At 38.1% G+C, this 72,089-nt stretch overlaps 1 protein-coding gene and 1 long non-coding RNA gene across 2 annotated transcripts; one reads left to right on the top strand and one right to left on the bottom strand.

Moving 5' to 3' along the window:
* The first annotated feature begins 11,802 nt into the window (after positions 1 to 11,802).
* Positions 11,803 to 68,469, top strand: igf1.S (insulin like growth factor 1 S homeolog). Its single transcript, XM_018252324.2, has 4 exons — positions 11,803 to 12,294; positions 14,088 to 14,244; positions 64,808 to 64,989; positions 68,208 to 68,469. Exons 1-4 carry the CDS (start codon positions 12,232 to 12,234, stop codon positions 68,265 to 68,267), a joined length of 462 nt encoding a protein of 153 aa, XP_018107813.1. The 5' UTR covers positions 11,803 to 12,231; the 3' UTR covers positions 68,268 to 68,469.
* LOC108711021 lies at positions 22,040 to 32,865 on the bottom strand. The gene is made up of 2 exons (XR_001934842.2): positions 32,567 to 32,865; positions 22,040 to 22,580 (listed from the first exon to the last, which is right to left on the bottom strand). It is a non-coding gene; the product is annotated as an uncharacterized LOC108711021 (long non-coding RNA).
* Positions 68,470 to 72,089: the final 3,620 nt, after the last annotated feature.

Genomic DNA, 72,089 nt, shown 5'->3' with positions numbered 1-72,089 from the left:
ATTTCCTTATCTGATCTTCATCCACATTAGCCCTAATACAGGGAGCACAAATCTTCTGTGCATAATCTTCAGGTAATGGCTGCTCACATGCAGCACAAATCCTGTGTTTGGTCTTTTGAGTTCTTTTAGCAGGAGATTTAGACATCTAAGAAATAAACAGACAGCACTTATTAAGCTGCACACATCTAAGGTAATATAACTGACCTGCAGGAAATAACTGTACCTTAGTCCGTTTATATATCTCCCAACAGCCTGGCAGAAGGACAGAAGAACACCCTCCAAACAAAGGCCCCCCTTACTGGCACCCAGGGTCTATATATACCTTAAAGGGAAGTTGAATGTGCAGAAAAACGCTGCTCCAGATCCTCCCACGCCATTGCTGATACTCGCGTGCGAAACCGGAAGTGACATCACGGCAGCGCGACGTCTGAGCGCACCTCAGTGCGGTCTCCTCTCCTCTTGCTCTGATCCCCCTGGGGGGACCCGCTAAGTTTTCTTTGGCTAAAAGTACCTTACCAGGACAATGAGCCCAATGCGAATTCATGGATCTGCGCTGCCAAGGGATCTTCACTCCCCCCAGGGGTTAACCCTCAGGCAAACCCCTAGTCGGCCATCAAACTCCTAAGAGCCTGGATCTTCATAGATCTTCACTACCTTGCCCACAGGTAGGACAGGAAAAAAACAACATGCAGGGGGAGGGGTGGCCAGGGGATTTGAAGGCTGCTAATTGAATATTTTATGCTACCTGTCCTATCAGGAGAGACACTGGAGTTAACCCTTGGTGTGCTGCCTGTAGGACGTAATGGAAATTAAAGAATACAGGCACTTTTCTTAGAAGTCCAGCTGGATCTAGCTATCCATTTGTCACAGGTTGCTAACTCATGTAGTCGTGTCAGCTTTTTCCAAGAACCACTTGTAACAAATAGTATGTGCACTTTCTCAGAATATCCTTCCGAAGAAGTCCGGGATACATCTGTAAATGCCTTAATTTATTTATCAGAGAAGAAAAGCTTTATTGCAATGCTTAATGTGAAAACCATGAATGTAAATATAGTTAGTGTTTTTCTACTGCCTGTTACCATTGGGTGATCACATCCAGTTCTTAAATTCAGATTTCAGCTGTCAGGACTGATCCCATTGGCTTGTAATAGAAATGAGGGGACTTTTTAAAATTTTGGCTCGACGGACAAGATTTTGGTTGCTTGCAAAATCAGTAGTTGTAGCCTAATCTCAGTGTCACTTCTAATTGATGCAAAATCTATTCTATTTTTGCCCATTTTCAACCCCGTTTATACAGAAAGCAGGAAACTGTATGGGATATTATTCACGGTGCTCAAAACTGACCAATTGAATTGTGCATCATTAGCCGATATATTCAGTGATGGGCCAAACCAATTTTGCCTCTGAATTTGTCTATATTAATCCAGCATTTGACCTGACTGCTGAGTGGTCACAACAGACAATGTTTGTCTAATTACTAGTGGACCTACTAAGTGGCCAAAGTTGATAAGGCTGGATCATACTTATCCCGATATAATAATTAACTGTGTATTCCCTTTACTTCAGCAACTCAGTTTGTTTTATGTTACCAGATATTAAGAGGATTAGATAACTCAGGTTTTTTTTGGTTTTTTTCAAAAAGTATTTAGGCAGTTCTGTTAGTTCATATGTACAACATGTTCTGTACAGAGCAGCGCTCTGAGGATTATAGAATCTCTTTCACAAGTCATAAATTCAAAGTAAACCTTTTCTTCTGACAAAATATATGTTAATAACACAGTATAGAGATGTAAAAGAAAAAATACTGGCAAGGAAGGAAACCCTGGCAACTATACAGATGTGCTGAACATATGGAGAAGAACTCGCCTTTCTCATAAAATGTTCCTGACTCATTCTCAAGGGGAATTAGTATGTTGCAGATTTTACACATGTGCAATATCAGTTGCTAATTGATAATTGAAAGACGCTAAAAAGGCCAAGAATATACACTGGATATCTACCGTGGACCAAATTTCAAGATAAATATTTTTCGTGCCAGATTTACTGAATCTATGAAAAAATGAATAAAACAATATAGCTATTCAGTCCACAGGGAATTTCCTGTAGTAATCAATTAGGGAAATTTATCTGTAGCCAATAACAATATTTTTATTGAAATAAACCTCTCTTTGGCGGAACTACCGGGGAAGCAGGGGGTGCGACTGGACAAGGTCCCTCAGGGCCCGCCGGCAGATCACGCACCGATGCAGCAGGTAAGACGATCACTAGCCCGGCGCCGGCTAGTTCCGTTACTAAAACCTCTGTATTAGAAGATTTATTCTCTGTTATTTATGAATGAGCCAACCTTGATATCAGTTAGGATACGTTAAGGCTAGGGCCACACGGGAAGATTCAGGGAGATTGGTCGCCTGGCGACTAATCGTTGCGTCTTTGAGGCTACTAATCTCCCTCAATGGCTTGCTGGTATCTCGCACCCGCTAGCGCTAAAGTCGCCTGCGCCTATTCACACGCGGCGATACGTTTTTCAAAGTCGCTCGAAATTGCCTCACGAGGAGCAAATGAAAATTAGCTGGCAGTTTATGGCATGCCAAGGAACAAAAGAGGGGCTAGTGCCCCAATTGATAAGCAGTTCTTCTTTATATAAAGCTGGCTGTACATTGAAAAAATGGCTAATTTGTTCAGGGTGGCAAATAAGTGGCTCTTTTCTAGTATACTTTTCCACCTAAGTTATAGCTCCACCATTATGGAATCACATGGAGGGCCTTTAATACCTGCAGCCTGTAACAACCAATGGCCTGAGCATTTATTCTCTGATGAGATTTGCATCTTTGCCCAATCAATATCTGACTGATAAATAATCAAATACGGGAGGGCATTGATTTTTCTCAATAGGCTAACATCTAACATCTAAATCAAAAATGGACGCTCAGCAGCCATTTTTGGATCAGCAACAGTATCTATTAGCACTTCCAAAAAGTCTCTACAACCTGATCTGCAGAAATGCAATAAAAAAAAACCCAGTTGACAACTACTGACTCAATTCCTTCCTACCTGAGCAATCTAACTGTAGCTTACAGAAATTGCTTTCAAACTAGTTTGACTCCAGGGAGCAGATTTATTAAAACATGGGAAGCGTTCTGCTTTGTTTCTTGTCTGCTTTGTTTGACCTTGCAATTAAGAAATCTTTAGTACCATTTTCAAGTGTTTTTATAGCTTTTTATAGCTTTTCCTCATGTCACTCAATTTTCTTCATTGCAGACATATTTCCTATCTATATACAGTTTGTATCAGTGTATTCTACAAAGTTAAATATTTGGAGACAATTTTTTTCTTGGGTAACACGTAGGGGCCCATTTACTTAGCTCGAGTGAAGGAATAGAATAAAAAAAAGCTTTGAATTTCGAAGTTTTTTTTGGGCTACTTTGACCATCGAATTGGCTACTTCGACCTTCGACTACGACTTCGACTTCGAATCAAACGATTCAAACTAAAAATCATTTGACTATTAGACCATTCGATAATCGAAGTACTGTCTCTTTAAAAAAAACTTCGAACCCCTACTTCACCACCTAAAACCTACCGAGGTGCAATGTTAGCCTATGGGGAAGGTCCCCATAGGCTTTTTAATGTTTTTTAGTTCGAAGAAAAATCGTTTGATCGATGGATTAAAATCTTTTGAATCAAACGATTCTATCAAACTATTTGCGCTAAATCCTTAGACTTCGATATTTGAAGTTGAAGGATTTAACTTCGATGGTCAAATATCGAAGGTTAATTAACCCTCGATATTCGACTCTATGTAAATCTGCCCCTTGGAGTGTGTTTGTTTCTAATTAAATAGTTTGGATGGAAGTCTCAAATCTAAGAGAGCTTATAAACACTATTTTGTTCTGCTGGTTACGTAACAAGATTTGCTGGTAGATCATGATCTACTTTCCCTTACGTGACATTTAAGCAACTGTTTGTTTTTTAAAGATTTCAACCCATTCATTCATCTAAACTGGATTTGCGAAAACTCAATCAGCCCTGCAACCAGGAAATGTAACAGATGGAGTTTTAACAGGTGTTGAGATGTAGATGCTCTTTGTGTGGTATCTGCTCCAGTATTGCTTTTGCCTATCATAAAGCAGGTTACAATTGTATTTGGACGCCTGAATAAAAATTGCTTGACGGAAAGGCAGCCAATAAATCCCAATTATGGAATAAGAGTTGGATTTCACACATCTGAGCAGATGTTAACTAGCCGAAGCCAAAAATGCATTGTTAAATGATTAAAAACCTGGTTGTCAGCTAAGACTAGTCAGGGCTTTAAACATTTCCAAAGTTGTATTTTTTTTTTATTTTTTACTAACTGGAGTATTTTCACTTGTGAGAAACATATCCAACTGGGTATTCTGAATGTTCTCTCCCATTAGCTTCATGTTGGATTTATCTAAGATCTGAAGACTCATTTTTAAAAAGCAACTGGGAGACATGAAAATAAAGGGCTTATATCTTATGGTACAATTTGGCCACACACATGGCAGGTCAAATGACACTGATCTAAGTGCCAAACTCACTAGGAGGCTCCACAGACAGACCAATGATGGTAATGTGTGACCTTTAATAATATTGTTATTTTGGGGTAGGTCTGGGGTTTATAGTGCAAAACATCTAGCAGGCCACCAGTTTCCCATTCCCACTTTTGGTTGTCGCATCTAACCCATTAAATGCTGGGTTTTACGAAAGCTGTTTCCTTTCCCTCAAATGGCAGAAAGTGGATTCAATAAAGTGGAAAATTAAATTCCCACTGTGAATTTATACCAAATTCAAACATTTTGATTGCCTTGGAAGTTTAGTCTTTCACCACTTTTCTGTTCTCATGACTCTGTGCTCTCTCTCTCATCATAAGTCCTTCCACTATATCTGCCATTTACACTTGCTCCCAGCATCCCTATTCTCTCTTTCTCTAACACTGTGCTTGCTCATCACTGCATACCATTCCTCCTCCTAAGCTTTGTTGCTCAGTTTTCATACAACAGTCACAGGGATACCTCTATGCCCATCAGATCTCATATTTGGTTCTCTATATGAATGTATACTTGCTTTTTACTTTCAGCATACTTTCAGGGAAAATATCAGGTTTCAGCCCAGGAAATAGTATGATTAGATTTTTGCACTATGTTTGCCAAAAGTTATCATAATTACAAAAAGCATTAAACACATGTATGATTTAAAAAAGAACATATTTTATGCAATGTGAAGACTCTGTTTTGAATATCTGCCAAATACAATGACAATGAAAATATATCTAAATTTCAATCACTTTATACTGGTGCCATGTCATTATGCAAATCAAGCCTTTAGTTTAGATAGAGAAAGCACAGGTCTTATACAAGCAAACAAACTGCCACCCTAGGCATGGGCCCTATATTTAAAACTGCATTAGTTGTTAAGTTGTCGAATCATTGCTAAACAATGTTGTGTGGATTCTTAGAATTATAAGAATTCAAATTCTCCTACGCTAGGCACACTGATTTAACTATAGAGGAAGCAGACCCTGGACTGCTTTATAGAAATCCCCCAGGTAGCCAAGTTGCACTGCACACTGGGCCCCAGCAAAGATTTATTTGTGGTGTGGGTGTACATGTAATTACATGGGGATCAATTATAAACACTGGCCACATTTGCACATGGGCAGTAATCCATAGCAACTAGAAATTAGCCATTCTTTTCAAGCATATAGCAGGTAGAACAATGAAAGCAAACACCTAATTGGATGCCATGGATTACTGCCCAGGAGCAAATTTGACACGTTTTTATAAATGACCTAAATTGTGCAGTGTGCTCTGTGGATCTTCAACCCAGTGCTGGTTTTCATGGATTTTGCACCTATTCTCCGTGACCCAAAGTGAAGTGGAGTATGTCAATGATGCATCATTGTTCTATGAATCACCTATGGCATTGAGGGTTGGTTCGCCTACCTGACTTTGGTTGCATTCAGGTGCTGTTGAATGCCAGTGAATTATAGGAAATAAGCAAGGACATACAAAAGCCTGCCATACCTAGGGAGATCTGCTCATTTGTCGACGTTGCCAAGCGAGTGGATCTCTGCCCGATATATCCACCTTGAGGTGGGTGATATCGGACTGATACAATTGTGGGCCCTAGGGCAGAACAAACAGACACACATTTAACCTCCAGAGGAGTGAATAGCAAATAGACATTTGTACCTGAGAACTGTCTATAAAGATCATTTTTTACAGATCAGGGGAACAAAATTGTGAAATAAAGATAAGAAAAATGTAGAAACAGTTGTAAATAAATTACTAATTCTATTCTTTCAACATTACCAGGAAATTAAAAAAAAAATAATTAAAAGGCATTTAAGGTACATTTTTTGTTCCAAAAGGTTGAGGGAAAGTGCAAAATGTTTCATATGTATCTAAAATGGGTAGTTCACCTTTCAATTAATTGTTGTATGTTATAGAATGTCCTATTCTTAGCAACCTTTTAGTTGGTCTTCATGTTTAATATTTTAATTGTTTTTAATCATTGCCTTCCGCTTCTAACTCTTTCCAGCTTCTTACTTTTTAATTCTTATGTTTCCATTTAGGCCCTTTCCTATTTATTTTCTAGTCTGACATTCAAACAACTTCCTGGAGCAACACTCCCGTTGCAATAACTGATCACCTATTACCACCATACTTCTAATCCTAAAACAATCACTCCTCTAATACAAGAGTGGATGAGAGTCAAAAAATGCCTCAAAGGAAGGAAGCAGATGCAACTCCTATTTATTCTATTCTGAAAAGTTAAGAGTTGCTGGTACAAGTGAAGGTACAACTTCTAGGGGGTCAAGTACACTGTGGGTGCAAAAAGATAGATTTTTTTCCCCCTATTTTTTGCACTTTGCAGCTTGCCCCCCCGCAACATTGTGAGTCATTCAACCCTATTGATTTTTCTATAATATTGATTATTTTGTAAGTATATTGGATATTTTTATTTTTACTTGGTAATAAAGTCATGTAAAAGGACAATTTTTTAAAATCATAGGCAAGATTGTTTCTGTGTTTCAACCTATTTCCCTTTTCCTGTCCAGCAAATAACTATGAAATCTTACATTATGTTGGTCTAATTTTTGGTACTTTCTTATATGGACTCCATATTATGAGACTTGTGGGGGGTATGCTGATTATGTGCTTATATCACACAGGAAGGGGCATAAATTGTAACCCCATTTTACACTTACCCTTTATATGTTGCATTTTGTATGTGATTCACTAGGCTTGATAAAGGGCCCAGCGTAGCCCAAAACATTGGCCTTTGTACATGTGTATACAGGCTAAATAAAGCACCTTTTGTATTTCACAACTGATTGGTGTGTTATTTAGGGTTGCCACCTTTGAACTGAACAAGGGGGCGGGATGACGGCATCAGGGCTTGAGCAGTGGCATATGGGGTGGGATTATGAAATATGGGGGCGTATTTGTGCCTCATTTGGGTGGTGTTTTGAAATCAGAGGTGGTCATTGGCCAAATTATTGTTCGGGTTTCACAAGGCTGAAAACAGACTGTTATGACCCGAACAGCCCTAAGAACAACCATACTGTTTGGGTCAAAAACTGAACAGGCGGTAAATCCTGGTGCTACTGGATTTTTCTCTATAGAATCTTACAGGTAGAGGACCACATTATAAACCAATGGGGTGGTAAAGTTCTGTCTATTTTCAGTGCTTTCTCATGCTTTACTTGCAGGAAGTGCACAGTCTGCAAATTATAGTAATCACTAGTTGGTTGCTATGGGTTACTGTTCTGTGCAGTTCAGAAACAAAGTTAATAAATCAGGCACATTAGATTGAAACATGTAAATTGCAATGGTAGGCTGGCACAAAAACTGGACTTCACTCCAAAAATAAATGCAAATAAAAAAGTTTTTATTGTACAAAAAGAATCATCTCAGAGCCTATGATTAAGTGCCCAGAAGGCACAAAATGCGTAAGGCTGCCCTCTGAGATGATTCTTTTTGTACAATAAAAACTTTTTTATTTGTATCTATTTTTGGAGTGTCCAGTCCAATCCAGTCCAGTTTTTGTGCCAGCCTACCATTGCAATTTACATGTTTCAAGTTGCCTCCCCGATGCTGAAGATCTGGAGCTGGAGCACCTGGACCCCCTGTTGATATTGGTAAGTGTACCTTACCTCCTATAAGTCTTTGCAACTACTGGATATTATCCCTTTTTCCTGTATCCCATGTTTTCCTTGTAAATTTCTACATTATATTGAAACATTAGATTCCTGTATTTATTCACTTGGGTTGCAATTATGTTACATCAACATGTTTCATATATTGTAGAGTATGTTCACATTATACTTAAGTTTCTTAGGACCAAAAAGTTTGCCAGATGTGTGGAGACCTGAGTAGCTTTATATATCACTCCCAAACCATAACCATAGCACAAATTGATACTATTATGAGTTAAGCATCCCTTCTATTCTGTTCTGTTAAACATGAAGTCCTGTAGGAGACTGTGTCTGGAAAATCAGTCTTCAATTACTGTGCAATATTAGCACAACCTTAGCATTTATCTATCTAAGATTAAATTTGCAGCTTCAGTTTCAACCCTGAAATGTATTTCCTATTGAAGTTTTGCATTACCGTAGATCAGCAGGAAACAGATGCACACAAACAGCAAGTAATGATTAATCATGTTTAGCCCATTTGCTGCTCAAATTTGCAATTATACTTGCCTGGGTTCCGCCATAAGCATTGCATATTAGATTTCAATAGTTCAAAGTTATGTTCTAGCTCTTTGGGAATGAATTCAGAATGAATGATCCAAGTCAAACAACGCATTTGAGCTTACTCGGGAGGTAAGAAAAATACATGGCCTGCAAATGTTGCTTGAAGTTACACATGAGGGGGCTTTTGTGCTAAGTGTTAAAATAAGAGATTAAGCAGATGGTTTTAAGGAAAAGTACATGTAAAGACAAGATGATAATCTGTCTTCAATATTCACCTATACATTACCATATTTCCCTGTACTATAACTCCAGATGAATCTGTCTTGTCCCCAAAGGATGCTCTAATTTGCTATACATGTCTTTCTGGGCTGTAGTCCATTTGTAACATTCATCATTACAATAAAAGTTACATTCATCATCTACAGTATATTGAAGCTCCATCTATTGTATGCGCTACTGTAATGGCAAGTTGGTAATTGGCAAACCTACAAAAGGTCCAAACTTAAAGGGCTGGTTCACCTTAAAGTTTACTTTTAGTAAGTTATCGAAGGGCTAATTTCAACTTTTCAAATGGCCTCTTTTTTTTTTTTTTTCTTTCAAATGCTCTGTAAGGTTAAACATTTAGGGCAGATTTACTATCGGGCGACTTTTCGCTAGCTTTACTTGGGCACTGTAAGCATTATGATAGTGAAGATGTGCTGGTGTTCATTTCTGCCTAGCAAAACTTCGCTAGGGATCTTGCGCTCAGGTCAATTTGCATAGGGCGGGAAATTTAAAGTTGTATGGACATCCTTATGTTAAATGTTGGTGCATATACTTATGAATCACACTTTTAAAAACACATGTCCAGGGAACCTTAATAAAGACAATAGAGTTATTCTAATTCCCTACACATGAGCCCACTGTAAAATGAATGTTCCATATGTTAGCAAATGTATGGGGAAAACCGGTTACCCCAAAAAAGTTCAAGTTAGGTCTTTTGCAGGCAATCAGGCTGAAAAAAGTAAAAGTAAAAGATGCCAGAGTTTTTTGGACTTTGAGGCATTTTTGGCTCACAGAATATAATGTAAGTGACAGAAGATTGAGGAAGATCTAGCTACTTTGTGCGAATGACCGCTAGTGCCAGTCTCTTTCGCTAGTACCCCCTAAAAAACAAATTCTCTGTAAGGCTACACATTTAGGTGCCTATTTAATTATTTTTTCTGGTCAACTTTTTTAGTGGGAAATTTTTTTTAGATATTTATTATATCCCCCAAAATCCGAATCCAAAAAACGACTCCAGCTAACACCTGTCGAGGTCATGTAGAAGTCAATAGCAGATGACCCTTTTATAATTTGAAGATGTTTCTTGACATCATGATCTGCATTGGTTTTCAGACGACAACTCGAAAAAAGTCATATATTTCAAGGGGCCCATTTACTTAGCTCGAGTGAAGGAATAGAGGAAAAAAAACTTTGAATTTCGAATGTCTTTTTTGGCTACTTCGACCATCGAATGGGCTACTTCGACCTTCGACTACGACTTCGAATTGAACGATTTGAACTAAAAATCATTTGACTATTCGACCATTCGATAGTCGAAGTACTGTCTCTTTAGAAAAAAAATTTCGACCCCCTAGTTCACCACCTAAAAGCTACCGAAGTCAATGTTAGCCTATGGGGAAGGTCCCCAAAGGCTTTGCTATCTTTTTTTGGTCTAAGAAAAATCGTTTGATCGATGAATTAAAATCCTTCGAATCGAAACGATTTTTCGTTTGATCGTTTGATCGAACGAATTGTGCTAAATCCTTTGACTTCGATATTCGAAGTCGAAGGATTTCAATTCACCAGTCGGCAGTTAATTAACCCTCGATATTCGACCTTAAGTAAATTTGCCCCCAAGTGTCAAATTAAAAAAAGTTGTACCATTATAAATGTTGCACAATTTTGTTGAGACTTTTCCCGCACTGATTTTTTTGATAGATTAGTTATATTCGTGGATAGGATTTATGTCAACTTTGCTTTAATTTAAAAAAAAGGATAAATTCGAATAAATTCCTCTTATTTTTACTGCTACTTTTTATCACTCATCTTCCTATTCAGGCCCTTTGCTATTCATATTCCAGCCTTTTATTCAAAGCAATGCATGGTTACTAGTGAAATTTAAACGCTAGCAACCAGAATGCTAAAAATCCAAACTGGAGAGCTGCTGAATAAAAAGCTAAATCACTCAAAAAACACAAATAATAAAAAAAATTAAAACAATTTTTCTCAGTATCACTCTCTAGGTCATATATATAAAGTTCATTGAAAGGTGAGCAGCCCCTTTAAATTGAACCCAGAAAAGTGGAATCTACATTGTTTGTGCTCTGTAACTTTTTTCCCTTGCAATTTACTGTATATTATATTATATAATTTATATTTTGCATCAGTAGCTGACAAAGGGTTAATGCCTGCATAGCTTATTGGTTTTATTCTCTGAATTATTTATCTTGCGATTCTCTCCATATCAAGTCTGGCGTCCAAATCTCATTGCTAAGGTCAATAACCCTAGCAAGCAAATAAAAGTTTAAAAGCCAGGTTGGGGATGGGCACAAAAGAAAAGGTAAATAAGTTAAAAAGTGTTTAAAATAAATAATTTTAAAAAAAAACAGACCCATCACTCCTGTCTCCACCTTTCCTTTTAAACAGACAGAAGCATGGTTCATACACAAGCAATTTAGTTACATCATTGACATCATGACCTGTCAGCATATTGTCTATCAGCAGCAAAAGAAGTAAAACATTTCAGGAGGAGAAAAAAAATTGAATTCAATATCTCAGGCTTTATTATTTTTCAAGGGAAGTTCACATTTTAAATCTTCTGCAGATCTTAAAATGTCTGTGCCATTAAAATAAAAAGCCTTACATTTCACTATATATATATATTGCCTCTCATCACAATTTTCTCTTGTATTTTGATCACAAGTTTCTCTCTTACAGTGGGATATGTAGAACAGATTGAATTAATTATCATCAGAGTATTTACGTCATGCCAGCTCGGTAAAGCAAAGATGTGCCCAGACCAATATGCAGCTGAAAAGGGAAAGCAGCAGGAATTTCAACAGTTTTTTTTTTTAATCTTTTCTTTGACTAACCCTGTCAGTAACGTGCATTCTTTTAAGTAAAAATAAATGTGCTTCTGTGTTTCAGTCTCGCAATGCAAAGGTATGATGTTATTTGTTATCCTGCCCAAAAAAGTCCGTATTCAAAAACTTTGCCAGAAGAGGGAGAGAGAGAGAAGGGAACTATTCTCCCAGCTGTTTCCTGTCTACAGTGTCTGTGTAAATGTAGATAAATGTGAGGCTTTTCTGTAAATCCCTCTTCTGTTTGCAAAATCTGACTGTCACTGCTAAAATCAGAGCAGATAGTCTACGCAATGGAACAAAGTCCTCTATATTGAAATGTGACATTGCTCTCAACATCTCCACTGGATTCCTCTTATTATCACAGCTGACAATTCAATTCCCAGTCTCTGCTCCTCAGAAGCCATGGAAAAAAACAACAGTCTTTCAGCACAATTATTTAAGTGCTACTTTTGTGATTTCTTAAAGGTAACTTGTTTCTTTAATATCTTTTTTATTATTATTTTTTAAGGATTTTAAGGCTCCAATTTTAATGCTGCAAGTGGTTGAATGTTCTTCAGAGCTGTCAGAGCTTTGCCTTTGAAAGACCTTAAATGCTGATTGTGCATTTTTGTTATATTTCTATGTTTGCATGTGTTTAAGAAATATTAATGTGCATGAATATTTTTTTTTCTTTTATTACATTCTGAATACATTCAGGAGGTAACGTCTTATAGGAACATGTGTAATGAGAGTCAGACTTTGTATATAGGTGTAGAATCATTTCTGCATTTAGATTTCATGCACTAAGGTATTGTGACACATGTTCAAAGCTTTCTATTCTTCACCTGGGACATTTGATTTTGTGATATAATGTACAGGACACAAAATAGTTCCAAAGTATATATGCAAGTCTGTAAAAAATAAATAAATGCATTTGAACCCTTTGCAACTCCTGGCATGTTAAAATATGATATTTTCTATAAACTAAGACACTTAAATGTTTGACCTCATGCATATTGATTCAATAGTCTGTACTGCTTTTAAATCTAGAATGTTTTGCCCAATGACAACCAAATATAGGCTTGCAAAAACACAGTCATGGGTGGGCAGCAATTGACACCATAAGTTTAATATTCCAGACTCACCTGCTTGTGTTTAGTACCCTTGATATCCATTGTTAAACTGATTGAAGTGGCCTCTCTTGCAGCTTCTGGCCAGGCTTCAAGTTTCCTTTCTCAAAAAAGAACAATATATATATATATATATATATATATATATATATATAATTTTTTTTTTTTTTTTTTTAAAGAGACTGTGTTTTGGATAAGCCATTGGAATGAAAGTGTATGCTGTAGGCCATGTTTATTAGTAATATATCCAGTTTAATCACAAGGGGAGTGATAAACACAGTGTGGTGTTTATTATGAAAGGAACTTGTTTTCTGTAGCCTTTGGTTGCCAGTTCTTCATATTCTTCTGCTAATGAGAATCACATGGAATGAAAAAAAGAAACATTTTTAATAGCATCTGTGCTTTACAGTTGCTTCTCTGTATGAGCCTACTAACATTGTAAGTGGAAAAGTCCACAGTATAATGCACTATTAATGAGCACTCAGACAAAAGCTTCAGACATCAAAATACTTACTGCATTCATTTATGGGGAGAGCAGAAGTGGATTCAATGACTTCAAGTGTCAGTAAGTAACAAGCATGGGCTGAAGTTACAAAGAACGATCAAGAGGAAGAGGAAGTGGATTACTTAGGAAATGTGACAGTTCATTAAGGGCTAATTGCTTTACAAGGGGTGTATCAGTTGATCAAAGATGGCATAAATATAGCAAGTCTCTAAAGCAGGGATCCCCAACCTTTACAACCCATGAGCAACATTCAGAAGTAAAGGATTTGGGGAGCAACACTAGCATGAAAACTGTTCCTGGGGTGCCAAATAAGTGCTGTGATTGTCCATTTGGTAGCCCCTATGTGAATTGTCTGCCTACATTGAGGCTTGATTAGGCACTACACCTGGTTTTTATCCAACCGAACTTGCCTCCAAGCCTGGAATTCAAAAATAAGCACCTGCTTTGAGGCCACTGGGAGCAACATCCAAGGGGTTGGAGAGCAACATGTTGCTCGCGAGCTACTGGTTGGGGATCACTGCTCTAAAGGCTTCTGGGCGTCAATGGACTATGACTGCCAACCAACAGCTAAAATGATAATGTGTCAATTGTCGTGCAGGATTTAGAAATGACTATTAATCCATTGTCTGTGTTTTCATTGGCAGCTGAAGATGCACAAAATGTCCTATATTCATCTCCTCTACCTGGCTTTGTGTTTTCTGACTTTAACCCATTCAGCAGCTGCTGGACCAGAGACCCTCTGTGGTGCTGAACTGGTAGACACTCTTCAGTTTGTCTGTGGAGACAGAGGCTTCTATTTTAGTAAGTTCTTTTTTTCTTTTGCTTCTTCTTTTGCCTCATAATTTACAAGGCTGATGACTAATGTAATCACTGGCAAGGGGGATAACTGAATAACGGATTGGGAACTGTTAGCATGCAGTTGTGGTGGAACATTTGGATTTCCACAAAAAGCGGTATTGGCACGTCTAGCTCCATTTTAGACAGAGGTTGAAGCGCCATAACCTTTAACAGATAAATAGCTAATGGCATTAACTAAGAACTTACATAAGATCTTACATAAAGAAGATGCCTAGAGATTGTTTCTCTTGTAATGAAACTGGCACACAGAGGAATTAGTACCTGCTACTTGTAGTTGTCTTAAAATGTTGGCTAAAATGTTCTGTTGCAACCCCTCCAAATGAAAACCCAGCATCCATACACACACCCCTCCCTACTTTCATACAAATTCTATATACCATACCTATACTAACTATAGAGCTTAGTATCACAATAGCCTTTGATATTATGTATGTCCAAAAATCATCCAAGCCATTTTTAAAGGCATAAACTGAATCAGCCATCACAACATCACCCGGCAAACCATTTGAACAGATATTAAAAACAGCGCTCACTAGTAATTGTCAGTGGTCCGGGTGTGTAAACCCCCAACCTGTAGATTATCATCTGACAAATGAATTATATATTTAGGCTGTTGCACTCCAAGGCACTCAGCACAGGACGTCGCTTAAAAACAATCTTTATTGGATCCATTAAAACCAAGATCCGACACGTTTCGTGCTTCTCATACTTAATCATATCTGCTATGCAGCTACAATAGTTCAATACATAAATTGGTAAAATGTTGCCCTTCAAGATTTGCAGATATGTGTTTTTGTATAATCCTGAGAATTTAGGCTTTGATATTTTTGATATTTTAAAGACTTGACACTAGCGATACCTGCAAGCCTTTTGGATACAATACAAAATACCAATTTCTATTCCCATACTTCTTCCATTTCATAAAATCATCTCTAAGAAGTCATGCAGTAATGGGTACAAAAGTCGCTCCATTTCTCGTAAACCATAGCAGCCTATCAGCAGGTAGCTTTTACTGGTCTGATGTTTGAAAGCAATACATTGAATGGGTTGCAATGGGGTTTCTAGACCTAGAGCAAACAACTCACATGATATCATATGAATAAACCCTAATTATTTAAAATATTAGACCTAAAATCAGTGATTTTGCTGTCTGAATGACATTGTTGCTGATTTTGGCACAAAACAAACCCCAGCCCCCTGCAACTTCATATGATATTATTTTTGTGTCATCCTCTCAACATTTTGTTTTAATTTGTTTGTACTTGAATATAGATATGATGTCTGCATAGAAGTAAAACTGAGGGTGGTAAGACCTCCTACAGAAACGCCTCTGCTGTGTGTTCTTTTTAATTTAGACTAAATGTTATTTTCACTGTTTATTCTTCAAGCATGACTACTACAATTTGTCACATACAGTTTGCATGGGTTTCTGAATGTTCCCGGAACAGCTGGTGTTCCACTTCTTCTGTAGGTGACATCATGATCTAAATATCTTGCTACAAATCTGCAGACCTTTTCATATTCTAATGCAGGGCTGTCCAACTGGCAACCCCCCCTTGTGTAGCCCCCTACCTACCTGCTGTGTTTGTTTACCATGTGTAAAATTTAAATGGTATCACTACAGAGATTAACTGGCCCCTGCATTGTTTAAACCTCAAATTCACACTGTAATCCCCCGTTTTGTTCACACCTGTGATCCTCTTGCATTGTTCACACTTGTGACGCCTCTATTGTTCACATCCTAAAGGCCTGTACTATTCACACCTGAGACCCAGACTGAAACTGCCCACATTGTTCACCCGTTCACACTCAAAATGCTAATGGGACACCAGCACTGTGTCACTGTATGTAGTACATATTAGAGTGGTCCTGATAGGTTTCCCTGTCTCTTGCTCTGTTCTGCCTTACATATGCTCCCTGTGCCCTGCTCTGCTTGTGTGTGCCATGCTCTGCCTGTGTGTGCCCTACTCTGCCTGCATGTGACATCCTCTGCCTGCGTGTGACATACTCTGCCTGCGTGTGCCCTGCTCTGCCTGTGTGTGCCCTGCTCTGCCTGCGTGTGACATACTCTGGTAGGTAGGTTGACCACTCCCTGTTTCTAAACCACACCCACTTTAAACCACACTCATGTTAACACAAGATCATGTCCACATTAATGGTGTTAGCAAACCAAAAAACCAAATGATTGGTGCCCACTGCAAGGATATCACTTATCACTCATATGTGAAAAAAATTGTCATATTAAGACAAATCCTTAAATCCATATGCATCCTCTTCCCTCTGCCTGCGTGTGCCCTGCTTTGCCTGCGTGTGCCCTGCACTGCCTGTGGAACATAAGCCTGGTATTTGTTCTGTGGGTTTGTTAGCATTTGGAAATAAATTATTGCTAGGGGCCCTAAGGTGTTTAATTATGTGCTGGGGGTGCTGTGTTATCCAAGGGGAAAAGGAGGTATATGGATTTAAGGGTATGTCTTAATATGACAACTTTTTTCACATATGAGTGATAAGTGATATCCCTGCAGTGAGCACCAACCATTTGTTTTTTTGGTGTGCTACCACAATAAATGTGGACACGATGCTGTGGTAACATGGGTGTGGTTTAAAGTGGGTGTGGTTTAAAACAGGGAGTGGTCAACACTGGCTTCCATTATCGGCCATCCACTATGTAGGCCAGAAAAATTTAGTCTCTCGGTACCACAGAAGTTGGACAGCACTGTTCTAATGCATTAATGTCCTGGCTTTTTTTAGTGTTCTACAATAGGTCTGATATATAACATGTTTGCAGTCACATTTTAAAAACCATTGTTGAGTTTAGAACACAGTTCAAAAATATATTGTGAGATGATTCTGGGACCTTTACATGCTGCTAGTGATAGATCTTGGGATACTGGCAGTACTTTAAATAGAAATGTAGGTTCAACTTGTTAGACCCAAGTGCCCGCACACTCTTGTTATGAGTTAATTGAGTGAGTTAATCTAATTAAAGGGGGCTTAGGGGGTTAGTTGTATGAAGAATCCCGTTCATTAAAGGAAATTGCTTCAAAATATACTCCTTACATTTCAGTATAGGTGCACATAGACTGCCTTCCTCCTATTTCAAAGTTTGCACATTTGCGCCTATTACTGCAGGAGAACACTTGAGCTACCACCACTTCTGAACCAGGTGGCAGCCCAGGGTTCAATGCTGCAAAAAAGCTTAAAAAAAAAAAATAGGGTGCCTACCAGTCATTTTTGGCTCAACTGCATCCAATTTTGCAATTACATCGGAGTCATGTGAAAAATGCTAACTTTTGGGAAAAAATCATGGCGTCTGTGGTTGAAATTGCACTAAGCTCTCTGCATAAATGGCCCCTATTCACTAGACAAAGGGAGAACAAACAGATCAACGTATTTGACCTAACTGTCAAGCAAAATCTGATTCTGACTCCTGCATTAAGAGAGAGAAAGAGATGGCTGTGAGGAGAATACTGAAGAGTAACTTGGTTATTTCAGAAATTTAATTCATTATATGTATATAGAAAGTCTCTTATTTCCATGAAATGAAACTCATATTAAATTTTCATTTCCCTCCTAGCTATAAAATATCCTTACAGAAATATTTACACACCAGAGACATTTCTTAAAACTATACTCCTCTGTTGGTATTTTTGGAAGTTTAGTATTTGTTTTTGTCCCTGTAATTAATCAGGCAAGTCCTCAAAAGTGCTCACTGTGTTTCTGCTATGTTTTTGTTCATTATGATCAAGCTTCAACTAAGGCCTGGGACAGGAATAGGAAACATGTCATCCTCTAGATGTTGCTGAATGATGAATGCTTGCCACCAATGCCCTTATAAGCAAAGCCCCTTTAGATGTGGGAAGCTGAAAGTGCTTTTAATGTTGGGAGCCACTAGGATAGACCTGCCTGTAAATAATCAGAGCATGAGAGCCTTCAAAGTCACTGCTATAGGTGTAAATCCCACCTGCATATGAAATAATGGTTATACTTTCAGACTGCATCTATTCCTTTTTCTCTTGTGTTGCCTTCTAACTGAAACATTGTTTTCTGCTTTCCTTCTGACTTTTTTTTCTGTGTGGTGGGATCTTGTTATGATTCAGAAGTTTTGCTAAAGAGGATATGATTATGCAGGATTTATCCTAGTACTGTCGTCTCTTTATACAATAGTTAGGTATAAACCTCCTAAGGCACTTCCCAATAAAACAGAACCAGATGGCCAGTTATGCTTATTCAGAACTTAGAAGAGTTAGACAGCAAAATGTGTGTGTATGTGTGTGAACATGGGTGTGCATCTGAGTGTATACATTGCATGTACATGCAAGGGCGAGCATGCTCACATATGGGTATGTCTAGATATTTAAAATACTAAAATATTCAAATACTAAAAAAAAATACTAATACTAATACTGAAGCTAAAACTATACATATAGTACCCATGTATAATTAGCACTCCACGTGATGTATATTAAATGTATCTGATTGTATTTATTCATTTTTGAAGAACCATTAGAATACTGTCAAGCTGTCAGTCAGCTCAAATCTTAAAGGGATCCTGTCATCGGAAAACATGGTTTTTTCAAAACACATCAGTTAATATTGCTGCTCCAACAGAATTCTGCACTGAAATCCATTTCTCAAAAGAGCAAACAGATTTTTTTATATTCAATTATGAAATCTGACATGGGACTAGACATTTTGTCAATTTCCCAGCTGCCCCTGGTCATGTGACTTGTGCCTGCATTTTAGGAGAGAAATGCTTTCTGGCAGGCTGCTGTTTTTCCTTCTCAATGTAACTGGATGTGTCTCAGTGGGACATGGGTTTTTACTATTGAGTGTTGTTCTTAGGTCTACCAGGCAGCTGTTATCTTGTGTTAGGGAGCTGTTATCTGGTTACCTTCCCATTGTTCTTTTGTTTGGCTGCTGGGGGGAAAAAGGGAGGGGGGTGATATCACTCCAACTTGCAGTACAGCAGTAAAGAGTAATTGAAGTTTATCAGAGCACAAGTCACATGACTTGGGGCAGCTGGGAAATTGACAATATGTCTAGCCCCATGTCAGATTTCAAAATTGAATATAAAAACATCTGTTTGCTCTTTTGAGAAATGGATTTCAGTGCAGAATTCGGCTGGAGCAGCACTATTAATTGATTCATTTTGAAAAAGATGTTTTTTCCCATGACAGTATCCCTTTAAGCAATGTCCTGCTTTCCTGGTTCATTGAAAGTCTTGTGTGAGCTGGAGTGAGGTATCTTTTTGAGCATAGCTGTGTAGTACACAATACAAATCATGTGTATTGAACACTGCTTATAGTTGGAAGTCAGTAACAATCACTTGACTGTATTTTATTGAGAGGAATGTTTGGGGGCAACGAGATGCTCCTTTAGGTTAGTGTACAGATGTAAATCAGGTCCAGCCTACAGGATTATCCGTCTCCAGCATTGTGAGGACTTCAGTACCCTTCACTTGAAGGTTAGAACCTGTGGGAATGCTGGGCTGGGTTAGCTGTGTCAGTAAACACACTTAGCAGCTAATTATGCTACAGTCTCCTTTTTTCCCTATGTTTTTTTGAATTGCCTTCACATTTACGGAGGTGTTATGTTGAAAACAAATCTTACCGACATATTCAGAGACAAGTGGATTTGGTACATATTGTTTCACACTGAATCTTACTATATAGGCATAGAATATCTCCTTAGTTTCTTCTAAAATCCATGACTACTAGGTCTCTCTACATGGAGGCTCCTGGATGGTACGAGCAGCATGTACATAGCCTGTGTTAAATCGAAATGTTTCTTTTGCAGGTTTTCTTTATTAGACCTTTATAAAATTGCTTCTGTTTTTCAAGGAGAAACAAAAGCCTTATGAGAATTTTCAGGACGTGTAACATGCAATGTGTCTTTTTGACTGAATTCCATTATATCTTTGTTTGCACTTCCAAATCCAGCTGTTCAAAAGGGAATTTGAATTATGAATCATTCAAGATGGGGGTCACATGGAGCCCTTTCTTTTGCACAGTGCTCTATGACACACTTGTACATTTGCCAGAAACCCTTATTTTACTGTAATTTTCTGACAAAATAAGAGGGTAACATGGCGGTGTGGTGCTTATATACATAGAACCCAAGGCAGATAAACTTTTTTTCTGAAGAGGAGCACCAGTCTGGGGGAAAAAGGTCACAATTTAATTAATTTGAATTAATTGCCTAACAAATTAACACTAACAGAGTAATAGGCTGTCCTTGCCCTTTAATTAGAAAGTGAATTTGATATGACATGTAAGACAAATGACAAAAAAACTTGTAAACTATATATATAAATAAATACATTTATTATTGGTATAAATATGGAAAAGAGTTAGTTTATGAATACATACATACATATATATATATATATATATATATATATATATATATATATATATATATATATATATATATATATATATATATAATTTGTCTAAATTGGAAAACTGGGCAGCAAACTGGAAAATGAGGTTCAATGTTGATAAATACAAGGTTATGCACTTTGGCAAAAATAATATAAATGCAAGTTATACACTAAATGGCAGTTTGTTGGGAGTTTCCTTAAATGAAAAGGATCTAGGGGTCTTTGTAGATAACACGTTGTCTAATTCTGGGCAGTGTCATTCTGTGACTACTAAAGCAAATAAAGTTCTGTCTTGCATAAAAAAGGGCATTAACTCAAGGGATGAAAACATAATTATGCCTCTTTATAGGTCCCTGGTAAGGCCTCATCTGGAGTATGCAGTGCAGTTTTGGACTCCAGTCCTTAAGAGGGATATAAATGAGCTGGAGAGAGTGCAGAGACGTGCAACTAAATTGGTTAGAGGGATGGAAGACTTAAATTAGGAGGGAAGACTGTCAAGGTTGGGGTTGTTTTCTCTGGAAAAAAGGCGCTTGCGAGGGGACATGATTACACTTTACAAGTACATTAGAGGACATTATAGACAAATAGCAGGGAACCTTTTTACCCATAAAGAGGATCACCGTACCAGAGGCCACCCCTTCAGACTAGAAGAAAAGAACTTTCATTTGAAGCAACGTAGGGGGTTCTTCACAGTCAGGACAGTGAGGTTGTGGAATGCACAGCTGGGTGATGTTGTGATGGCTGATTCTGTTAATGTCTTTAAGAATGGCTTGGATGATATCTTGGATAGACATAATATCAAAGGCTATTGTGATACTAAGATCTATAGTTAGTATAGGTATGGGTATATAGAATTTAATTAAAAGTAGGGAGGGGTATCTGTATGGATGCTGGTTTTTCATTTGGAGGGGTTGAACTTGATGGACTTTGTCTTTTTTCAACCCAATTTAACTATGTAACTATATATATATATATATATATATATATATATATATATATATATATATATATATATATAGTTACAATTTAACTATGTAACTATATATATATATATATATATATATATATATATATATATATATATATATATATATAGTTACATAGTTAAATTGGGTTGAAAAAAGACAAAGTCCATCAAGTTCAACCCCTCCAAATGAAAACCCAGCATCCATACACATACCCTCCCTACTTTTAATTAAATTCTATATACCCATACCTATATATATATAAATATATATGTTCATAAACTAACACTTTTGCAAATTTCATCATTTGACTATTCCAGGGTACTTTACTATATAGCATTTTTTTTAAACTCAGTGTGAACCTACGGAGGTTATAACATTATCGAATTTCACTTTTTTATTTTGTAAATAAACGAGAAATACTGGTGGGAAGAACTGAACAAACAAAGCCTTGAACTGCCACAGCAATGCGGTTGGTTGTCTTTTATCAGTACATGACAAGTGTTAAGGCTAGCATTTGCTCTGATTGTTTTTTGCTGTCTGCCCAAAAGAAATCTAGAGATTCTGGGAACAGAGAAGACGGAGCAAATAATAACAGGGCAGCAGACTGAAATGTAGTTGAGTAAACAATGGAATTAGTATGTTACCTCATTTCTCTGAATGATTCCTATAAGCCTGCAGTTTTTCTGTTCTAAGAACTGGACACTTAAAGTCATTCTCTCTAACTGCCCAATGCCTTTGCCATGTAGCGACAGTCAATCAGAATTCATGGAACTCCTGATAAGTAGCTGGATATAAACTGCTTTTCAAGGGGAACAGCTGCGTCCACTCACTTGACAGAGTTTTAATGAAATTACTGTTATTTACTGAATCTGGTAGATGGGAAGCAGAGGCATGAATTCCTGGAACCATAAATCGACCATTGTAGGTATCTGAAATCATAAAAGATGAAACAGAAAGGTTATACGACCTAGTTAGACTGTATATAGCATACTGTAAAGGCTACTGTAAATTAGCAGTCCCAGTGGACTTGTGTGACCATATAAAGATAAATAGTCTTTTCATTCTGTTTGCATTCTTTAGTAGCTTTTTTTTAATCTCTCTACACATTTAATATATGAGAACAGTTCTTCCAATGGGTAGTTTAGTTATTACACTATGTCACAATGAAGACTAATTGAACCTGGAATTTGTAAAAAAAAAAAAAAAATGGTAATGGCAGCACATAGGGGTATATTTATTGAAGAGTGAAGTTAGAGATCACCACAGTCCACTAGAGTGAAATTCCGCCTCTCTCCATTCATTTCCATGGGATTTTTAAAAGACCATTTATCAATGGGTAAATTAAAAGTGAAAGTTCTGCCTTTCATGAATATGTCTTTAAAAATCCCATAGAAATGAATGGAGAGAGGCGGAATATCACTCTAGTGGACTGTGGTGATCTCCAACTTCACTCTGATAAATATACCCCATAATCTTCTGGAGAGTGTAGGTTACAATCATTATGCTCCTATAATTGGATATTAATGCTACAACACATTTATTTTAACACTTGGCAAACAGATTATAACAGCCCCCCAGTCCAATGCTGGTAGTGTACATAGGTATATCTAGTTAATCTGGGTAGACATTAACACATAAAATATCCATGTTTTTTGACTGACTTTTATTAGAAATTAGATGGTTTCATTGTTGGACTATAATCAGGCTGATTCCAATAGGACAAGAACTGCATTAACCACATAGGCCTCCAAGAGCCTATGTCTAGGGCAGCAGCTTTAAGAGGACCCTCTGTGCATATATGGAAGAAAAAGATTCTTCCTGCCACCATCAGATACTTGACCACTAGAGGAAGAGGGGGGTGGGGGTACCCTGATTACAGTGGAGTGCATGTGTCTGTTAGGAAATTATGCCATGTGTATTACATCACTTCCCTGCATATGCATGTTAGAGCTTGGGCATGGGTGTGCTGAGGCCTGGTGCCTAGGGTGTTATCAGACCAAAACACAGTGCTGAGTAGAATGTTAATAAATCTTAATAGCTGATGACTGCACAGACCAAAATGAATGAGCAGCGACATGGCGACAGCCCTCTTTATATAGCACTGTTCACAATAAGGACCAGATTCAATTAAATGAGAAAAACTCATCTCATACTTTATCTCATGAAAAACTCAATGGAGGTCTATGGGTAAATGGGAACTAGTTTAGTAGTTTTCCTTATCTTAGGCCCAAAGATGCTCACTTACTTCAAGTTATTTTGTTCAGACTGACCTATGCTTATCCATAATGGTGTAGGAAAGGCTGGGTTCTGAAGACTTGTGTCCTAGTTCTTCTGTTTGGTGTTTGTCCACCTTAGTGCTTTCACTATACAGTTCTCAAGATACATAGACCATCTGTTATTTTTTCCTGGCCTTGGATAGCAAACCTTAAAGTCTAGATATCAATATTGATCAAATAATAAAAATTCAGCCTGTTGAATTGTTAGCTAAAAAGTTCAAATGTCTGGGAATCCTGCAAGAAACCTGAGAGTTTCCCAGACTGAAATTTGATAAATCAGTCCCTTTGGGGAAATATAATAAAAGTTGTTAAAGGAAAAAAATATTCTCTATGCGAACAATTTTTCCTTTGCTATTACAATCCGGAAACTATTTAGTGACCCCATCCGCCAGTGGAAGAAAGACTGGCAAGTCTATAGTTTGCACCTGTGCACAGTGCATGTAATAAAGCTTCTGAAAAACTCATTATTTTTGCACCAAAAGAGTACACCACCAGACAGTAGAACTGTCTAATGAGGAACAGTACACTGTAAAATGTAATATTTTTTCAATATTACATTCGCCTTGAAGTGTTTAGGACTCAGAAGGAGCCATTTTGATTTTTGTTTTTTACTTTTTTGTAAATTAATTAGAGATGAACCATAATTACACGTTTTCCAGTAAAGGAGAAGTAAAATTATAATCACTGGGGGTCAATGTCGCACTGGGGTGTTTGGGGCCCACTGGGGCTGCCACCTGGGGGGCCCCCTCCCAGAAGCAAGTGCCACCAATCCTCCACCGCGAGTGCAGCGATGATCGCCCCCCTGCCGCAAATCACGTACCTATTTGTTTACTCCTTGCAGACACTGTTGTGTGTTTAGTGGGGGAAAGGCCCAATTGGTGCCTGCAGAGAAGCGGACCTAGCTCTGCAAAGGCCCCACAAGGGCAAGGGCCCACTGGGTTTATTCCTGATTTCCTACCGGCCCAGTCCAACCCTACTGGGGGTTGCCAAATCTTAGGAAACCCCCCCCCCCCCCAGTGATTATAATTGCTTATCTGATACCCTGTGCTCATGCTGTTAGCTTAAAAAACGGCAATGGCCCGGGTTCTTCTGTTGGAGCACCATGGAGTGATCTTCTTTCACGTCTTCATTCTTTGACTGCCCTGGGCCATCACATTGCTTTTTTCTTTAAATTTGTCTTTTTACTTTTATACTTATTCAGCTTGCAGTTTCAGACTTACTTAAGTTGTTATTGTCTTGGGTTGTCTGGCTATAACCTTTCTTATCACCTCCCGCAGCCCTCCTGCAGTGTTAAAATTTCCAGAAGAACAGGGGTGTGGCAGTAAATACAAGATACATGCCCCACAGCTAAATCATTTAATGCCCCCTAAACATTTTTTCAAAAACGCATACTGCTACCAGGAACAGGCCTATAACTCTGTTCATAACCTTTACAGGAATATACAATGAAACAATGCCATCATAGTTATTACCTTGTAGTAAGGCCAATTTAGCAAGACATTTGAAAAGTATGTTGGCATTCTAATGTATATATATTTACAAACTTTACATTCTTCTCGGTAGAATGTTTAGTGCCACACACATATATTTTTAGCATTTTAGATGTTGAATTAAGTAGAATTTTAAGATTACGCATAATTACTTGATGTGATTATTTAAACTGCTGTCATTTATGTTCAGATTTAACGCATTGTTTAATCTCACATTGGCAAAAGTAATTGTAAGAAGCACTTGGCAAGCTTTGAAATGATTCTTGGCGTAGCTAGCCTTTTTTCTACTTTGCTCTAAACCTAGAATACCAAGAAAAACCCTTGAATGACTTGACTTCTGGCAAATTACTTTCAGCAACTGGATTCAGCCTCTGCATTTGGGATTCCACCCTGTTCTGACATAATTAATTGCCCTGAAATTTTTATTAGCCTTTATAGTAGCTCTGCCAACCCATACAGTTCAAAACACCACACACTATTTTAATTAAAATAATGTAACTACCTGTGTAACAGGCAGTACCGTGGTGGCATGGGTAGCACAGCTGCCTTGCAGAGCTAGGGATGTAGGTTCAATTCCAGCCAGGGCACTATCTGCAGGGAGTTTGTATGTTATTTTTGTGCCTTCTTGGGTTTCCTCTACCTACTTCACACTCAAAAGCACCATAAAAGATATATGGTTCCTGATAAAATGTACCCTAGTGTTTGTTAATCTGATAGGGGTTGCTTTGAATAAGGATTAAGTAAGTCTTAGTTGGGATCCAGTACAAGGTACTGTTTTATTATTACAAAAAAGGAAAAAAGGAAATTATTTTTTTAAATTTGGATAGAATGGAGCCTTTCCATAATTCAGAGCTTTCTGGATAATGGGTTTTCAGATAAGGGATCCCAAACTTTATATATATATATAATCTTCAAAGTGGACGTTTTCAATCAAAGAAAAGTTTATGCACTCTCGACAAATTCATTATATGTGCCTGGGTGCAGAAACTGCAAAAATTCTCCATACATGTCCAAAAGGATCCGCACTCACAGGACTTATAAAAAATATTTTTTTTTTCAGAACTTCAAACTGGCCTTGGTTTGGGCCGAAACATCAGTTTGAAGTTCAGTACATAAAAAAATATTTTTTATAAGTCCTGTGAGTGCGAAGAGAGAGAGAGATAGATCGATACAGGCATGGGACCGGTTATCCAGATGCTTGGAACCTGGGGTTTTCTGGATAACAGATCTTTCCGTAATTTGGATCTTCATAACTTTATATAAATAAATTGTTATTAAAAAAATTATTTGAACATTAAATAAACTAGGGATGCACCAAATCCACTATTTTGGATTTAGCTGAACCCCCGAATCCTTCACGAAGGATTCGGCCGAATACCGAACCGAATCCGAATTTGCATATGCAAATTAGGGATGGGAAGGGGAAAACATTTTTTACTTCCTCTCTGCCCCTAATTTGCATATGCAGATTCGGATTCGGTTTGGCCGGACAGAAGGATTCGGCCGAATCCGAATCCTGCTTAAAAAGGCCGAATGCCTTGAATAAGCATTAATCATTTCTTAGTTGGGATAAAGTACTGTTTCTTTATTCCAAAAAAGAAAATGATTAATTTAAATTTGAATTATTTTGGATAAAATGGAGTCTATGAGAGACGGCCTTTCTGTGTGTGTATATATATATATATATATATATATATATATATAGTATAGTCAGCCAAAGAACCGCACCAACCAGGACTTGGTATCAAGTTTCAAAATACAAAATTTATTTTCAACGTTTCAGCTCCATAACTGGAGCCGTCTTCAGGAACCTAGCGTCTATATGTATATGTATATATATTGTGTATATATATATATTGTATATATATATATATATATATATATATATATATATATATATATATACATATACACATACACTGTATATATATTTGTGCATAACTCATTGTCAAAAATGACTGTATCACTTAAAAACAGCAGGGAATAGATACAATATCTATGTTAAGCCTTCCTGCACAAGGGCCTATTTTGCCTCTTTTATGTTCCAACAACATTTTAAGGGATTACTTAGAAACTTAATATAGTAATTATAAAACTACTAGCAATGGGTTTGGAAAACCAACTGGCAGTGAATAAATGCTTCTTATTAAAACAAAAAATTGACGTAGTTTAGGTATAAATTAATTTTTCTTGGCCTGGTACTGATACTTTTTCCCTTCAGAGTTTTACTGTACCTCTATGCCAAGATAAAGTGACAATTACACGTCATGATTGGTTGAATGTTATAAAAAAAATCCAATTACTGATACTCAAGCTGAATGTTATTTCACATGCTAAGTTTTCTATCCTTATAAGAGTTCATGCATATTGCTAACTGTCACACAAGGATTAAGACTAAAGGGGTCGCTACAATTCCTATCAGGTACAAACTGATTCACTCTGTTCTTTCTTAGTGTTTCTGCTGCTGCTAACAGGCACCCTAAATATGGCAAGGACCCCAAGATGAAATTGTATTCCCTTTTATAATTTGAGAGATTAGCTAATTATAGCACATATAGCTAGAAATATCTATATAGAGTTTTAAAAATAAATTCAACGAATAAACTAGTTGCACTGTGCAATAGAGATAGTGAATAAGAAAAGTAAGTAGAATTTGGTTAACAGCACAGCCTCCATATTAGTAAAAAGTTATAAAGAGGGTGAATGAGGTACATAAGTAAAATTACTTCAATCATGGTTAGTTATTCAGTTAATCTCACAAACGTTACTAGAACAAAAAAGACAATGGTGGTAATGTCATAACAGGTGCAAAGTTTACACTAGTTTTTTAACCTTACCAACCGATCAGGATGGAGCATATACTGGCCTGATTTTTAAAAAAAACAAAACTGTGATTGGTTGCTAGAACTGCAGCAAACTTGCGCATCATTTTTTAAGAAAGGCATGTGCTATGCACTATTGTAGCACTTTCTAAGAAGCCCCAGTTAATATTGCCGGGTTTACTTATAAAGATAATACTCTTCTGGTGTTTCATGGGAAAATGTTTTTGGTACTTCATAGACCAAGTAAAAAAGGTATGTCCCGCTGCACCTTAATAGCTAAACTTTTGCATGTATGGTTTATGTTAAATTAAGCAGTATGGTTGAATCACTAACACCAATGGAAACTGTGTATCCTAAGCTTAATATTTGACGTCACATTCCTGTGAAGAGAGAAGAGAGAAACAATTTGTACTCCTCATTTACAAGCTACCCAAAACTAGTATGGCTCTCAATATCTTTTTTTTTTCTTACAACACAAGTAGTGTTAGAGGTCTGATTTGTGCGTTCCCATGCATGCTCACTCTGTGTGAGGCAAAAAGTGGTGCCATATAGTAGACCACTGCAGTCACTGCCTGAACTGAAGTAGCTATAATGTAGTAGCCTTGGGTAGGAAGTAGTAGTTATTAATTGTAGATTTTAAAATAATATAATCTAGAACCTTTTCCAAAGTCTTCCTCCATCAATGGGTAAATGATCCATAATGATTCCATAATGTATCTGTAAACCAAGTTTTGAGCCATAGTGCTCTATGAACAGAGACTTTCAATGCCATAGAGTAGACTGTAAGCCTGGCGAAATCTAGAGCAGCTTCCAGCAAGTTTAAGACCTCTTGTAGACCCTCTAGAATCTTCTTTCTATGATCCTCCTCCTTAAAGCATAAGCTTATATAGCTTTCAGGGTGAATGCAGACATGCAATAAGCTCAAAAATAGGTAAATATTCTTCAGTTGAGTTTACATGAGTATATCCATGGGCTTAAGAGCTGATGTTGGATCCTAAACCTCCAAAACGTCATTATTTCTCAACCTTCTTCAGCAAACATTTCTTTAAGACCTTATTCTAGTAGAAATAGAATCCTGTATCTCAGAATGAACTGACAAAATGGTTTATTCATTATGAAATGTTATAGCAAAGATGCAGGTTGAACATTCACAAACAACTTGACAGCTTTAATCAAGAGGTTGAAAAGACTGTGATCAAAAACTGAAGTGGCCCTTGTCTTTATCAGAGGCCACATCCTCCTTAAAGTCAGAAACTAAGCTCAGGCTAATCAGGGACTCTCATGTAAAAAAAAAAAAACAAGGAGCGTGCAAATTTACAGCTGAAAGATTCTCTTGCACCTCTTGCTATTGGCTTTAAACAACTCCAGTTATTGGATCATAGAGCAATTGTACAACACTTCCCGGCAAATATTTTTGGACTACAACTTGTAAAACTGGCAAGCAAAGCTTGTTGGCTGAGGTAAGGCTGGTCTTCACTGCAACATTCTATTGCATAGGTAATTGTAGGAGGCATTAACCTTCTATAGCATTGATGCTCTGCCTAAATGTTGCTGGACTACTTACAGCATTCTCCAGCATAACAAAAAAGGTTACATAAAAGATGGGAGCTGTAGCCCAGCAACCATAGAGATGAATTAATACTGATAAAAAATTGCATTGTAATGCCAATATGTTAAACAGATGGTATAACACAGAGGCAATGCTAATTGATTAATTCTCTTGTATATTTAATTCATTTTGGGTGGCCTACTTTAGAGAGGTGGGGGAGCAAAAAGAGAGTTTTAGGGGAGAAATACAAATGGAAAATATTTAAGAAGGTTTGTTTCCCCTTTAATAGTCTTTTCCATACCTTTAAACAAGGACACCTCTACTTTCAGCAAGTGCCAATGTCATTTCAGGCAATTACAAATTGTTTAGCTAATTAGTAGCTAACCACAGTCTCCCAGGTATAATAGTTTCATGGGAATGTAATGTTATATTTGTTTAGCATATATATTAAATCTGTTTAACCATGCTCTGGTTATGAATTCAAAAAGCCATTTTATTCCATCTGTTGAATTCCCAATCAACATCTACTTCACAGGCAAGTTTTCTGCAGCTTATTTTTATATCCACGCTTTTTTTTCCAAGAGATATATTTTGCTTGGCATAGGGGAATAAGTGACTCATAGCATGAAGAGCTTCAGCGGAAAGCTACTGAAAATGTATTTCATTCCCTTGAGGGAATGCAGTGAAATATGATATTGGCTTTCTAATTGCTTCTTCTAAGAGAAATGTTACTTGTTATTGGCTGCCGTCCATATTGTATAGTCTCTATAAGTCAGGAAAATATTTAGACGTCTGATAGGACAATACAGGGCTCATTAGCGTGCATGTCACTCTAGTGACTTTTAATCCAGCTACCATTTTTTATGCATCATTCAGTTCTATGTTTTCTGATTCAGAGAGACAGGAAATCCCCATTGTGTCATTTTTCCATAGTTTCCTTCAGTAATGTCGTGGATGGAATGCAGTATTAACACTGCGAGCGATTATACCGCTGTTTTTCCACCATACTCTCTGCATTTCTTAAAATGTGGTTTCTACTCAGGATAATGTCTTTTTAAATTAGTCAAGGACTCCACCACATGTTGCATAGGTAAATCTGATTTCCAAAAAACGTCAGAGAAATCCAGTCCAAGGGGGAAAAAAAGGAGGCATTTAATACATTGTGGGAATTGAAACCTTGGCTGGAGGAGAGCTGGCTGCATTGCTTCAATAGTCAAAACCAGCAGTTAGTGCAGAGAACAGCATGGAACAAACACTGCTTTTAATAGCAAAAAATCATTAAACATCTGCAATTAATGTATAGTGGAAAGTTGCTTAGAATTAGAATTTTTGGGGTAAATAAGAGCTTGAACAGAAACATTTTATGCTTGATACAATAGCAATCAGCAACCAGGAAGTGTAGAGGTGCATTTTTACTTATTTTCCACCAACATAAAATTGTATAAACAGCTTTGGGACCTGTTATCCAGAATGCTCAGGACTTGGGGTTTTCCGGATAACAGATCTTTCTGCAATTTGGATCTTCCTTCCTTTAGAGAGTGATCCCCAACCAGTGAAATGTTGCTCACCGACCCCTTTGATGTTGCTCCCAGTGGCCTCAGAGCAGGTGCTTATTTTTGAATCCCTGGTTTGGAGGCAAGTTTTGGTTGCATAAAAACCAGGTGTACTGCCAAACAGAGCCTCCTGTCAGGCTGCCAGTCCACACCCCTTATTTGTCCACAAATGGCCAATCACAGCTTATTTGGCACCCCGGGAGTTTTTTCATGCTGATGTTGGGCCCTAACTCTTTTTACATATGAATGTGGCTCACAGGTAAAAAGGGTTGGGAGGCCTACCTTAAGTCTACTAGAAAATCATTGAAACAATAAATAAAACCAATAGGCTGGGTTTGTTTCCAATAAGGATTAGTTTTATCTTAGTTTGGATCAAGTACAAGGTACTGTTTTACTATTACAGATAAAAAGGTGATTTTTAAAAACCTGGATTATTCTTATGGAGTCTATGGGAGACAATCTTCTGTAATTCAGAGCTTTCTGGATAATGGGTTCCAGATAACAGATCCCATATCTGTACTAACACCTTCAACTTACACCAAGGGCCTATTAAGTCATAAATGAAAGTTTGAGTAAGTTCACAGGAATATTAGTAGGTAAAATCACTTTCATCATTACTCGACTGTGCTGCCACGAAAAATAAAATTTACCTATTGTTAACTAGCTATAAGTAACTAATGATCAGTACTGTTGGAGCAGGTACACCCATTAAATACTCATAGTTAGTGCTTAAAGTTGCTGCAACCTAACCCTAGTAAAACTGAATGTAGGTGCTATAGTGGGGGAACTGAACGGGGGGACTGTCGACAAGCGGCGAGTGTGCAAGGATTGGGGTGGCCTGCAGATTTAATTACATTCAAATTCATGTTCAAATGCGTTCAAAAATAGAATGCAAAAGGAAGCACACACATAGTAATATTACTACTACTACACAGCAGTATTATCTTAATTAATAAATATAAGTAATAAAGCCCATAGAGCCACAAAGTGTTTAAAAATGGTGCCTGGAGAGCAATATTGTAGATCCGCCACTGTGATACTCTTAAAGATTCCCCCTTTTTGGGCATATACTCAAGATTTCTTGACATTTTGATGCATATAATAATGTCATCCTTCACCTTATAATTTCCCTTCAGTCATCCACCAAGTAATATAACAAAAATATAAAACAAAATATATGTAATAGTGCTTTAATTAATAATTAATATTAAAATAATCTACTCACAAGGATAGCCAGATCATAAAGCACGTTGTACCCAAAGCAAAATAAAAGTCCGAAACTCTCTGGGACCAGGAAGGCTTCTCCAGCTGAGTCTGTGATCGGTAAATAAATCAAACTGCTTCTATATCCAACACGTTACACAGTCTCCATTGACTGCTTCCTCAGGGTGGGTGTAGTAATCACACAAGTCTTGTTTTGTTCAAATCAGGCCCGGACTTGTGGAAAGGCCAGCAAGGCCCGGGCCTAGGGCTGCAGGATTTTAGGGGGCGGCATGCTGCCCAACCACACCCACATTGTTTAAAAAACACTGGGGATGCGCTGGAGATACAATAAACTTTTTACATTTTCCGTTGGTTGGTCCCGATCAGGCCTGGACTGGCAATCTGTGGGTTCTGGCAAATGCCAGAGGGGCTGCTATAAGGTGCCATAGAAAGTCAGTATTTAGTGGGCTGGTGGAGGCTATTTGGGCCTCTGTGTGGGCTGATTGGGCTTCTATGTACCTGAAATGCCAGGGCCTATTTTAATCCTCAGTCCGGACCTGGTCCCGATGATGAAAATTTGCACGAATAAAGGGGAGGGGACAGGGTTGATGAACAGCAGTGGGCCTAGGGGCGCCCTCTATGTAAATCTGGCCCTGGTTCAAATGCATTGCATGAGATTGTGCAGGGCCTTTTTGCAATAAGGGATTCCTGGAATTAATATCTGTCATTATGAAATGTTTGTTGACTTGTGTCTAGTGAATAATCCAATAATGTTATTATGCTAAAACCACCTGCGCACAAACAAATTCAGGTTTTGGATATATCATACGGAAACCCGTTATCCAGAGGGTTCCGAATTACGGAATGACTGTCTCCCATAGACTCTATCATAATGAAATAATCCAAATTTTAAAAAATTATTTCCTTTTTTTCTGTAATAATAAAACCGATACTTTGAACTTGATCCAAACTAAGATATAATTAATCCTTATTGGAAGCAAACCCATCTTTTTGGGTTTATTTAGTGTTTACATGATTTTCTAGTATACTTAAGGGTTGATGATCCAAAAAAAAGAAAGATCTGTTATCTGGAAAACCCCAGGTCCCGAGAATTTTGCATAATAAGTCCCATACCTATACTGAAGCCACTACTTGCATGCAGTTTACTAGACTGAATGCTAATTTGAGGCCTCTTTAGTTGATTGGTACCCACTATTACACTTAATTTCTTGGGGAACCTGCATTGTGGGTAAAAAAAAAAGCATTTGCATTTGTTGCCGTTTTTGCATCCTGTACAATGCTCGTGCACTGATATGCGTGAACCATTATGGTAGGTCGTCTGCACCTGTATTATGCGGCTAATCTTTAAATCATACATTACTGAGACATGCCAGTGCAGTGCTTTTGTAGCTTTCTGCAGAATCGCTTAGTTAAGTCATAGAGTAATTTATAGACTAATTCACCTGGCTCTTGATTTACTGATTGCTTTTCCTTACCTTTCTCAATAATAGCTTACATATAACTTTATATATTGTATAACATAGAAATGTCTGGAGGCTTACACTGAAAGAGAACTGGACACGAATCAAACATGCAGTGTGGCATTTTGAATTACTTATCCCTGAACTTTACCCGGACTGGTAATGTAGAGTTGCCTAGCATAAATCCTGAGCACCTATTGATATACATTACAGGTATTTTAATAGCAAATATGCAACCCCCCCCCCCCCAACTTGTAAACATTCAGCAGTTTGCAATGTGCTGACTAAAATGAAAATTTAAGCAACATTTGAATCATGTAGAAATTGTCAATTCCTGCCCTCTATTTGCCAGACATTTTCCATTGCGTGTTTTCCCCTTTTTATTTCGAGGAACTCAATTCTTAGATTACCTATGCAGTCTGCAGTAATGCTGTTTTCTCTTGGTAATTGGCATGTCTTAACTGCTTGTCTTCCACAGAATGTAGCATTTATGGGAAAGGCCTGCACACACACACACACACACACACACTCTCTGTTGAATCTGCATTTTCACATTTGTTCTCCTCTATGGAGAAATGAACTTGCACAGAGTTAAATAAAGGGCTTAAAATGTTTCCTTAGATTTTCTGCCAATTGCTCATTTCAGTTTAGAGTAGGGATGCTTCTCTTCTTTACAGGGAATGTATTATGTTGTAATTGTAAATATTTTAACACATCAATGATTATATCTAATAAAGTATAAATATAACAAATTACATATTATTATTACATATAATTGCCCCCATGACAGGCATTTTACAATATGGGCATGCTTCCTAGACAGGGCGGCACTACTGTTATTATAGACTTAGCAAAATAATTTACTTTACATACCCATTAGCCAGAAAAGCGCTACACAATAGGTATTACTGATGGCACTTACTGGATCTTTCATTTTGCGAAAGGGAAGGGATTTTTATTTCAGTGAGAGCTGATCCAAACTGCCTTATTGATGGGAACTGTTCAGGTATCTTCAGGTTTAAAGGAAAACTATACAATGTAGGTCTCTATAAAAATATGAATAAACAGCTCATATGTAAAACCCTGCTTCATGTAAATAAACCATTGTCATAATAATAAACTTTTTATTAGTATGTGCCATTGGGTAATCAGAAATAGAAAATTGCTATTTTAAAAAATAAGGGCCGCCCTGAAGGATTCACGGTGCACACAAACAAAGCTCTATCTTTTGCTCTAACACTTCTTCCTCATACAGAAGGGGCACATTTACTTAGCTCGAGTGAAGGATTAGAATGAAAAATACTTCAAATTTCGAAGTATTTTTTTGGCTACTGCGACCATCGAATTGGCTACTTCGACTATGACTTTGAATCGAAAGATTCAAATTAAAAATCGTTCGACTATTCGATAGTCGAAGTACTGTCTCTTTAAAAAAAACTTCAACCACCTACTTCGCCATCTAAAACCTACCGAGCACCAATGTTAGCCTATGGGGAAGGTCCCCATAGGCTTTCCTAGCTTTTTTTGATCGAAGCAAAATCGTTCGATAGATGGATTAAAATCCTTCGAATCTTTCGATTTGAAGGATTTAATCGTTCGATCGAACGATTTTTCCTACGATCGTTCGAACAAACGAATTGCGGTAAATCCTTTGACTTTGATATTCGAAGTCAAAGTATTTTACTTAGACGGTTGAATATCGAGGGTTAATTAACCCTCGATATTCGACCAATAGTAAATGTGCCCCTTCGAGTTGTAGTATTTCTGGTAAGGTGATCTCTGAGGCAGCACAGAGAACATCATGAAATGGTGGTTCAAGGCAAGAGATGTAAAAGGACAATATTTACTTAAATATATATACCAGTTTGGTAAGATTCTTTAATATGCCACTTCATTTGATATAAACTATCTGTTGCTTAAGTATTCATTTTGGGGTATAGTTTTCCTTTAAGGAAAACACTGTAAAAAGAAAACCTTTGCATGCTCTAATAACACAATAGATCCCTATGTAATAAGCAGTTGTACACTAACATTTTTTACACTTCCAGTTTTCTTATTTTGTATGTCCCTTCTACAGGTTTGTTTATGCCCAGGAATGTTATTTTCTTTCCCATTAATGCTTGTAGTTTAAACAGGACGGTCATTTACAGTATTGCATGCCTGATAACTTCTGTTTGTATTTATTTGGGCAGGGTTGACGTCTAATTGCTATTATAATAAAATCACTCAGCTGCAGTGGATGTTTACTAGATCTGGTTCACATTATAGGGGAGCTTTAATAAAGGTTGGGAAAAAAATCCCTTCTTTTCACTTTCTATCACCGGTGAAAAAAATGGAGTCATAAGCAGACATGCACATTTTCAGGCAAGGATAGAATGTTGAACTTTTTTTTTCAACTTTAGTGAAAAAAAACTGATAAACAGTCTTGAGAAATTAGAGAAAAATGGGACATTTTTAAGGGAAAACTAATTTGAACTTTGATAATTGTGTCTCGTAATTTTTAATTTTTTATGTAAATTTTTAACAATTTACTTTTCAATCTAACATTTTGCTAACTGTTTGCTGTGAACCACTGGCAGATTTCATGTGCTCTAACTGACTGATTCCAGCATGAGTCATGAACAATGCAAAGATGTCAAACAACATCGTTGAGTTACTGCATTAGGAGAAAAGTTTGGTTGAAAAAAACACTAGTAAAACATTTATATGAAAACATGCCAACATTTTAAAAAAACACATGCAAAAATAATTCCTCTACACTTTGATTACTGTTCATATCAATGAGATCGACCCTTCAATATAAAACAAAACCCAGATAAAGAAGTATCTATTTGGAATCAATCTGGGTTCCTCAGTTTGAAATGTTGGGAATCTGCACTTAGGTCTTTTATATTCTTTCCATTGTAGGGACATATTGTGACTAGAAGGTACTTGGCCACTCAGCAAGTCCATGTCATATTATCTTTATCATTCATATATGGCAGTTGCCCGTCACCCCTTTCAGCAAAACTAGTGTGACATCCATCATTTTCATGAAGGCAATAAAATGATATGGGAGAAATATGTCTCCCTAGTATGGGGAAAAAACAAAAGCGATAAAGGTGAAAGTCCAGGATAGGGACAAGAGAGAGAAAAATCAAGGTAATGGATAAGGAAAGAAAAAAGTGGAAAATGGCGGGTGAAACAGAAGTTGTGCATTTTCTCTTCATCTAACTTCACAAAGGTTCACCTCAATTCTCCAGGTGTATTTTCACAACACATCTCATATTTACTAAAAAATCAGAAGTAGACTTTTTCAAGAGAAATGTGGTGAATTTTCTGTGTGAATGTTCTCTGTGAAAATTCACCAAATATCTTTTCCTCCTACAATAGTAGTGGGGAACATTTTCTGGGAAATTTTTGCCATGAAGAAATGATGCATGGGAAAATTAGCATGGGAAGAGTGATAAAAATGTGATGAAAATGTGATGAAAATGTGGTGAAAATGTGCTCTTGTGCTCAGTAAATTGGAGAATATTCACTGGTGAAATTCACGTAGACTTTTAAAATGCACAGTGACCACAGGGGAAATTCAGAGTGGGAAATGGAGAAGGAAAGTTTGTGACAGAGAGTAGGGGGTGGAAAGCTGAGTGAAAAAAGTACCTGTATCATCCTTGAAAGTGATGCACACTTATCATGATATGTTATGGTTATTTAGAAGGGCTTAAGAGAGGCATATTATATAGTGGATAATGTACCCCCTACTGTAATTTATAAAGATATTATGTCACCGAGGAGTTATGTCACCATCGTCGGATTTCAATTTGAATGTGGCGGCGTCAAATTCGGACACATTGCGTCAAATTCGGCGGACGGAGACCCCTGTTATAAACGCGCGTTCTGACTGTTCTTTACAGTTTGGTCCCATAGGGAAATGACCAGACTGTAGATTATATATACATATATTTATATATACATATATATATATATATATATATATATATATATAATATAGAGTGTCAAAGTACATTGGAAAGTATTTAGGAGCACTCACGGATGGTTCTTAAAAGTGTCCTTATTCAGATTTTCAAATAATCCCCCACATCTACACGGGTTAGTTCTCTTTGAACCTGACGACAGTTCAAAGAGAATCGAAACACGTAGATGTGGGGGATTATTTGAAAATCTGAATAAGGACACTTTTAAGAACCATCCGTGAGTGCTCCCAAATACTTTCCAATATAGATATACACAGTATATATAAATGTCCAAAAAGCAATACAATAAACATCTCCAGAAACACTCTGGAGATGTTTATTGTATTGCTTTTTGGACATTTATTTTATGATTGAGTTCTGTCATGTCATCAGGGGTTAATGTACGATCACTCCCACAATCTCACACATCACTTTATCTGTGGCAGGATTTGGAGATATTTAAATTTTGTTTGTTTGTCCTGAAGACGGCTCAAGTAGTGGAGCGGAAACGTTGAGAATAAAATCTTTTTTGTTTATTTTGTATAAAGTCCTGTTGGTGGGGTTTCTCTTCTTTATATATATATATATATATATATTATATATATATATATATATATATATATATATAGTATGTATTTATTGTAAAGCAGGTATGTATCATCTTTAATAAAACATCTGTTTGGAATATATGTTGTGTAATTTGTTCACACACCTAGATGGGCAAATTTCACTTGCAAGAGAAAGATTTAGTTACTGTAACTTATTGGTCGAAGAATGATCTCCACACCAATACACAGTCAAGACCAAGGCACTGCAGTCCAATGGAATCGCAGGATTTTCTGTTGAAATTGCTTTCTTTGGGGCTCCTATATTAGCAACACTGCTTGTCTATATCTCCTTACGATTAGTCAACCAGCATAACTTCCATAAACCAACCAACTGTATTTAGACAAGCCTTTAAAATAAAACCATACACCTAAAGTATTTATATTAGTTCTAAACCAGAATAGGCAAGGAACACAAAAATATTTCAGCTGTTGGCATCGTTGTATTCATTGTACTTTCAGCTGTTGGCACGATTACTCTCCTCAGTTTGTAATCTTTCCTCACACATCTTTATCCTGGTTACAGCTTTTAAGCATTAAAAATATTATTAGTCTTGTCAGCTTTATGGCCATAAATTCATATAACATTATAAAGTGCAGTTCATGGTTGGAAAACAAATCACAAAGTAAGCCAAGCATGGAGTATGATGAACATGCGTTTTCTGCAAAACTACAGAGGTCAACTAAGCTACAGTGACATGGTTATTTCTTAGGGGGATTTCGTAACTTTTTTAATATTTCATTGCACATAAAATGTAATCTGGGGCACTGCAATTGCAAACCAAACTCTGGTTTCTACCAGCTTTCTAAAGTAGTTTGAATTAAGTCATGTTTGGGTCTGTGTAGGTATATTACAAGTCACTGTATGTAAAGGAAGGATACAGACTCTAAACATTAGAGGAATGATTACTAAGGAGTAGATTCAAGTGCTACAGTGATAAGGGAAACAAGACTGCACTTAGATCAGCATATACGAAGCTTGTTCTCATACACCAAAACTGTGCTGCTCATCAACTTGTGCTGGATAGAAAATCTGTCACATAGTTACATAGTTAAATCAGATTGAAAAAATGCCAAAGTCCATCAAGTTCAACCCCTCCAAATGAAACCCAGCATCCATACACACACACTGACACCGACCCCTCAATACACTCACATAAATTATATACCCATATATATATACTGACTATAGATTTTAGTATCACAATAGCCATGAATATTATGCTTGTCGAAGGAAGCATTAACAGAATCAGCCATCACAACATCACCCGGCAGTGCATTCCACAACCTCACTGTCCTCATTGTAAAGAACCACCTACACTGCTTCAAATGAAAGTTCTCCTCTAGTCTAGAGTGGCCGCTGGTACGGTGATCCTTTTTATGGGTAAAAAGGTCCCCTGTTATTTGTCTATAATGTCCTCTAATGTACTTGTAAAGTCTAATCATGTCCCCTCTCAAGCGTCCTTTTGCCAGAGAAAACAACCCAACCATGACAGTCTACCCTCATAATTTAAATCTTCCATCCCTCTTACCAGTTTTATTGCACGTCTCTGCACTCTCTCCAGCTCATTTATATCCCTCTTAAGGACTGGAGCCAAAAAATGCACTGCATACTCCAGGTGAGACCTTACCAGGGACCTATAAAAAGTCATTTCATTCCTTGAGTTTATGCCCTTTTTTATGCAAATACTTTATTTGCTGTAGTGGCCACAGAATTAGACAACTTGTTATCTACAAAAACCCCTAGATCCTTCTCAGTTAAGGAAATTCCCAACAAACTGAGATTTAGGGGCACATTTACTATTGGTCGAATATCGAGGGTTAATTAACCCTCGATATTCGACTATCGAAGTTAAATTCTTCAACTTCGAATATCGAAGTCAAAGGATTGACCGATATTCATTCGATTAAATCCTTCGATCAGAAATTTTCTAGAAAGCCTATGGGGACCTTCCCCATAGGCTAACATTGATGCTCGGTAGGTTTTAGTTGTGGCGAAGTAGGAGGTCGAAGTTTATTTTAAAGAGACAGATAGTCGAGCGATTTTTAGTTCGAATCGTTCGATTCGAAGTAGCCAATTCGATGGTCGAAGTAGCCAAAAAAACATTCGAAATTCGAAGTATTTTTTATTCTTTTTCTTCACTCGAGTTAAGTAAATGTGCCCCCTTGTGTATAACTTGCATTTATATTATTTTTGCCAAAGTGCATAACTTTGCATTTATAAACATTGAACCTGAGCACTCAGTTGCCCAAGGGAGCATTGTAGTAACAACTGGCAAATAGAGAGCTCCAGCTTTTCCTCCTTGGCAATCCTAGTGCCAAGTGCTTGAGTGTATACACAAATTATGAGGCCAACACACACAACAAACTGTGGTGCCCATGAAACATGTTGGGCCAGGTTCAAATATATAAGAGAAACTTATTTCAGGGTTTATCTCATGAAAACGACTCTCAAAATGACCTATACACGCTAGCTACATAAATAGTGAATGAGGTTAATAAATCTGTGTGTGGTTTTGCTCTAATACAATATACCACTATGCATAGCCCCAATCATTCTGCATTCGGCTCAGCAACCAACCCTCATTGGTACTCATGTCAGTTTTACCATTTAGGTTTTCAAAAGGCTCTCATTTACTCTGCATATCACCTTTCAATTTAGGATTATGTTATATGAGATACTGTACAATTTATGTCTACATTCTGGTGACTGATATAATGCTTTTGGTAAGATACGCTTTCAAAGGAACTCTTTTGTGGAGAACAGCCGACATTATACAATGTACAATGAAATCCACATCATTCTGGCATGCGTCAGCCTAAATTAATATAACCTATATTTAATGACCCTGATATGATTAATGTTATGGAAGCCTATAAGTAACTGCTGAGATCTAGGAACTTGAACTTCAGTGACAGCGAAGACAGTTCGAGATTAATGTGTGTAGTTTGGTTTCTCCTTCACATTTACACCATTTATAGTTAGAGAAAATGAGTTAGAAAAGAAGAAAGGCAAATCTTAATCTAGCCAAAACCACTCCTGCCTTGGATAAAATAAATAAAACTGTCTACCGTTACACTGAATTTTAGTATGTGCAAGACATTTCAAATGTTGGAATTTTTACAAAGCAGTATGGTTTCCATGGAGCAAATGTTTCAGCAAATATTATCACAAATTGGTTCCAGGCTTTCATATCTAGGCTTGTCATGTATGTATAAAATTAATAAGCTCATAAAACAGATATAACCGAACAATATCACAAGCCAACGTAGATTTAAAGGGGACATAAACCTTCCAGAGCTCCTACCAAAATTTGATGGACTACGACGTCCAGTGTAATCTATAGAAATATCAAGGATTAGATTTATGTAAAGTGCTATGGTCTAGTAGCATTGGGGCTGGATACTAAAAACAATATTGCTCAGTTAAACCTTCCTCAGTTGTCTAGGATGAAAATTTTGTTTGGGGAGACTAATATTGGGCATCTATCATTAGGAGAGTTTGTAATCATATATTTATACATGGTAGTTGCTCATTTTTGGGGAAGATAAACCTCCCTAAACTTGTTGTATTCTCCAGCAATCAGTGGCCTGTAATAGGATCCTCAATCAGAATACTATGTGAATGCAGCTATCTGTCCTTTGCGTCTGTAATCAAAAAACATTAAATTCATGAAAAAACACCATAACACTTTCTGATGTATGATTATAGTGTAATATTTGAATGCATGGTAATACCAGCAAAAAGGAGTATGAATACAGTGTTGGACAGGCAGGTTCCTGGGTATTTATGGTGATGCAGTGTATCTGCAAAAAGGCAGTATGATACACTGTATAATAGTGATGTACAAATAATAGTTCTTTTAGAAAGTAGGTGTTTCTGACACAGGTCATAATTGTATCTCAATGATGATGGTGATGATGATAAATGTGGGATACATGCTTAATAAATTAAAAAGTGGAATATTTGGCAGAGTAACTCACTTTCTGAAGAGAGCTGAACAGAGCTTTTATTTTATATCAATTTAAATTAGAAACTTTTTAGTTTCAATGTTTGCCTTTGTACTCTGCGAGGGAGAGCAAAATTTTCATTCCTCTACAATATTTGGCTCATATTAATGATATGTTTTGTTAAAAAAAATTCAGAATTCTGAACAACACTTGACCATTCTTTTAAGGTTCCTTTGGGCTTCATCTGAATGATTTAGACAATTACCCTTGTTAAGAAGAATGAATTCTTAACACATGATGGATTTGAGGCTTCGAAAATGCCTTTCCTATTAGAAACAGATGACGTCAGTGTTAAGTAATTTATAGCTAAAAGCTACATGGCAATTGTAAGATGTGTTAAAATGTAAACATGGATAAATCTGTTAGTTTTGCTCTCACACCACATCTAAAATTCTTATTCACGCACTTATACTGTTCCAGCTGGATTATTATAACAGTCAATGAATTGCTTCTTCTGCCTCTGATATTTTCACTCTGTAATCTATCCTTAAATTCACTTTCTGAATTACGTTCACCAGAAGGTGAGTTGATTTCAAGTTCATAGTAAATATATATGCAGGTCAAAGAAGTAAAATCCTGAGCACTGACACGGTTGGTGACACTTTTACAGGTTACATGTATGGGATCCATTATCCGAAAGCCTGTTCTGAATTCTGAATTATGGGAAGGCCATAGACACCGTTTTAATCAAATAATTCTTTTTTTTCTAAAATGATTTCCTTTTTCTCTGTAATAATAAAACAGAACCATGTACTTGATCCCGACTATGATATAATTAAGCCTTATTGGGTTTATTTTTATATTTAAATTTTATTTTAAAGGTATTACAGAAAAGCCCCTTATCCGGAAAAACCAGGCCCGTATTTGTGGAAAGGCCACCTTTGCCCGGGCCTAGGGCGGCAGGATTTTAGGGTGGCAGCATGCTGCCCAACCACACCCACATTGGTTCAAAGACACTGGGGATGCGCTGGAGATACAATAATTTTTTTAATTTCCCATGCGACAATCTCCATTTCTCCAGTCCAGATGATGAAAATTTGCACAAATAAAGGGGAGGGGACAGGGACAACGAACGACAGTGGGCCTAGGGGTGCCCACTATGTAAATCTGACCCTGGGAAAAACCCCAGGTCCTGAGCATTCCAGATAACAAGTCCCATACCTGTGTCTCAAAAAAAACATAGAGAGATAAACTATGCCATCTGTGCGGTGTTGTATCTTTATATAATGCACCCTAAAATATTACCTCTACTCTACTCTGCCTTGTACATTACAGAAAGAGTGAGGGGATAAAATAGGATCCTAGATAAAATGCAACTAAAAAAAATAAAATAACACATACTCGTCATTATAACGACTCAAGACTCATAAGGCCAAGAACTAACATAATTATTGTAATTGTGTGTTAGTTAGCTAGTCACTATGAAATAAATATGTGTTGCATAATCTCCAACCAGATGGTAAAATGATATTTGGGCAACAAGACAACTCAGGGAGAAGTGATTTGTAATATGTCAGAATATGTGAAGGCAATTTTCTGTCAGTTGCACACAACAGTCATAAGGCTCTTCTAAACAAACAGCACAGTGTTAAAGTTACCTAAGGCAGCACTAAATATTTACACTGGCATCAGTACATTACTCTTCCCAGTGGACTAGTGGATGGGTTTTTTTTACTTGATTTTTGGTCATTGTGTAGATCAACAGGAATGCAGCAACTATTATAAACTGGGTGTTTTGTGCAAGAACAAATCTCAGTTAAATTATTTGGCTAGCGCATACATTATTGTCTAATTCTTAGAGGCAAGCCTCTTTGTTAATACATATTTGAATGGCTGTTACAGAAAATTAAAAGTTGTTGCTGCCAGTTAATGGCAGGGATATATTTAAAGGGGTTGTGAACTATCACTAAAATGTTCCCATTTGCAAGCCTTAGCTCTCCAAAATGGCCTTGCCCAACTTAATTAAAGAAGCAAAAGAGCTTTCGTAGGAGTCATCTGTATCAGGGCTATTTCAGTCATAGTCAAACATGGTGAGATTATGAACAATAACAAACAAGGGAAAGTTGTGCTCACCACTAGTTTTTAAAAACATTAGGCGGGGGTGCAATGAGGGTGTGACCACAAAATACATATAGACAAATACAAGATTCCTCTGCACTCAACCCATTATCAATATATTTAAGACAGAGACATTTTGTGCATACTGCTACTGAAAAATGCCTTACCCTTTAAACAAAACAGGGATTGTTTGTCCATATATTGCAATATATTTAAGCTGGCCAACTACGTCAAAGTCATCCCATATCTGGCCAGTCCTATGCTCAATTTTCATCTGATAATGGGTTGAGTGCAGAGGAATCTTGTATTTGTCTATCGAGATTATGAACAAGCCTGTGCTTGTGGATATTTTAAGATTTTTAGATTTCCTGACTGCTGCTTCTAGAATGCTTTAACCCTTGATAATATGTATAAATAAGTGGAAGTTCCAGTCCATTAGCTTTGGGTAGAGCAACCCAACTCTTGAATAGTGATGGGCAAATTTCTCCAGTTTTAAGGAAAATGATGCGGATTGCATCAAGGCTCACCCAGTGCTGCCTCTTGCAGGACGCCGGCAGTTCCTTGCCGGTATAGCTTATCAGCAAAAAAGAATCCCGCACTCCAAGGCACTGTAGTGCAAATCCACAAAGGGACACAGACCACATCTTCACAAACCTTCAACTTTAATGGGCGCATTTAGTGGTACAATGTAAATAGCGTTGGGTGTCTGGGACTTACGTGTTTCTTGCCGCAAATCCTGGCACTTCGTCAGAGTCCAGTCCAGTTTTGCTGAAAAATTTGTGAACTTACCTCAAAATTCGCGAAACGGTGAAAAATTCACAAAACGCAATGAAGTCAATAGGCGTCAAAATATTTTTTAAGTCAATTTTGACGCCCATGACAATTCTTATACGCGTGCCTATTTTGTTCAAAAACATTAAAGTCAATGGGCGTCCAGATAATTTTAATGCTGAACAATTTTTATGCGCACACCTATTCTGATGAGCGTCAAAATTTTTGATGCACCGGATTTTTCACGCAGTTGGCGGAAATTCAACACAAATTCGTGCCAGGCACATTTATTCGCCCATCACTACTCTTGAAGGTTTATTTTACCTTCTTTGCCACTCATTGACTTTTAATCAGTTATTGAAATGCAAGACTCAGTGGTGGCATGTGGACAGGATACAAGTGTACCTTTGGATGTCATTACCTGCCCCACATTCATAGTGTTAACATAAGACAGTCTGGAGTCCTGTACTTAAAAAGAACTAAAGCCTAAAAAGAAAGTGGCTAGAAATGATGCACGTTATATATATATATAGAACTTGGTGTACTAGCCCAGAAGTTCAGCCCTCTAACAGTAACGATTCATGCTTTCCAATAATGGAAATGTGTCTCTATACATACAGCTTTGTGTCAGAGTCCATTATTTTGAAAGGCACTAATGCATTGTCAAGGCAAAAGGAGCACAAGTCAATGTATTTGACTTAACTACTGACCCCCAACTCCAGCCTGAAGATGACTAAGAGAGGAATACTGAAAAGTAACTTCATTATTTCAGAAACTATAAAGAATTTTTGATTGATTAGAAAGTTTTTTTATTTATATGAGATTACGCTCATATGCCAATTTTCATTTCAACTGATCTGTCCTTATCAGTTACTGGGCTGTTACACCTTCCCAAACCTCTCAGACAGGTAGATAAGCCCATGAAGCACATCAGTCATTTATTTAAAAAATGTTTGGGTCTTGCAATTTGGGAATCTGATCAATGTTTCCTATCATTTATAACACTTGTATTTTTGATGACTCTTGTGGCTTCTTAGTTGTAAATGTGTGCTTCTAAGATTCCTTTTACCAGTCCTTAACTATGTTTTAAATGGCACTCGATGCTAACCAGATATTTTTTTTAACAGTTAAATGCTTCTCCTACAGAGGGTATTTGAGATGTCATATTTTTTTCTTGAATACTATTTTGGCTGAATTCTTTCTATAAAAGTCAGTGAAATTACATTTCTTTATAAATAATTTAAAAAAAATAAAAACTGTCACAGCAGGAAAAAAAAACAATGAGTCACTATTGCCAGGAGTCCAAAGTCTCTACCCTTAGATTTTCAGCAGCTGTTATGGACAAATGCCAGGGAATTATCTGTTGTGGAAAAGCTATACAATTTAATCGTCATCAAGGATTATCTCAGCAATTTCTATTTCATTCTCAATATAATTGCAGACTTTCAAACTTTTGTACTCTGGCCTGCATTGTGCCTTTCATTAAAACACAGCAACAAATTAAATTTTCTCTCCTGGAAATGTTTACAGTGTGGGTGGTAAGACATATATATTTCAAAATGTACCTCAAAGCCTGCCCCAACATCACCTGCCATCATTGAAAACTTTTTACAGAAGTCAGTAGGACTTCTTCTGTTAAGGTGGATAAGGTTGTGGGAGGCTTTGAGGCACATTATATTTAACCTTTTGTCCAAAATGTAGGCAAGCACACCAGTAGAACACCAGATCTTAATTTCTCATCTTTAAAAATAAACAACCTGACTTGGCCTATGATTACATATCGCATGATACGAAACGCATCAGGAGGTTACCTCTCACCCCTAGCTATGGGTTTGGGACAATGCACCCAGGCCACCAACACATCCCATTGAGTGTCTCTCTCTCCCTGTAATCTGGATTCATGATTTGGAGCGATGCTTATTTGACTCATCTGCCTGGGGTTTATACACCCGGGCTTATCAGAACACTGTGTCAGTTCACTGTTTATTGTTATCACTCCCTAAGACTGAGAGGCATTTTTTTCTTTTTTTTGACATTTTTGGGAGCAGAGCCAGGCACCTTACAAAAAATGCCAGGTGGAGCTCCCAGCAACTGCGGAGAACACTGACATTTTTAACTTTCATAAAAATATCAATATTCTCTTATTAAACATAAAATGACATTCTGGCCCACAAGCATGTGCAGCTAAATACAATGTAAGCCCATACACTCTAAACTGGAGTTTTATTTGATGCTTAAGTTCCTTGGATGACTGACTATCATTACCTTCACTATCTACACTGCAATCAGACCCAGGAACCACATACAAAAGGCATTGTGCCTGTTTATTGGAACCAAAAAAATACCCTATTGTGAGAATAACAACCTTTCAGTAGGACAGGAAAGATCTTCAAAGAGAGGACCTGCCACTGCAAAATGCTTTCACGCCAATATATTAGACCTTGTACCAAAAGAATGTGCACTCTATACATACACTTAAATGGTTTAATGTCTCTTATTAATTAATATTATTTTTGGTATGATTTAGACAGTGCTATGCTGAGACATTTAGCTATTGTCTTTATTTTTTGGGTTTTTTTTTTGCTGTTTTTGGACAATAAAACTTTCTATTCTAGATCTCTCACTCTAGTCTCTCACTAGTTACCAGTGTCACAAACCCAAACAGCCACAAAAAATATTAATACTAAGGACAGATTTGCATTATCAGTAATATTTTTCAATCCTTTTGTACTGATATTCCAGTGTCTCATTCAACCTACTGCATAGGACCTTGATATTCTCTGATATAGAGAGCTGTAAAAGGAAACAAATGTAAAATTACAAAGAATAAAATATAAAAATAAATCACAAATGTAAATGATCCTAAAATAGCACTATAATAGTCTGCATCATATTTAAAGTTACTTTTGAGTTTATCTGCTCCTTTATGCTTTAAAGAACTTTCTCTCTTTTACTGTGGTTTAACTTTATCAGTGATGCACACCAAAATAGTTAATTTTTAAATACATTTTTCTTAAAGCATCTGAAGCCCATATTATCTTTCATTAGAAGAAAGTCCATGGGAGTGTAACCATTCCTAGAATATATATTTTGACTTTAGATCACTTTCATAGGATATTTTCCATCCATTTTCCTACATGGAAGGTGCCAGTACCCAACACCACTTGTTTATCCAGGCATGAAATTCATTATCATGGGTATGCTGACAGCATGCAAATGTATCTGCTTTGTTATTGATCTCCATGGCAATCATTTTGGCACACTGACATTAATATATTTTCCCACTTGCCTAAAGAAATATCATACTAAACTATAATTTACCATGATTTGCCTCTTCTAGCTGTTCTAAAAATGTGACAGTCAACTCAATATTTTATTTAAAGCTATTAGTGCTAGGAAGGATTTTTAGACGGCTTAGCCATTCCATCTACAAAAGTATATCTTATATCAAAAAGCATTTTGTTTGTTAGAATGAATACTTATCTATGAGTGTTGCCAATTAGGTAATAACAGGGGAGCCTTCAGAGTCATTCCACTATATCTTTGGAAGCCTAATAATTTCTAATACTGGTAGTTAGTCCTTCAGACTAACACAAAGGTGAGGCAAGCGAGAGTTAGACAGTGGTAGGGTCATGGCTATTTGGAAACATATAAGTGTACCAATGTTCCTATATTTGTCTTTTGAACAAATTTGAATTTGTGATGTTATCAAACATAATGCCTGTGAGCTAGTGCCCTATTCTGCTTCTCATTACTCTAACTTTGTATATTTGCACCTGCTGGTCATATTCACTGGGCAGCTTGTTACTGTTCATGGACTGCATTAAACGAGAACTAAACCCTAAAAACTAAAAATTTGCTCTGTTTCTAGTTCTAAACAGCTCTATATCTGCCTTTTGAAGTTAGATTTCAAACATTGGAAACTAAATCTGTATCACTATGTTAGATAACAGAAAGCTGAATGATTTTCACTGGATAATACTTTTGCATCTGCAATTAAAGGGGTTGTTCACCTTTGAATTAACTTTTAACATGATTTAGAAAATGATATTATGAGGCAATTTGCAATTGGTTTTCATTATTTTTTATTATTTGTGGGTTTTGAGTTATTTAGCTTTCATTCAGCAGCTGTCTAGATTGCAATTTTAGCATTCTGGTTGCTAGGGTCCAAACTGCCCTAGTAACCATGTATTGGTTTGAATAAGAGACTGGAATATGAATAGGAGAGCATCTGAATAGAAAAATAATAGAGTAAGAGTAATAAAAGGTAATGATAACAAACCATTTGTAGCTTTACAGAGCATTTGCCTACTTTGTAGAGCCAGTTTTAGGGGAGGTGTATGTCCCATTTAGCATGGGCCTTACTAGCAGACCCTGCACTAATAAGTAGTTTCAATATGTGTTTATGAAAAATGTCTTCTTCCCAAAGTTTAATTGGCCTTAAAATTATTTTCTGTGTGACCCCCACGGGGAAGCAAGCAGCTGCTCCTCTTACTTTTCTGAAGTTCAATTGTTTTCTCATGCAGTGACTACAACTGTGACTACTGCTGGACTACAACTCCCATCATTAAAGTTGCTAATATGCTGGGAAATGCTGGGATATAAACACGGGTGCATGACCATACATTAACTATTATTGCTTGGCTACAATTCCTTGCATGGTATAAAGGTTTGTTAATGGTTAAAGCACAGTGGGAGCTGTAATCCAGTAACCGCAGCTCAATATGAAACTTATTCAATGTTGCCAGTGGCCTAATTGGTACAAGATGAATTTCTGTTGAGAATCCTGCCTCCACTGTGTACAATTGTCTCTCTATTCTTTCTTTACAAGGTTAACTCCAGGGTTTTTAACAGGGGTTTTTTTCAAGCACCCAGCACCTAAAAAGTGTTATATCCATATTAGATTATATGGTAAAACTACATATACTGTTCATGTGTTACTCACATCTGTAACTTTGGTGAGAATAGTTTATGGAGGATTCCTTTAAGACTTTGCAAGAACCACTTTAAAGAGCTAGAGTTGTTGTGAAAGACTATAATGGAAGTTGATGCCCCCTGAAAAGGAATTGTTCAGTGTAGAACTAAAACCTGGGTAAATACTCTAATATTCTAATATTACTGTAGTTAGTTAGCCAAAAATGTAATGTATAAAGGATAGAGTGACTGGATGTGTAACATAATAGCCAGAACTGCTTTGCAGCTCTCATGGTTTCCACTGATTGGTTACCAGGCATTAACCAATCAGTGACTTCAAGGGGGGGGGCACGAGTCATAACTGCGTGCTTTTGAATCATAGCTGAATGCTAAGGTTCAATTGCAATCTCTCTGAACAGTTATATCCCATGTGGCCCCCTTCAAGTTGCTGACTCAGAGTTATAGAGCTAAAAAACAGGAAGTAGGATTCTGACTATTATATCAGACATCTAGATACTCCAGCCTTTATAGATTACATTTATGCCTAACTAACTATATTAGAAACATTTTTTATTTTGCACAGCCGATCTATTTATCCAGTTTTTATTTTTACACTGAACTGTTCCTTTAAAAATTATCCCCTTTAACAAGTATCTTTGTTGGCATAGCACTACAAGAAATGAGAATACACAGATAACCAGATAAAGTCTAGACAGATAAAGTCTCTGGTTCCACTGATAGACTAGAGTTCTGCTTACATTTGAACCTCAGTCTACCAATGCATCTTTATTAAACTCCATCACAAGCTGATGAAGGAATGTATAGCAATGGAAATTGGACTAAACTGAACTAAATTAGAATGGTCAAGGCCAATATGAAACATTGTTGGACACGGGGATCATCACACAAAGACAGCCCTCATCTAGGAGAACTAGTCCCCCTTGGTAGACTGGCATAGGAACTATCATAAAAGACTAAATCAATACAAATTTCCTTAACACCCCCAATTGACTAATAACAAGTGAACCCCAGCAATCAGAGGTCACGTAAGTGACAACAAACAATACTAAAAAACTAAAACCACATAAGACACCCCCAACTAAGGAGGGTACCCAACTCTCTACCCCCAATCAGAACTCCCTCCTTTAGTTAAACAAATCTATGGGCTCCTGCATGGAAATAAAACTGAATAATGTTGTCCCTCCTCCAGGTTATGGCTGCCATACATGGCAGATTGAATAGTATATATAATTCATCTGGTACTCATATGCTTCATTAAGTACTGCTCCATTTGAATTATTGCCTCACAGAAGGTAATCACCCCTTAGAAACATCTCCTGCTTGCTAAATCAACTTTTTTGGGGAAAATGAACTGCTTCATATTACAAATTGCTGAATTTTTTAAATTGTACCTGTGTTAGCTTAAGTGACTTGTCATCTTATCTTTTGTTTGACTAAACAATATGCTGCATTTCCCATTAGTTTCATTCTAATGGTTTTAACAATAGGGTTACAAACAATGCCAACAAGCAGACAAAAAGGAAGCCTGTTTTATCCACTAATAAGCCTGTTACATTATATAACATTGTATTCTCATTAAGCAAATGTTGTTTTGGTTTAAACTATTCAGTATATACTGTAATTTTGCAGGAAAAAAGCAGACGTGTGAATTATTGTCTATGTCTGAGATAGACAAAGGATTTTGACAGGAGCACAAACCAAGCTATACAATTACTTCATGTTGCATGAGTGTTAAACTGTGAGGGCCACTGTAAAAATAAAATTGCATTAAGGAGAATGAAAACCCTCCATTAAAAGCTCTCGTTGCACTCACAAATCAAGTGGGAAGTCCAAAATTAAATACAGATCCAAGAAAATGCTCCAATGAGAACCCACTCTACTAGCACTACCCAAGTCATATTTCATCATCAAACATATGAAGATTATGTGCAGCTTTTGGTTTCCAAATGGTAATTAAACTTCACAAGAGCGGACATTAGTCAGCTTAGGTGTTTGGTGCTAGGAAAAGTTGTTCAGTGCTTCCAGCTCAGATTCCATGTACAAAGAATAGGCAGACAGATGTGCAGAATTCACATTTATTCTTTTGCATTAGTTGAGGCTCTAGTACCTGGAGGCCAGATGTTTTCCCAGGAGGATTTTCTTGCATTCATTGAGCCACTGGCCCTGGAGAAAAGTTTTATTTAGCAATGTTGCTTTAAGGATGCAACCATGATGTACCTGGACTGCTTGGAATGCTGAGAGTCCAGCAAACATTTTGATGGAGCATCAATATTATGGAAGCTTTATATTCTGCATCTATTATGCAAACGATGGGTGTGCAAAGTGCTGTGCTAGGTGTTCAGGCAAGAATTGCAATGAATTAGAAGCCACATAGCACACAGCAGTCAAGCTTGTGCTACAATGTCAATGTACTTCCATATTGTTTTGTTAAATTGTAAGCCTGAGGTGTAAGCCTCCTATACGTTGGGTTTAGACCTTTATCCCCCATATTTAAGTTGCGGTAACCCATTCCCGGTAAACCAGTAAACCAATAAGGTTTTGCTTTCAAACAGATGGCCAGTATATGCTACTTACTGGTTTGTTGCTTTAGGTTACTAGACCTATCACAAGCTTTGCATCTTTTATTGCATAACCAATGTAGTACTTTATAAGTAGTAGGGTACTGCTCCCACAAATGTGTATTTGTTAGGTAGAACTGGAGTTTTTCAGTTTCAAGCTCTAGGCACCATATACCTTCCTTCCATCGAGAGGTACCAAGGAGGCTAAACAGTGATTTTACACATTTTTTTAATTATACAGTGCAAACCTATTTCTAAGGGTTTCTTTACCTAGTAGTTGAGAGCCTTGCACCACCAAAAGTGTCTTTGATAGCCAGTTTAAAGTAAAAGGCATTCCCACAAACTTACACTACAGAGCAAGCCCCTTTGTATAGGGGGCTTCCTCCCCTAGATGGGATACATCTTTTCACACCCATGTCTACCTTTCCTAACAGCTTAGACTTCCCTGAAGAGACCTTTGAGGAGAGGAACAACAGGCAGTACAGAGCCTGTATACTTCATTATACCTGTGCATTTTGCACCAGCATGGGCTATTGCTAATCAGTGTACAGTGCTGAAAACTTTCCAGATTGTTCCAGACATAGCAAATGTTGTCTAACTAGAGGTCATACTCTTTGCCCTAATTCTATTTAAAACACACTGGTGTACTTCATCCCCAAACAAACAATCCTAGACAGTTAATAAATAGATAAGTAATCTTTGAGCTAAAGCCCATTTTTTTATTAGAAAAAACTTACGTCCAGGGGCATAACTACAAAGGAGCAGATCTTGTGGCTACAGGGGGGGGGGCAGGAGGTATAGGGGGCCCCATGGGGCCCTAATTCATATACAATTTCAATAAATAGTGGTAAAACAGGTCAATCTTTAGACATTTTGGGGACCTGAAAAATAATTTGCTGTGGGTTCCAGTAATATCTAGTTACACCACTGCTTGCATCCCTGTAATACTGAAATTACAACAACAAACTGGAGCATGTGAAGTTTGTTACATTGGCCTCATAATTCTGATTAATGTTGTATATGCACATGAGAAGGAGTTTTTTTCTACATAGCTCACATGAAGGCTATTAAATCGGCCACCATGTTTCACTTTCCTGGCTTTCCTGGCAAGTACTAATATTTGACAGATCTGGTTGCTTTCCTTTGCTTTAGCACATCATACAGTATAATCTTGCTGAATTCATTCAGGGAGCGAGTGCTTCTGTAAAGATCTACCAGAACAACGTAGCATGGAGCAATGACCCCTCTTGTTCTGTCTTCATGGCCTCTCAGCATGTTAGAATTTATGAGAAAGTGGAAAAGGTAGATATTTGTTATAACCTTTTACTGGAAAAAAATACTGTAAGAATCACACTCACAAGTGACATGGCACTGATCTATAAAGCAGGTCCTGTTGTTCTAATAATTCCTACACCACTAAAAGTTATGGCTCGAGACTTTACTTGCTTTATGATGTGCAGTAAGAACGGTTGCTAGACCACTCATACAAACATACATTATGGCATCATGAGCTTGCTTTTATTTACTGAGCATATCATTCCCTGATAAATTTACAGTTCAGCTCAGTGGCACATTAGAGAAATAACGCACGTGGCAATCTAACTTGATTTGTGTGACACTTTTCCTCTCTAAAAACACATGACATCACCCTCCGTTGTGCCTTTTTAAGATTATATAAAAGCGTCAGAACTTTTACAAAAGTTTTCATCCATTTGGACAGTACTGTGAGAGAGAAAATATGGTAGACAAACCCCTAAAGTAAATAAAGGACAATTATAATGATGAGATTTTTCTCATTCTCTTTCCTTTAGTGATAATTGTTTAAAAAGTGTTTGCATAGGGGCTCATTTATCAACACTGGGCAACTTTGCACTTGGGCAGTTGTTAGGAGTAAAAGTAGTTTATTTTATGTAAATAATGTGATTTCCGTTTCAGTTACTAGATGGCGCTGTTATGTAGGCCTAAACCCTGGGAGATTCTAGATCAGGTTTGCTCTGTTGCCATTGGAAGGGATTTCCCAAAGGAGGTTATATAATGGAGAGAATGGGGTTACTTCCTATTTGGCTGATAGAAGGAACAAGCAAATGACCCCAGGGTGCCTGAGGCTTCATACCTCAAAACAGTACCTAGGAGGATAGTTAGATGGGTTATATAGTGATAGGTTAGAATTGTGGAGCTAACTGTAGAAGTTATAGAAAGGTTAGTGAAATGAGCAACTGCAGCTTCAACAAGGAGAGAGAAAGGAACCAATGTTCCAGTGGTACCTCCCCCATATAGGGACGCAGAGGAACAAGGACTAGGTTAAGTATGACTTATTGTGGTCTTTTAAATTTCATCTCAGATTAAATTAAAATTACCATCTCATTTCTGGGGTCAGTGACATCTGGCAACCAGAAAGCTGATTCATGTTGAGCATTAAGATTTAAAAGGATGCAACCAACAATGCACCACTCCTTGCAGTCACATTTAGTGAACAGCAATGGGAACTGAGCCTATTAATTAAGTAAGATTTTGCCACAAACCCTTGTGAGTTTTGTTCTTCTGTCACATAGACCTAAACATGGGCCACCGCTGTAAATATCAGTTTTTATGTTTACTCTTACACCCTTCTGTAGTCTTGTCCTGCCTACATTTCATTTTTGGTGCAGAAGTAAGTGTTGCAGGCCGAATTCTGTTTCTAATTTCCAGTAAAATAAGTTGCATCTTTGGTATCTTAGTCCTAAGCATCTTACAATATGTGTCTTTTTTATGTTTGAATTCATGAGTTAATGGGAAGAACAATCGGTTTAACATATTCCAAATCATAACAGCTTCAATATTTATGCCAGATGTTGAAAAAAAAAAAGAGAGATGGAAATGTATTCAACCAGAACTGCCTCTTGGCTCAACCCATTGTAAATTAATTCTCAAGACTAGAGATTTCACATTGCATATTTAGTGCTTTTGTCATTAATCTTTTAAATGACTTGTATCATATAGCTAGAAACCTACTCATGTATATACTGTATATTGTCATTAAAAAAACTGCACTATCATTTGTCAATCCTCAATATTATGACTGTAATATACATTAGAATTAAGATCAGAATTTATATCCACCTTACACTGCTACTGGCATCTGATGCTAAGCATAAGTTACCAAATCCCCAGTGTATATCCAAAGGCACTCTTATTTCATTTGGCTATAAACAGCATTTTTGTGTTGAACATATCTTAAAATGTATTTCTGCATAACTGCTTAGAACATGTACCTGTGTCTTCAATTAATTCTTAGGAAAAAAAACCATGGGCTTGGTGCTTGCATAGGCTATTGTGCATGTGCCAATCAGATCACAGAGGCCTATCTCCCCTCAGGTGCCACCCTAGGCGCGGGCCCATGGGTGCCTATATAGGAAATCAGCCTGTGCCTTTTCTAGCATTTCTTACCACAATGCACATCTGTTTTTTCTAATATTTTTTTCACATCGGACTATTGGTTTTTACAAGGGTCTGTCTGTTCAGCATGCACCTGTCTGCTGATAAGGTATATTGGTTAATCATTAACCTAGGCTTAAGTTTCTATATCGGTTTTGTAATTGACCCCCATTGTGCCTAATTTTACTGAAAAATAGGAAGAAATTCTGAAAATAAAGTAGGCTTGCTAGTGGAGGGATGTAAAAAAAAGTACAGTTAAAAATAGCGCAAAAATAAAATGTTGATCAGTTATCTAGCAATCTGTTTTATCTCGGACCTTGAAAAACCCAAGCCATTTTCCTAGAAATGTGATTTTGTGAGGCAAAGCGCTTTTGTTGCCAGTGAAAATATTCTTGGTTGTTGATCTAATTTTGTAGCCCTGGAATCTGACCTAGGCCAGAAAGCAGTGGCATGTCAGCACGGCTCTGTCAAGACCGCCGGGAGCGCGAGGAGTCGCGTCCGCTCCCGGCGGCGAAGAATCCAAGATGGCGGCGCCCAGTCAACCCACGTGGGTTCCGACGCCGGCGCCGTGACGTCAGCGCGGCGCGACGGTCGCAGGCGCGCTGACGCTGGCGCAAGGGCGCCAAATTCAAATATAAAAGGACGCCTGAGACGCCAAGATGGGCCCGAAAATAATGTCAGGGAGCCGGGAGCCCCCTCTGGGGAGTAGTCCGGATCTAGGAGGAAGCCCCTCAGGAGGGATCAGGATCGTGGTATCCAGGGATAAAGCAGAAAGGGTAATCGAGTTCAGGCAACAGGTCACAAGGCAGGCAGAATAGAATCAAAGTCCAAAGTCCAGGCAGGGGGTCAGCAACAAGAGATCAAACAGGAATATCCTCAGGGATAACAGGAATAGGCAACAGGGAACCCAGGAATCAATACAGGAACAGATCCTATTTTCGGGCGCCATCTTGGCGTCTCAGGCGTCCTTTTATATTTGAATTTGGCGCCCTTGCGCCAGCGTCAGCGCGCCTGCGACCGTCGCGCCGCGCTGACGTCACGGCGCCGGCGTCGGAACCCACGTGGGTTGACTGGGCGCCGCCATCTTGGATTCTTCGCCGCCGGGAGCGGAATCTATCTTCGAAAGGGCCTTCCTCGACTCCGGAGCGGATGGCAATTTCATGGATGCCTTTTTTGCCGAACGCATGAAGATTCCCCTGCTTCCATTGTCTTCACCCCTGCGAATTACCGCCATAGATGACAAACCCCTGGAGTTTGAATTCGTCACAAAGTTCACGGCGGAACTTTCTGTACAAGTTGGGGCGCTGCATCAAGAAAAACTTTCATTCTTCATCATTCCCTGTCCCTCTACTCCAGTAATATTGGGTCTTCCGTGGTTACGTCTGCATAACCCCTCCATAGACTGGTCCACTGGGCAGATCTCTCGTTGGAGTTTATTTTGCCTGCAACATTGCCTTCCGCCAAAACCCCTCGAGAAGGTGAATGTCTCCTCTGCGGAATTAAAAACTTTGCCCTCCACTTACAAGGGATTTTCCGATGTCTTTTGTAAAAAGTCGGCAGAGTTCCTTCCCCCACATCGCTCCTACGATTGTCCGGTTGAACTCCTGCCAGGAGCTATGCCCCCCAGAGGGCGCACCTACCCTCTCTCTCCTGCAGAGACTACCGCTATGAAGGAGTACATCCAAGAAAATCTCCAGCGGGGGTTTATCCGCCCTTCTACCTCTCCTGCAGGGGCTGGGTTCTTCTTTGTGGAGAAGAAGGACGGAGGCCTTCGGCCTTGTATAGACTATCGGGGTCTGAATAAGATCACCGTGAAGAACAGGTACCCCCTGCCCCTGATTGCCGAGCTCTTTGACCAGCTGAAAGGGGCAAAGATTTTCTCCAAGTTGGATCTCCGGGGGGCCTACAACCTCATTCGCATCCGGGAGGGTGACGAATGGAAGACGGCATTCAACACTCGGGATGGGCACTATGAATATCTTGTTATGCCCTTCGGCCTATGCAATGCCCCTGCCGTCTTCCAGGAGTTTGTTAATGATGTGTTCCGAGATCTCCTAGGAAGGTTCGTAGTCGTATACTTGGACGACATCCTGATCTTTTCCAAGGACCTTGAAAGTCATCGCTCCCAGGTGAAGGAGGTACTCTCTCGTCTGAGGAAGAACTCTCTCTTCGCCAAGTTGGAGAAGTGTGTCTTCGAGGTATCCAAGATCCCCTTCCTAGGATACATTATCTCTCCAGAGGGATTTGAGATGGACCCCGTGAAAGTGTCGGCCATCCAGGAGTGGCCTCTCCCACTGAGTACCAAGGCAATCCAGAGGTTCATCGGATTTGCTAATTATTATCGACAGTTCATCCGGGGGTTCTCTTCCCGCATTGCACCTATCCTGGCCCTCATCCGGAAAGGGGGTAAACCCAGCCTGTGGCCTCAATCCGCCATAGAAGCCTTTCAGTCCTTGAAAGAGGCCTTCACGTCCGCTCCTGTTCTCCGACATCCCAATCCTGCACTACCCTTCTGCATCGAAGTTGATGCTTCTGAAGTCGGAGCCGGAGCTATCCTGTCTCAGAGACACTCCACTGATGGAAAATTGCACCCCTGTGCGTTTTTCTCCAAGAAGTTCTCATCCGCAGAGCAGAACTATGATGTCGGAAATCGAGAACTCTTAGCAGTCAAGCTTGCCCTTGAAGAATGGCGTCACCTCCTGGAGGGCTCTGAAATTCCTGTCCAGATTTTCACAGATCACAAGAATCTGGAGTTTATACAGTCCCTCAAGAGGCTAAATCCCAGACAAGCCAGGTGGGCCCTTTTCTTTTCCCGTTTTAACTTTGTTTTGACTTATCGCCCAGGTTCCAAGAATCTGAAAGCCGATGCCTTGTCTCGTAGCTTCACTCCGGTGGACCGTGACCCTGAGAGGCAGGAACCAATCATTCCACCAGTCAAGATCATTGCCTCTCTGTATCCCCAATTTGCAGACCAGATTCTGGCTGGGCAGTCCTCGGCTCCTCAAGATACTCCGATTGGCATGGCCTTCGTCCCTCCAGAACTTCGCCTGGCCATCCTGCAACAAACCCACTGCTCCAGACAAGCTGGACATCCTGGTCCGGCCAAGACCCTTGAACTCTTGAGGCGCCTAGTCTGGTGGCCTGATATCCGCAAGGATGTAAAGGACTTTGTGGCTGCTTGTAATGTCTGTGCCACTTCTAAGCCTAGCCATTCCCGCCCCAGCGGGTTGTTACAGCCTTTGCCGGTTCCCTCTCGTCCGTGGACGCACCTCTCTATGGACTTTATTGTCGAACTTCCTCCCTCCGGTGGGAATACTGTGATCTGGGTTGTCATTGACCGCTTCAGCAAAATGGCCCATTTCATCCCTTTGAAGAAGTTACCCTCTGCGGTGGAATTATCCCAACTCTTTATTAAGTACATCTTCCGCTTGCATGGTTTCCCGGTGGAGATCGTCTCCGACAGAGGCACCCAGTTTACCGCCAAGTTCTGGCGTTCTCTATGTAAAGACTTGGGAATAACACTTAAATTTTCATCTGCCTACCACCCGCAGACGAATGGGGCAGCTGAACGTGTGAACCAAGCCTTAGAACAGTTCCTGAGGAACCACGTGTCTCTTTGCCAGGACGATTGGTCTGACCTCCTCCCGTGGGCGGAGTTTGCTCATAATAATGCATGTCATTCCTCCACAGGAAGGTCTCCATTTATGGTGGTGTATGGACAGCACCCTCAAGCCTTTCCTCAGGACTTCGTGTTGTCGGACGTCCCGGCTGCAGATGATCTGACAGCCCATATGCTTGCTATTTGGGCTGCAACCAAGTCTAATCTGGAGAAGTGTGCTCTAGTCCACAAGACTTTCGCGGATCGCCGTAGAAGGCCCTCTCCTCCCTACAAGGTGGGTGATACTGTCTGGCTCTCTTCCAGGAATATTCGCTTGAAGGTGCCATCTCCCAAGTTGGGTCCGAAGTTCCTGGGTCCATTCCCCATCTTGGAGATAATTAACCCTGTAGCCATCAGACTTCAACTCCCACCAGAGATGAGAATCCCCAACGTGTTCCACGTCTCCCTGGTGAAGCCCACCGTCTCCAACCGTTTCTCTGGTGTCCAATCTCCTCCTCCTGCTGTCTCTGTGGAGGGTCAACAAGAATTCGAGGTGGAGAGAATCCTTGATTCCAGAATCTCCAGAGGGTCCCTTCAGTACCTCATCCATTGGAAGGGCTTTGGCCCCGAAGAATGCTCTTGGGAGGGACATCGTGATGTGCATGCTCCTCGTTTGGTAAGAGACTTCCACTCCAAGTTTCCCCAGAAACCAAGTCCCGGTGGTCCTGAGGCCCCCCGTGAGGGGGGGGGTACTGTCAAGACCGCCGGGAGCGCGAGGAGTCGCGTCCGCTCCCGGCGGCGAAGAATCCAAGATGGCGGCGCCCAGTCAACCCACGTGGGTTCCGACGCCGGCGCCGTGACGTCAGCGCGGCGCGACGGTCGCAGGCGCGCTGACGCTGGCGCAAGGGCGCCAAATTCAAATATAAAAGGACGCCTGAGACGCCAAGATGGCGCCCGAAAATAGGATCTGTTCCTGTATTGATTCCTGGGTTCCCTGTTGCCTATTCCTGTTATCCCTGAGGATATTCCTGTTTGATCTCTTGTTGCTGACCCCCTGCCTGGACTTTGGACTTTGATTCTATTCTGCCTGCCTTGTGACCTGTTGCCTGAACTCGATTACCCTTTCTGCTTTATCCCTGGATACCACGATCCTGATCCCTCCTGAGGGGCTTCCTCCTAGATCCGGACTACTCCCCAGAGGGGGCTCCCGGCTCCCTGACAGGCTCTCAGTCTCTGGAGCATTCGATTGCACTCTAGTACACCTCAGTGCTTCCTACTTTGTGTTTGCCTTGGCTTTACATAGTTCCTTTATATCCGTCTAGTCTTAGTATCTTCCGATCCATGTGACCTATTCCTGCATACTGTGAGGGACAATGTCACTTTTCCATACAAAATATCACTGTATTTTAGGACTTACCCAATGTGTAAAGAAACGTAACCTCATTACCAAGGCTTGTGATAAAACTTTGAAAGTTATATTTGCTTGTGAAACAAAAAAGTACAGGTAAACATTGCTGAAAGTGAATTCTAGTATGGGCATACATACATTTTAACCAGGTTTGAGTACATAAATAAAACAGAGTGCACCAAGCATTTCCTTCCTAGCCACAACTAGCAGCAAATTAACAAACCATACAAATGCACACTATCTAGTAGAATTACGTCTAAAGCAACTGGATATGTTTTCTTGAAAAAGTTCTAACCACTCAACCGAGCAGTTTCTTCAGTTCAGTCGTAGAGAATTGCCCAGACTGAAATACAGTAGAAAAAGATAAGAGTATATTCCATTAATGAAGTGTAGATGTCATAAAAGTGTTTAAAATCCACTAGCCTTAATGGGGTTGTTCAACTTCCAACACATTTTTCAGTTCAGTTGGTTTCAGATAGTTTATCAGAAATAAGTTTTTTTTCCAATTACTTTCTATTATATATGTGTTACTGTTTTTCTAATATTGAAGTGTGAGGGGGTCGCCGACCCTTTAAACTGTGTTAAATTGATACATTTAATTAATATGTTTCTTATCTTTGTCCCTGCTGAGCAGCATCCCTGGGTTTCATTACAGGCAGCTGTTAGAATTGATACAATAGTTGTGAATACTCTAGAGATGCTGCTGAGAAATGTATCAACTAAATTTTGCAAAATTGTAATAGTTTAGAGTCTGCACCTGAAATAATGAGCTGCCAGACTCAAACACCAGAGACAGGGACATTAAACTTTAAACTGGGAAAACCAGTAAAAAATAAAAAAATGGAAAGTAATTGGAAAAAGTCTTTAGTTCTGGTGAACAATCTGAAACTAACTGAACTGAAAAAAAGTGTTGGAAGGTGAACAACCATTTTAAAGAAAGTGCTAAACAATAACTTGCATGTAAACATATTATTAAGGATAGAAGCATTCTGGGAGCTGTAGTACCCGGCAGCTCAACATGCAGTGCATGGTCTGCAAGTGCAATATGTATAACATTTGCAAAGTGCAAAAATAGGTGCGAATTGGCATGTTTTATACCCACAATGCAACATTTGTCTGAGAATTTTCATGCAAAAGTAACATTCCATGCAGTTCATCTTTTACAAAAACTAGTCCTTTTGAGCACCCTAGAACATCAAAGAAGGCATTTCAAACATAAAGGCTATAGCGCACAAGCATTTTGTGTTTGTTAATATTCTCCTTTGCTGTACTTCAGTTTACTGACCCATGACCCTGCTTTACTGAATAAAATTCCTGCAATTCCATATTTGCTGTCAGTGACAGGAAATCTAATGGATCTTTCAGAGAAAAAAATGCAATCCATAGCAAAAACCAAATAATAGCTCTTTAGTGACAGATCCAAAAAAAAAAAACTTGGCGTGAATCAGCACTTAAAGATTCCTGGGAAACTGTTCCCTGCTGATCCATCTTCAGTATGCTAAAGGTTCAGTTAATATGTGGAATGCAGCACCAAAAAGATTACAGCTAGTTAGAAAGCAGGAGAAAGAAGTCAGGTATAACTCTACTAGTGCAAGGAACGTCTGCTTCTACAGATTTAACTAGTCAACCATAAGTAAATATATCCATGTATATTAGACTATTGTTAATTAGAGATGCAAGCGAATGCACTGCTACCAGTGCTGCGTTAAAGGATTTGTTCATTTTTGAGTTTACTTGATGTAGTGAGTGATATTTGAGATTGGTTCAAATTTTTAATTATTTAAAATTTTTATTTTAGTTATTTAGCTTTTCCTTCAGTAGCTCTCCAGTTTGCAGTTTGAGCAATCTGGCTTCTAGGGTCCAAATTACCCTAGCAACCATGCATTGATTGAAATAAGAGAATGGAATATGAGTAGAAGAGGCATGAATACAAAGATGAGTAATACAAAGTAGAAATAACAAATCATTTGTAGCCTTACAGAGCATTTGTTTTTTGATGGGGTCAGTGACCCCCATTCAAAAGCATTTTTAATCAATAATGAAGACAAATTCAAAAGTTGCTTAGAATTAGCTATTCTATGACATTTATTATATTATAGAATAGCTAATTCTAAGTAACTTTTGCATTTTTCTGTCCTATGAGATAGAGGGCCAATAATGGAAGCCAGTGTTTTTAAATCACACCAACTTTAAACACACCCAAGAACTTTTAAGACCCTGTACACATTAATGGTGGTAGCACACCAAAAAAAACAAATGGTTGGTGCTCACTGCAGGGATAACACACATCACTCATACGTGAAAAATTTAAGTTCTTGTAAAACATATCCTTAAATCCATATGCCTCCTCCTCCTCTGTGGATAGCATCCTCGAGTAGGTGATGACAGACCTTTGGGCCCCTAACAACAATTTCTTGTGTGTGCCTTACTGGCAGAGTAAGGCACACGCAGGCAGAGTATGGCACACAAAAAGCACATAGGGCAGGCAGAGTATGGTACACACAGGGAGTATGGGTCAGTTAAAGTATTGCACACACAGGGAGCATAGGGAAGGCAGAGTACGGAACACACAGGGAGCATAGGGAAGGCAGAGTACGGAACACACAGGGAGCATAGGGAAGGCAGAGTATGCAGGGCCGCCATCAGGGGGTCACAGGGGGGACAGTTGTCCCAGGCCCGCAGGATTTTGTGTCTAATGGGGGGCCCGGCCATGCTTCACTTACTTGATTAGCCGAGCCCCCTGCTTTCAGTGTGCTGCATAGCAGCTCTGTGCACGGAAGATTTTCTCCTATTAAGATTTGCTGTAACCTCATTGGTCTTTTAAGAAAAAGTTCCGGTAAATCTGTATTCCGATTTGATCCCCTTATCCAATCCCTGTACAGCTTTACCGGGACTTATTCTTAAAGGACCACGAGGGTCCTTTAAGAATAGTCATGTCTAGACCACAGCATCTCAAAATTTTTGAGAGATAGTTATACTGAAAAAAGTTGGCAATTATGATATTAAGTGAGTTATTTATGAAAATCCAAATTCATCAGATTTTTTTAAATAAAAAAGTCCAGCCAAACTAGAATCTATGATTTGACCTTATTTATTAGTTAAAAAGGCATGATTTAGTCGGAAAACTCGATAAAACTAAGCAAAACCCAGAATCATATTATTTTTCTGATTTTTTTCCCGAATCGCTCAGTTTTTTGCCCAAAACACCAGAAATAGTTGGATTTTCAGCTAATTTCAGCGCATACCACAGAAACTTCCAAATAGGATAGGGACCACTCCCATTGACTTATATACAACTGGGGCAGGTCTGACATGGTGGATTTTTGGATAATGACTTTTTGCAGCCTCGGGGTATAATAAATCTCGAAAAGTTCAAGGTTTTTTTTTCCACTAAAAATGTGGATGTTCTAGTTTTTAGCACTTGGACTTTAATAAATAAATAATCTTTACAATATGTTTATTTGGCAGGCAAGCCAACAGGGTACGGATCCAGCAATCGAAGAGCGCATCACAGAGGAATAGTAGACGAGTGCTGTTTCCAAAGCTGTGATTTCAGAAGGCTAGAGATGTACTGCGCTCCAGCCAAGCCAGCCAAATCAGCACGTTCTGTACGTGCTCAACGTCACACTGATATGCCAAAAGCCCAGAAGGTAAGTTCTCACTCAGACAGATAATAGCACATTTTCCCAATTAAATCCTTACTGCCAATTTGTAATCTGTCCATTTCCTATGCACAAAGACATACTGTATATCTCTTGACTGGCTTTTGTATTAGTGTTAGTTTTTATGCAGAACAGCTTTATTCAATAAGATCCCTTCCAGAAACTTTAAAAGAACCATATGGGTGAGGAATTTCAAAAACTGAGCATGACACAGAATTTAGTCTATGGTAGGGTTATGACTAGTAAGTAGGGGAAGCAAATGGAGCAGTCAACATGGGCAGGGACATCATAGGGTGATCATAGGGTGTCTTCCATGCAAGTCTGTAGTCTAAGCACTTCTTCTTTCTCAGGCAATCCTAGAAAACTGTTAATGTATCTTCCTTTCCCCTAAAGCTTCTGGGCCCCAAAGCCACTACACTGGATGCACTGTGGATAGTTCCATGGCCTAATATTAGCCCCTGATCCCCAGGGGTCCAAACTATTCCAAAACACATTCAATTCTACAGGGAAATCCTGTTATATGTGGAATGAGCAGCAGTTCATGGTCTTCACCACTAAATGTGACCAAATGTGATGATACCATTCTAATCATACAGTATCTGCATGCAGTTGCTTTAAAAGTTAAATAGCCCCCAAATGAAAATTCTTAGTTTATTAGCCAGGTCACATGGATGTCACCTTTGTTCTGCTTTTTTAATACCCAATTGCACAGTCCATCTGTCCCTTTTTAGTTTTGGTGCTGTTTTATTATTACAGAGAAAAAGGAAATAATATTTAAAAATGTTAATTATTTGATTAAAATAAAGTCCAGGGCCTTCCTGTAATGCAAAGCTTTCTAGACAACAGGTTTCCTGATAACAGATCCTATATCTGTATAGGAATATAGAGTGCCTTTGGTGCAGTGGTTTGCTTCACTTAAATTAAGTAGATTCTATTATGTTTATAGTATATTAGTCTGACCACAGGGCAACAGCCATTGTGCCATATAGATGTTAAAGACTGAGACAATAAATTCCACCCCGATTTACCTCAGTAACAGGAATGGCCCAGTGTATGGAATGAAACAGTTTCTGTAGCAGGGATTAGAGGGATAGCGCAGTTAGTTTAACTCTTCTTACAAGACAGGTAGGAACAACTTTTCTGATACAAAAAATCAGTATAATAGGGACTTGATGCCTTCATATTCTTTAAATATCTTACTTATGCCTTAAATAACTGTTCAAATTCTAGGCTACAACATTTTCTCTTATTTTTTTCAACTTGTCATCTTTGGTTTATAATGCCTACAAATTATCATGTCAAACTGTTCTCAAGTGAAGAGCGTAGATTCAGGAATTGCAGAAAGTGAATATATTTATGAATATTTTTAAAGGTACAGGGAGAGTTGACAATTGCTTTTTCAAATTTTATTAAGTTGGCGCCCCACTGAATCTACAGAGGTTTTTTCATTGAAATGCTTCATATTTCAATCTTCCTAGGTTTAAGAACCCCTTTGAGGTCCAACATAACAAGCGTGTTAATGTATGCAGTATAGGCTGTAGTTCCAAGAATACCTGGACCAGCAAATAAGTATTTAACTTGTCATTCTATTTAGCCTCTACTTTGCCTTCAGTCTGTGTCCAGTTCTAAGATGGCACAGTTTTAGTGGCTCATCTGCATTTATACCTTGAGCACTTGGAACTAGGCATGCAGAAGATTTGATGCAATTTTTTGTAAGAACTGTCTTCAGAGGAATCATTAGCAGCCAGCCAAACAGAATCCAAACCAGCCCTTATAGTCGTGTGACTTCAAAGTAAGGATGCACTGAATCCAGGATTTCGGTTCAGGATTCGGCCAGGTTTCTGCCTTTTTCTGCAGGATTTGGGCAGATCCTCATGCCTGGCCTAACCAAATCTTAATTGTCATATGCAAATTAGGGGTGGGAAGGTAAATCATGTAACTTTTTGTTACAAAACAAGAAAGTAAAAAAAAGTTTTTTCCCATTTTTCCCTTCCAATTAGGGGTTGAATTCGATTCGGTATTCAGCCGAATCTTCCATGAAGGATTTGAGGATTTGGCCGAATACCAAAAAGTGGATTTGGTGAATCCCTACTTTAAAGGGTAAAATAAAGACTATAGTGGTCACTTACCTTCTGCATCACAATTGCAGTCCTGGAATATTTATTAAAGTAAAATTGCCTTTTTACATATTTTACCTTGAGCCACCATTTCGTGATGGTCTGTGTGCTGCCTCAGAGATCACCTGACCAGAAATACTACAACTCTAACTGTAACAGGAAGAAGCATGGAAGCAAAAGAAAGAACTTTGTTAATTGACTCATGTGACCTAATATGTATGGTTTGTTAGTGTAAACCATGAATCCTAGGATCCCAGGGACAATCCTTAGTCATTAAAGGAATTGCTCACTGTAAAAATAAAACCTGGGTAAATAGATAGGCTGTGCAAAACAAAAAATGTTTCTAATATACAGTAGTTAGTTTGGCAAAAATGTCTAACATAATAGCCAGAACACTACTTTGTTCTTGTACTTGGTTTCCAGAGATTGGTTACCAGGCAGTAACCAATCAGTGACTCGAGGGAGGGGCATAGGGGTCATAACTGTTTGGTTTTGAATCTGAGCTGAATGCTAAGGATCAATTGCAAACTCACAGAACAGTTATGTCCCACATGGCCCTCCTTAAAGTCACTGACTAACTCAGAGTTAGAGAGCTGAAAAGCAGGTAGTGCTCTGGCTATTATTACAGTATATCCAGTCACTCCAGCCTTTATACATTACATTTTTGCCTAACTAATTATATTAGAAACATTTTTTACTTTGCACAGGCTATCTATTTACCTAGTTTTTATTTTCTGTTCCTTTAATATGGCAATTTTCTATTTAGGATTACCAGATGGTGCATACTACTGAAAAAGTATATTATTATGAAAATGGTTTAATAACACCAAGCAGGGTTTTACATATGAGCTGTTTTATGCAATATATGTTTATAGATAACTACAACTTTAAAAGTTACTTTGGTCAACATGCGCTGCTTGCACCCCTGCTGCCTTTCTCACAAAGAATCCTTTAATTCCAAGCCTAAAAGTTTCACAAATCAATCTATACAGTGAGCATATATAAGCTAAACCTTCTTCTTCCCTTTGCACTTTTTTTGGTGCTTTTTTGCGGAAGACCAATTTTCCCTCTTTCTTTTTCCTTCAATAGGAAGTACACCCGAAGAATACAAGTCGAGGAAACACAGGAAGTCGAGGATTCCGAATGTAAATGCTGCCACTAAAAATCTTGGAGTATGAATGTACCATCTGCAGGATACTTTTACTGTATGGAAAAGGAACAAAAAACAGTGGAAGATATCAAACAATTATCTGACTATGAACAAGTTTTAACAACATCTCAACCAATGGGCATTCTCCCTCTAAACAATTCAAATACACATTCCAATGTTATAAACATTCTTGCCAGCTAATATGACTGCTCTAATATTGTGTAATCTTTCACTTGTTTTGCATATCCTGCTCAAACATTTCTTTTCATAACCTGTGTCCAATAGAGGTCCAAAAATGATGAGCCTTTGGGTGGCTCAAATTGCACTAAAACCTATGAACGTTCCATGTATAATGGAACAGTTACCCAGCCTTGTCTAAGAAATCTTATATTTGCACTTCTACCCTGCAACAGGCTGTTTGTTTTTCAGTGTTCGATAACACTATTTGCCTGCCCTTTTGTATTTGCACAAATTTGCTACTCAGCAGCAGTTAAGCTTTTTTTCAGATTTTGCAGCCTTTTTGAATTCAAAAGCAGACATCCCAGATATGGTCAGATTCACAGTCATTTAAAGGACCAGAAACACCATACAAATTAAACACTAAAAAATTCCTATAAAATGTTATACAAGTAATTTGATTGTGTGCCATTCCATGTCTCCATTCCAATAATAACAACTTCCAGTCTTTTTTTCTGATGAAAACTTTTCAGTGCTTTATAAATAACCAACTTAGGGCTTTCTAGAAATAATGGTGCATTTTTGTAATTGAGACTAAATGAAAATGTGTGTATGCACATAGGGAATTTTCATTTCCTGGTGTTACTGGCCCTTTGAAAAGAAGGTCTGCTTAATCAAGCCTTTGCTGCATATGTTACAATGCAAATCATTTTAGGAAACAATTGAACATTTGTTCGGAGTCCTAAACGTCACTGATTCTTTGAAGCTACAAGTAATGTCATCCATATGCATTTGTTTTCAATTGAAGACGCATGTAAAATCATCATATCACTAATTCACATATATCTTTTTGTTATGTAGAACTGTAATTGTACAATGGTGCTACCATACGTTGTGGTAAGTGTTGTGTAATGACCTGGTCAAAAATAATTCTAACAGGTAAAAGCAAACATATTTACAATATGGCATAGCCTACAGCCAATTGTTTGTTTTTCATATTGTTGTATAAATGTGAAAACAGTCTTTAAAGGAGGAAAAGTAATAAAAGTCATAAACTGAAAAAAAAAGCTGCATAAGTACATTGGCATTTCAGTTATTACATTACCATTAATTGCACATACCATATTTAAGTGTTGTAGTCACTTGTTTGTGCACAAAAATAAGTTCTTTTTTCAGTAAGTTTTATAACATTGTGCAATGGCACTAACAATAACCTGAACAATCTCTTTGTTTTTCACAGACAGATGTAAAGTAAAAATGTTTTCATATTTGTGACTTTTATCACATTCCTCAATTTAAGTACCATATGGAAGTCATGATTTTAAGGCTTGTTTAGTGATAACTGCAGATTATTAATGTGATAGACCTAACATTTCATGTTGAACCATTAATACTTGACTTGATCAATGTTCTCCATGAGAAGCTATTAAGCTGAACCCATAGCAGAGATCCACACAATCTGAAACACTTGAAAGACCAGATGTTTTTACAGGCACACTAATCCTTTTCATTAATGTCTCTTTGTATTTGTCTAACGGAAATATTCTATAGAAGTGGCTCTAAACTCTGCTTACAGGTTGTGCCTTGTCTACTGAATTTTTTACTTTTTTCCCTATATTAAAAACAATCTTTATCTGTTCTTAAATTCTAGACTTGCATGAAAACACCATACCCTGCAACGGTAATATTTGAAGTTTAAGTTTTTATTATGCAAGCCATATTGTTAATTAGGTCCATTAAGACCACTGTAGTCTGCTGTGAATTACCATAGACAAGGATTGCTCCAGGCAACAAAGCATGTACTTGTGCAGTTAAAATAATGAAAGCAAATATCTAAGTGGGTGCTGTGGTTTATTGAAATAGAGCAAACAGTGTTTAAACATAAACCTAATTCTCTTGATGGAAGTCTGAGAGTTTTGATTAGAGGAACCATTTAGTTAGCTAAAAGAGTCAAATTTGCCCTATCAATTAGATTATAACATCCTTTAAAGAATAAGAAATACGCAAAAATAAAACACTTGGGGTGCCAATATGTTGACACCACCCATTGAGTCCACAGTTTCGCATACACATTCCATAAAAATTGCACTGGCCCAGAGAACTTTCTTGAAGAGCACTATGCAGCTATGTGGGATCCAGTATCCAGTATCTCTAGCATCCCAGTTGGCTCATGGGATATTTGAGTAATTGCATCCAACATGTCTGCCTAGTGCTCTTCTTTATAGTACGTCAAGCGATTACAATTTTAATAGGACATGTGCAATAGTCTGGGCCACAGGGTTCCTGTTTAAATTTAACATATTGATATAATTTGAACACATGCTAGTACTACCTGTGTTTTAACCTTGAGCAGTTAACCTCTTGGATTGTCATAATAAAAAAAAGCAGATTATTAGTTGTTTTAAGTTGCTGCACTATAGCAAACATTTCCAATTTTACTATCTTTTTCTAGGGATCTTAAGCTTTAAGAACAGCACTGCATAGTTACTAAAAATAACTGTAAACTTGCATGGTGAGTGTATTATGATTCTGGATATTATTCTGGAATCAGAACCATGATTACTTTTTTGTGAAAGAAATATATCTCAGCAAATGCCACTGAATCTGAGTGTTCATGACCCCCATATGCCCAGTTTGTAAAATAAAACTGCAGAACGGCTAAGGAACAATGCCATGCTTACTAATCACCATAATCATTTGAGTACATTGAGGGATCTATAAACCATACATGTAGCAAACTTGCTTTTACCAGTTACATATTTGGCCAGATGTGGTTAAGTGGTGCTATTGTTTTCTTAAAAGAAGTACTTGACTAAAATATGAAAATAAAGCATATATAAAATATATATTTTTAAAGTAAGGAACTGAAAGACCGTGTGTAAATAGATTGCTCATTAAATCGTTTTTATGTCAATATATTTTGGAGTTGTGCCATCTGCATTTTAAACACTGTCCTCTTAATATTGTTTTGTTTGGAACCCAAGTTATATAAGGATCCCTGTTTTGCAGAAGTTTGGACTGTAAGGTTGGACTGCTAGACGAAAAGCTGTACAATAGAATATTTCGCCTTTGTTAATGATATTTTATTTTTATATAGTGCTAAACAAGCTTCCTGCACTTTATTATATTTGGAAACTTATGTCATTTTGTGGCAAACTGATGGAGAGGAAAACACAAAAACAAAAAGCTTTAACATTTCTTCCAGATTTCTGTACAACCCTTCTAAGTGCCTGTAAAAACTGGGATAACATTCTATATTTCACAGTGTCATGATATTACCAATCCATGAGGAAATATTGTAAATATTGTTAATAAGAAAGACCTATTCCCCTTAAACCAATAGTTCTCTAACTAAGGGAATGACTCCACGTTTGGGGCTAGAGCAGTGGATGGCAGACTGGCTTGATGTCCAGTTAAGGTGAGGTCTGGGAGAATGCCTGTTTGCTCTCCTAGATACACCTGAAAGCTCATCTTGGCCATCAATTACGGTAAGCTTTGGGGTGAAATCATACTAGCTCTCTAGGACCCCAAACAAAGGAGCACCTCCAAGAAAGACTTGCTAAAGAAGTCTAACCATTGCCTTAAACCAATAGTTAATGTTACCATGGGTATAAAATTTATTGTTTGCACATAAGGGAAGCTTT

Source organism: Xenopus laevis, chromosome 3L, assembly GCF_017654675.1.
Source record: "Xenopus laevis strain J_2021 chromosome 3L, Xenopus_laevis_v10.1, whole genome shotgun sequence".
In the NCBI taxonomy this organism is placed as follows: domain Eukaryota; kingdom Metazoa; phylum Chordata; class Amphibia; order Anura; family Pipidae; genus Xenopus; species Xenopus laevis.
Note: the sequence above shows the minus strand (reverse complement) of the source record. Positions and strands in the feature narration are given on the sequence as shown.

What these genes read in the sequence shown, in the direction of transcription:
- igf1.S (XM_018252324.2), top strand. Translation starts at nt 12,232, where the DNA reads ATGGAAAAAAACAACAGTCTTTCAGCACAATTATTTAAGTGCTACTTT. An exon ending in ACTTTTGTGATTTCTTAAAG is followed by an intron (nt 12,295 to 14,087) that starts GTAACTTGTTTC and finishes TTTCATTGGCAG; the next exon opens with CTGAAGATGCACAAAATGTC. An exon ending in AGACAGAGGCTTCTATTTTA is followed by an intron (nt 14,245 to 64,807) that starts GTAAGTTCTTTT and finishes TTTATTTGGCAG; the next exon opens with GCAAGCCAACAGGGTACGGA.